The sequence below is a fragment of the Bos indicus x Bos taurus genome, chromosome X (genome assembly GCF_003369695.1).
Source record: "Bos indicus x Bos taurus breed Angus x Brahman F1 hybrid chromosome X, Bos_hybrid_MaternalHap_v2.0, whole genome shotgun sequence".
Lineage (NCBI taxonomy): Eukaryota > Metazoa > Chordata > Mammalia > Artiodactyla > Bovidae > Bos > Bos indicus x Bos taurus.
Window position 1 is genome coordinate 56,887,159 of NC_040105.1, and position 57,771 is coordinate 56,944,929.

At 51.8% G+C, this 57,771-nt stretch overlaps 4 protein-coding genes across 8 annotated transcripts; 3 read left to right on the forward strand and 1 right to left on the reverse strand.

Moving 5' to 3' along the window:
• Nucleotides 1–979: 979 nt before the first annotated feature.
• CACNA1F (calcium voltage-gated channel subunit alpha1 F) lies at nucleotides 980–28,313 on the forward strand. Of its 3 annotated transcripts, none has more exons than XM_027534878.1 (48): nucleotides 980–1,041; nucleotides 2,717–2,734; nucleotides 3,114–3,219; nucleotides 3,657–3,796; nucleotides 4,049–4,191; nucleotides 4,295–4,447; nucleotides 5,686–5,882; nucleotides 5,995–6,098; nucleotides 6,618–6,808; nucleotides 7,059–7,142; nucleotides 7,255–7,348; nucleotides 7,513–7,539; nucleotides 7,688–7,848; nucleotides 8,981–9,206; nucleotides 10,186–10,393; nucleotides 10,491–10,611; nucleotides 10,728–10,809; nucleotides 12,118–12,160; nucleotides 12,341–12,404; nucleotides 13,306–13,450; nucleotides 13,668–13,797; nucleotides 14,290–14,349; nucleotides 14,565–14,671; nucleotides 14,754–14,841; nucleotides 15,426–15,533; nucleotides 15,626–15,678; nucleotides 17,392–17,538; nucleotides 18,321–18,522; nucleotides 18,613–18,771; nucleotides 19,705–19,815; nucleotides 20,263–20,346; nucleotides 21,156–21,176; nucleotides 21,387–21,515; nucleotides 21,827–21,892; nucleotides 22,146–22,237; nucleotides 22,888–23,047; nucleotides 23,278–23,405; nucleotides 23,690–23,786; nucleotides 23,974–24,076; nucleotides 24,340–24,441; nucleotides 24,623–24,753; nucleotides 24,985–25,113; nucleotides 25,709–25,878; nucleotides 26,584–26,691; nucleotides 26,803–26,930; nucleotides 27,036–27,148; nucleotides 27,531–27,728; nucleotides 28,009–28,313. In XM_027534878.1, the coding sequence occupies exons 1-48, from the start codon at nucleotides 980–982 to the stop codon at nucleotides 28,237–28,239; spliced, it is 5,724 nt and encodes a 1,907-aa protein (XP_027390679.1). In that variant the 3' UTR covers nucleotides 28,240–28,313. The 3 variants fall into 3 exon arrangements, with proteins under 3 accessions (XP_027390679.1, XP_027390677.1, XP_027390678.1); XM_027534876.1 differs by having other exon boundaries at nucleotides 980–1,004; nucleotides 2,485–2,734; XM_027534877.1 differs by having other exon boundaries at nucleotides 980–1,004; nucleotides 2,485–2,734; nucleotides 6,618–6,775.
• A 3,388-nt stretch (nucleotides 28,314–31,701) lies between these two features.
• Nucleotides 31,702–43,553, forward strand: SYP (synaptophysin). Its single transcript, XM_027534048.1, has 7 exons — nucleotides 31,702–31,802; nucleotides 32,944–33,009; nucleotides 34,136–34,260; nucleotides 37,111–37,306; nucleotides 37,998–38,189; nucleotides 39,457–39,787; nucleotides 41,940–43,553. Exons 1-6 carry the CDS (start codon nucleotides 31,767–31,769, stop codon nucleotides 39,781–39,783), a joined length of 942 nt encoding a protein of 313 aa, XP_027389849.1. The 5' UTR covers nucleotides 31,702–31,766; the 3' UTR covers nucleotides 39,784–39,787; nucleotides 41,940–43,553.
• A 1,653-nt stretch (nucleotides 43,554–45,206) lies between these two features.
• Nucleotides 45,207–54,363, forward strand: PRICKLE3 (prickle planar cell polarity protein 3). 3 transcript variants are annotated; one of them, XM_027534002.1, is made up of 9 exons: nucleotides 45,207–45,364; nucleotides 46,841–46,926; nucleotides 47,788–47,971; nucleotides 50,008–50,121; nucleotides 50,444–50,581; nucleotides 51,377–51,601; nucleotides 51,693–51,879; nucleotides 52,644–52,943; nucleotides 53,502–54,363. In XM_027534002.1, exons 1-9 carry the CDS (start codon nucleotides 45,323–45,325, stop codon nucleotides 54,107–54,109), a joined length of 1,884 nt encoding a protein of 627 aa, XP_027389803.1. In that variant the 5' UTR covers nucleotides 45,207–45,322; the 3' UTR covers nucleotides 54,110–54,363. The 3 variants fall into 3 exon arrangements, with proteins under 3 accessions (XP_027389803.1, XP_027389804.1, XP_027389802.1); XM_027534003.1 differs by having other exon boundaries at nucleotides 51,398–51,601; XM_027534001.1 differs by lacking the exons at nucleotides 46,841–46,926; nucleotides 47,788–47,971 and having other exon boundaries at nucleotides 45,244–45,364.
• PLP2 (proteolipid protein 2) lies at nucleotides 54,364–57,509 on the reverse strand. The gene is made up of 5 exons (XM_027534004.1): nucleotides 57,231–57,509; nucleotides 56,006–56,158; nucleotides 55,805–55,900; nucleotides 54,977–55,067; nucleotides 54,364–54,778 (listed from the first exon to the last, which is right to left on the reverse strand). Exons 1-5 carry the CDS (start codon nucleotides 57,324–57,326, stop codon nucleotides 54,756–54,758), a joined length of 459 nt encoding a protein of 152 aa, XP_027389805.1. The 5' UTR covers nucleotides 57,327–57,509; the 3' UTR covers nucleotides 54,364–54,755.
• Nucleotides 57,510–57,771: the final 262 nt, after the last annotated feature.

Below are 57,771 nucleotides of genomic sequence, written 5' to 3' on the forward strand. Positions count from 1 at the left end.
GGAAGATCCCCTGGAGAAGGAAATGGTAATCCATTCCAGCACTCTTGCCTGGAAAATCCCATGGACAGAGGAGCCTGAGAGGCAAAGGGTCGCAAAGAGTGGGATATGACTGAGCTACTAGCTACTAAGCTACAGTCACTAGTATTCATGCATTCAATAAATGCTTTATTTTAATGTTATACATATATGTACACTCCAGAGTATAATTACCTAGTAAGCATTCATATAACCACCAGTCATTAAAAAGACCACCCTGTCTTCACTGATCAGTAGTGCCACGTTTGTCATTAAATCATGTGGGACAAAACAGAGTTTCTGAACTCTATTTTGTTCTTAATTACTCTAGCTCTATTACAAGTTTTGATATCTAATATGGCAAGTCCTCCCATCTTGTTATTTTTCAAAGATTTTGCTTTTCTAGGTCTTTTGTATATCAATATACATTTTAGAATTAGTTTGTCAAATGTCAAGGAAAAATCTTTAGAAATTTATTTGGGACTGCATTAAATCTCTGGATCACTTTGGGAGGAATTGACATCTTCATAATATTGACTATTTTAATTAGTAAATTTAATCTATCTATTTATTTAGATCCCCTTTAATCATTTGATAATATTTGATAATTTTTTCCCATGGAGATCTTGTACATATGTTATCTTACGTCTATTCCTGCACACTTCAAATTTCAGATACTTTTGGAAAACAATTATCATTTTTCTTATTTTAGTTTCTGCCTCTGGTGCTGGTATATATTTTGTAAAATAAATAAACATATATATATATATATATATATATATATATATATTTTTAATCAGTGCCTTTTCTGTTGCCAGGCTCTGGCCCACAAGTGTCCCATCTTCACCCCTCCTCACCCTCCCATCCGACCCTGTTATGGCCCCGCCCTGTGACCTTAATCCCTCCAAAGCTGGGGGAAGAGACAGGGGCTGTGTGCAGATGGCTCTTCAATCTCGAAAGGAGGATGTCGGCATCTGAAGGCGGGAAAGGTGAGAGCAACCTTCCACTCCTACAGACCCTTGGAGCAAGCCCGGGCTCTGCTCTATCCTCTGCCCCTCTGACCCACCCACTGCCCACCAGGATCCTACCCCTGGAGAGCCTTTTGGGGACTGGAATCATATTACCCTGTTCCCATCCCAGACAGCCCCAACACAGCCCACAGCCTTAGATCCCAATTTGAAACCCAACCCCAATCCTGGCCCTGATCTCTATCCTAGCACCCACCCCAACTTCAACTCCAATGTTAGCCCCAAGCTTAATCCTAACACAAACTTTACCAACCAGAGGGCAAACCCCTGTTAGAGTCCAAATCCCAACATGGATACAGACCTTACCATGAGCTCTAAAGTCACCTAAACTCAACCCCAACCCCTGGATATCAGCACTGTTGGCGAATGGGTCTCTGATTTTCCAGAAAGAGCACAGACCCATTTTTAAGGATCAGAGAGAAAGACAGAATGCATACTTGATGGTGGTAATAAATCGTAAAGGTTTAGAGTCAGAGACTCCCTGGGTTTAACTCCCAATTCAGTCGCTTCTTCAAATAACTTAACCTCTCTTTTTGCATCAATTTCTCCACCTGAAAAATGGGAATAATACTGTGTGTCAGACATTCTTCTGAATGCTGAACTCATTTAATCCTAACAACAACCCTATGTTGTAGGTACTCTTATTGTCATCTCATTATACAAATAAGGAAATTAAGGCTCAGAGAGATTACATAATTTGCTCAAGGCCACAGAAAGCTACCAAAGTGGTAGAATCAGGATTTAAACTCAAATAGTTTTTTTCCCTCTAAAGCTGATGGTATCTTAACCAGACCAACCCGCTACCCCTTGGAGGCTGAAATAAGGCCGTGGGAACTGGGAATGGATTTAGCTGAAAACCCCAATGTAAAACTCAGATCCCACCTGAACTCAAACTCAACTTTAACGCTAACCTTGATCCTGATTCAAATCCCAACTCATTCAACTATCTAGGCCTAAATCATATTTTAAGCACACTTTACTCCCACCTGAATTTAAACCCAACCCAAAATCTACCACTTAAGTTTAACCCTACATTTGCTTCTAGCTATAAACTTAGTCCTACCCCATGCAAATTTAAGCTGTCCCCCCCCCCCACAAATCTAACACAAACTCTACTTCAGTTAGAAATATAATCTCACCCTCTCTCACCTATAAACTTGCACTTTACCCTCAGTCAATTCTAATACCAACTCATCCCCCAATCCTTAACTCAGGTACCCTCAGTTCAGTTCAGTTCAGTTCAGTCACTCAGTCACGTCCAACTCTTTGCAACCCCATGAAATGCAGCACGCCAGGCCTCCCTGTCCACCACCAACTCCCAAGTACCCTCAACTCTCCCTAATTTTACATGCTCTTCTCTCCTTCCCTCAGATAGAAGAGTAGGATCAGGTAGGAGGCAACCAATACCTTGTCCTCACCCTGACTTGGTTTCTTCACACAGACACCACCCCAGAGCCCAGTCCAGCCAATGGGACAGGCCCTGGGCCCGAATGGGGGCTGTGCCCTGGGCCCCCAGCATCAGATGGTGAAATCAGCGGGGCATCGGGCCTAGGGACCCCTAAGCGAAAGACTCAGCACAGTAAGCACAAGACAGTGGCAGTAGCCAGTGCCCAGCGGTCACCCCGGGCACTCTTCTGCCTCACCCTGGCAAACCCCCTGCGGCGGTCCTGCATCAGCATTGTGGAATGGAAGCATCCTTGAAGGCCAGGGACAGGGCTCAGGGGTGAAGGTCATCAGGGTACCAAGAGTCAAGGATCAAGCCAGAGCTGGAATGAAAGAGGGCTGAGATCACCAGGGATCAAGGGTTAAGAACTGGATTCAAGGGAGAGTTGAGAAAGGTGAGGGTCTGGAGGAGGGGGTGTTGTCAAGAGTCAAAGACTAAATCTCAGCCAGACTTGAGGATGCTAAAAGTTTCCCAGGGGGTCAGAGTCAAGGCCTTGGTCAGAGCTGGGGCCAGGAATGTCAAGGTTGGTCATCTTAGAGTCGAGTCAGCACTGGGTGGGGAGGGACCCAAGGAAATGTCATATTCTGAGGCCACTCTGCCTGGGTCCTTAACTGTGTCCACCTGAGGCCCTTCGACATCCTCATCTTGCTGACCATCTTTGCCAATTGCGTGGCCCTGGGAGTCTACATCCCCTTCCCGGAGGACGACTCCAACACTGCCAACCACAACCTGGTGAGGTTTGCCCTCCCTGCCTCCAGCTAGATATAGCTCCAGTAGAGCCACACCTCAAGCCTTCCAGCCAGGCCCCACCCTTGCTGACACAGATGACCCTCTCCTGCCCAGCCCCACCCTCCGTCCTGCTTTGCTGGCCTCCCCCTGAAGAGAAAGTTGCTCAGTTGTGTTGGATGCTTGGCAATCCCACGGACTGTAGCCCGCCAGGCTCCTCTGTCCATGGAATTCTCCAGGCCAGAATACTGGAGTGGGTAACTGTTCCCTTCTCCAGGGGTTCTTCCCAACCCAGGGATCGAACTCAGGTCTCCCACATTGCAGGCGGATTCTTTATCCTCTGAGCCACCAGAGAAGACCCGCCTCCCCCTACCCCCTATCAAACAAACCCCACTCCCAAATAACTTCCCAATCTCCCACCTCGCCCCCGGCTCTGCCCCCAGGAGCAAGTGGAATACGTATTTTTGGTGATTTTCACTGTGGAGACGGTGCTCAAGATCGTGGCCTATGGACTGGTGCTCCACCCCAGCGCCTACATCCGCAACGGCTGGAACCTGCTCGACTTCATCATTGTCGTGGTCGGGTGCGCATCTGCAGGGACACACCCTACCCTAGTTCAACTTCCCACCACAGACCTGCTAAATTCGGGGCTCGGGGAAGTGACTGCTTCAGACTACCCCCATTTGGCAGCCAGAATCAGGAATATTAACATATTTTAAACCTATTTGCATTTCCAGTTACAGGGATTTGTACTTCTCAGAGGAGAAGGAAAGGAAGGGAAGGGGGGATCCCAAGGCCTGACCCCCTACTTCCTTTTCTCATGCTCTCCCATCAGGCTGTTCAGCGTGCTGCTGGAGCAGGGTCCCGGACGCCCAGGGGACACCCCGCATATGGGAGGGAAGCCAGGGGGCTTCGATGTGAAGGCATTGCGGGCATTTCGGGTGCTGCGGCCACTGAGGCTGGTGTCTGGGGTCCCAAGTGAGTGGCACATCCCCAGGCTTGGAGGTGATGGACGGGAGTGGGAGGAGTGGGGGGCTGAGCTGACCCTGCCCCTACTTTGCCCACCCATGGCTCCCTACAGGCCTGCACATAGTGCTCAATTCCATCATGAAGGCTCTGGTGCCGCTGTTGCATATTGCACTTCTTGTGCTCTTTGTCATCATCATTTACGCCATCATTGGACTGGAGCTGTTCCTCGGACGCATGCACAAAACGTGCTACTTCCTGGGATCTGGTCAGCAAGCCCACCCATCCCGAGACAGGGCATGCCTCCTCCATTGGCTCCTAAGCCCCACCCTGTTCTCAAGGAGACTCACTCAAATACACGAGATTCTTCTCCCCGGTTCAGGCTCTGCCACCAGATCAACAAGCCCTACCCCATATATTTGGGCTTCCCAGTGGTGCTAGTGGTAAAGAACCCACCTGCCAATGCAGGACACATAAGAGACGGGTTCAGTCCCTGGGTTGGGAAGATCCCCTGGAGGAGGAAATGGCGATGCACTCCAGTATTTTTGCCTGGAGAACCCCATGGACAGAGGGGCCTGGCGGGCTACAGTCCATGGGGTCTCAAAGACTTGGACATGACTGAAGCCACTTAGCACACACACACAGCACACCCCATGTATTCAAGACTCTACCCTTAATCGCAGACCTTTCTGTGACCCCATGGACTGTAGCCCACCAGGCTCCTCTGTCCTTGGGATTTCCCAGGCAAGAATACTGGAGTGGGTTTCCATTTCCTTCTCCAGTGGATCTTCCAATCCAGGGATCCAACCGGTGTCTACCGCATCTCCTGCATTAACATTCTTTACCACTGAGCCACCAGGGAAGTGAAGACTCCTAGGCAGGCCTTTTTTATCCAGACCCAAACCCAAGGCTTGCCCCCATCCTTTCAAATGACCCTCTGAAATTCACAAGACTCTGCTCCTAGGCTCATGGCTCACTGTTATTCACAAGATTCTGCCTCAAAATTTACAGTCCTACTCCCCAGATCTCTGTGGTTAGGCTTCACAGCTTCCCAGCGGTTCAGAGTCTTGACCCAGCAATCAGAGGCTAAGGGTTGTCTATTTTTTTAATTTCATATATTTATTTATGGCTGTGCTGGGTCTTTATTGCAGTGTGCAGGCTTCTCTTGTTGTGGCTCAAAGGCTGTAGAGTGTGGACTTCAGTAGTTGTAGTTCACGGGCTCAGTAGTTGCGGTTCTCAGGCTCTAGAGCACAGGCTCAATAGTTGCACTACTCAGGCTTAGTTGCTCTGAAGTATGTGGGATCTTTTGGGACCAGGGATCAAACCCTGGTCTCCTGCATTGGCAAGCAGATTCTTTATCACTGAGCCACCAGAGAAGCCCTAAGGGTTGTCTGATTTAGAAAAATCTAGAACCCTGAGGCAAACTTCCCAGGTAGGCGGGCTTCCAAGGTGCCCATGACTGTGGGTGGGTGCACTTCGGATTCCAGAGCTCCAGTGTTCCCACAGACGTAGAGGCGGAGGAGGACCCGTCACCCTGTGCGTCCTCAGGATCAGGGCGTGCTTGCACACTGAACCAGACGGAGTGCCGCGGGCGCTGGGCAGGGCCCAACGGAGGCATCACCAACTTTGACAACTTTTTCTTCGCCATGCTGACAGTCTTCCAGTGCATCACCATGGAAGGCTGGACCGACGTGCTCTACTGGGTGAGGTGAAATGACAGACACCCAGTGCAGAAGCTGAACCTGCCTTTCTTCCCTGATCTCAGGCAGGAGGGTCTGCATACACTGAGAGATGCATGTCCTCCCCCCTCCCTAGATGCAGGATGCCATGGGGTATGAGCTGCCCTGGGTGTATTTTGTGAGTCTCGTCATCTTTGGATCCTTCTTCGTCCTCAACCTTGTGCTTGGTGTCCTGAGTGGGTGAGGAGCCTAGACACTTACCCAACCCCTCAGCCCCTGTCCCTTTACTTTGTTCCTTGCAAACTTCTAGGCATCCTTCAAAACCCATCTAAAATACCCCTTCATTCATTCAGTCAACACTGAGCATCTACTGTGTGTGAGGCACTGTTTTAGGAATGCAACAAAAGACAGAAGTCTCTGCTTTATTGGATATTACATACATACATACACACATATGTGTTTTGTCTCATATGAAATATATACTATGGAAAGAAAGGAATGGGGAGATATTGTAATTACAAATAAGGACAAGCAGGGACGGGCCTCCTTGAGAAGGTGTTATCTGAGTAAAAATGGGAAAGATACTGAATATCTGAGGAAAGAGTGTTCCAAGCAAAAGGAAGAACCAGTGCAAAGTCTCCAAAACTAAAACGTTCCTAGCATATTCAAAGAACAGCAAGGAGGTCAGTGTGGCTGGGATGGTGATGGCAAGGGGGCCAGGGTGGTTCCTCTGTGTAGCCCTCTATTCTCCTTCCTCAGGGAGTTCTCCAAAGAGAGGGAGAAGGCAAAAGCACGAGGGGATTTCCAGAAGCTTCGGGAGAAGCAGCAGCTGGAGGAGGACCTCCGGGGCTACCTGGACTGGATCACACAGGCGGAGGAGCTGGACATGGAGGACCCCTCAGCTGCTGGCAACTTTGGTTCCGTGGCTGAAGAGGGCCTGGCCGGCCACCGTAGGCAATCTCAACCCAGCCCACTCCCTGCCTCACGCGTCCCTCAGATGTGGGCTGCTCTCCTGAGATCTAGCCCCAGCCCTCAGCAACTCTAGGCCCAGCCTCTGGTTATGGTCTATGACACAGAACCCAGACTCAGATACCCTTCCCAGACTGTACCCAGAACAAAGACTCCAAATAACACCCCTCACCCCAGAGCCCTAACCTCACCCCAGACCCTGTTCCTCAAATGTCCTCCCTGTGCTTACAGGGCCACAACTGGAAGAGCTGACCAATAGGAGACGAGGACGTCTACGCTGGTTCAGTCACTCCACCCACTCCACCAGCAGCCATGGTGAGGATCCAACCAGACTGAGGAGGGGGTGGGAAGAGTAGGCAGAGGGGAAGGCCAAGAGCAGAACCCTGGCATCTTCATGTGCTGACCTCTTCTGCCACCCTGCCCATAGCCAGCCTCCCAGCCAGTGACACCGGTTCAATGGCAGAGACCCAAGGAGACGAGGAAGAGGAAGAGGGCACTGTAGCCAGCTGTACACGCTGCCTGTGAGGCTCCGGCCCTTGACCCCTGACCCAGCCCAGAACCCGGAACAGATCCTGGCGCCAGTCCTGACTTCAGCCTCCAACTTCCTAGCCCTGACCTCCAACCCCTGCTGCTGAGTGCCCCTCAGCCCCCAGTGATGCCCACCTCCCATCTTCCCCTTTTCCAGAAATAAGATCGTGAAAACCAGCGTTTGGTGAGTTGGGAAAGCTATGCGACTCCCAGACCCTATGACTTTGTGAACCCCACCTCCAAGCCCCCCATGACCAACAGGCTCCCCAACCTGAGCCCTCAGGACAGGTTCAGGTAAGTGATCTCTGTCAGTGGGCTCCCTGTCCCCACAGCCGCCGTCTCCGCCGAGCCAACCGGGGCCTTCGGGCGAGCTGCCGGAGGGCTGTGAAGTCCAATGCCTGCTACTGGGCCGTGTTGCTGCTCGTCTTCCTCAACACTCTGACAATCGCCTCGGAGCACCACGGGCAGCCCTTCTGGCTCACCCAGATCCAGGGTGCACCCCCCAGCCTGCCAGCCCTCTCCCCAGCCCCCAATTCCTTCCACCCCAGAAGCTCAGATGCAGGATCTCTTGGGTGCCCTAGATCCCCAGATACGGCCCTCCCACCCAAGTAAATGCAGAAAACCTGTCCCATCCTACCTTGCAGCTTACACTTATGTAGCGCTTGCTGTGTGTGTCAGTCTCTGTTCTCAGCGGTTTACATGTACTCACTCAATTTCTCTTCACTGCAACTTTATGTGAATTAAGTACTAAGGCACAGAGGCCTAGCACCAAGGTCCTGAAGAGTTAAATGACTAACCCCAGGACTCAGCTACTGAGTGGCAAACCCAGGCAGCCTGGCTCTAGAGTTCAGGCTCTTAACACCACACTGTCTGGACAAGTTAAACCCTTTGTGCCTCAATTTCCCCATCTACAAAATGGGGATAGTGATAGTATCCACTTCATGGGATGCTAAAAGCAAAAGTGAAAGTGTTAGTTGCTCAGTTCTGTCTGATTCTTTGAGACCCCATGAACTGTAGCTTGCCAGGCTCCTCTGTCCATGGAATTCTCCAGACAAGAATACTGGAGTGGGTAGCCGTTCCCTTCTCCAGGGAATCTTCCTGACCCAAGGATCGAGCCCAGGTCTTGCGCATTGCAGACAGATTCTTTACCATCTGAGCCGCCAGGGATGGTGGGGAGGATTAAATGAGTTAAAGTGAAAAATGCTTAGAATGTTGCCTGACCCACATGGAGTTAATACTGTATAAGTGTTATTAATAGCCCTTACTATTATTCATTTTAATCTCAGCCCCAACCTGAATACTGAGCAAACTTCTAACCCCAACCCTCAAACCAGCCCCAGTCCCAGCTAAAAGCTAGGCTCTAAGTCTACCCGTGAATCAGAGTTTTTCTGTATTCACAGAGGCTAACTGAGGCCCACACCCCAGCTCTGCCCTCGCCCCAGCTCCAAAACTCTCAAAACCTCATGCACCCTGACCTACAAACTCACCCTATCCTCAATCCTAACCACATCACCAGCTTGTGCCTGGTCTGACACCAGCTGCCCCAGATCGCTCCATGGCCCCTCCCTCCCTACATGTCACCATAAACCTGGCTAGCCCACTCACCCCTGCCCCTCTCTCCACAGAGTATGCCAACAAAGTGCTACTCTGTCTATTCACGGTGGAGATGCTTCTCAAGTTGTATGGTCTGGGGCCCTCTGTCTACGTGTCCTCCTTCTTCAACCGCTTTGACTGCTTCGTGGTCTGTGGGGGCATCCTGGAGACTACCCTGGTGGAGGTGGGTGCCATGCAGCCCCTGGGCATCTCGGTACTCCGCTGTGTGCGCCTCCTCAGGATCTTTAAGGTCACCAGGTATGTGGGGGGTGGGGGTGGGGGTGTGTTTGTATGTGGCGAAGGATGAAGACTGAGACCCCAAACACAGCTGCAACAGCCACCACCCCAGCTCCAATGATGACTATATTTGCATCATCATTCATTTGTCAAATATCCATTGAGTGCCTACTGCATACAAGGTGTCCTTCCAGGCCCTAGGGAAACACCAGGAATCAAAGCAGACAATAGCTCCTGCCTTCCTAGAGATTGAAGTCAGTTGGGGAGGGTGTCTACTCCACTTCCTTCCCCTTCCTCAGCCTCAACTTCAGCTAGAATATGATTCCCAACCCCATCTCCAAATTCAACCCCATACTCATCACCAACCCAAACCCCATCCCTCACCCTCAACCATAACACTATCTCTAACTCCAACCACCAGCCACTCATCATCCACAAGGTCATTTACAGCCCCAGTATCCAAGCCCAAGCCCAGCCCCACCTCCAACCTCATTTCTAACTCCCAGATACATCCCCATCACTAACCACAACCCCCACATCCCAAATTCATAACCATTAGCCTATCTCCAACTGCAAACTCGTCCCCATTCCCAGCCCTAATCTCATCCCCATCCATCCTCTCCTCTATCCCAACCCTCAACCACAACCTTATCCCCAACTTGGTCATCTACAACTCCAAATATTCCCTAAGCCCATCGCCAGCTACCATCCCTTACCCCAAACCCAGTCCCAGGCCCAACCCAGGCTGAAACCCAATTCTAGCTTCACTAACTTCCATATACCTACCATACTAATCTCATCTTCCCTAACGCCACCCTAACCTCAAATAACCCCTTCCCCTTCCTTCTTATTCTCACCTCACTCTAACTCCAAAATCACATCCAACAGTGACATCAAAGTTCACCTTAACCCGCCCCAGTACACCCCAAGCTGAAGCCCTGCCCTAGCTCCTGACTCACCACTGGACATGTCAACCTTTCCCCCTCCATCTCTGCTGCAGGCACTGGGCATCTCTGAGCAATTTAGTGGCGTCTCTACTCAATTCAATGAAATCCATTGCATCCTTGCTGCTTCTCCTCTTCCTCTTTATCATCATCTTCTCCCTGCTTGGCATGCAGCTGTTTGGGGGCAAGTTCAACTTTGACCAGACCCACACCAAGCGAAGCACCTTTGACACCTTTCCCCAGGCCCTCCTCACTGTCTTTCAGGTGGGACCTGGAGATCATGGGATGGGTGGGCAAGTGGGGAGGGACCCAAGGTTGGGGAGAGGGTCCCAAGGACTTCATGGTGACTTCCCACCCCTAGATACTGACGGGTGAGGACTGGAATGTGGTCATGTATGATGGTATCATGGCCTATGGCGGCCCCTTCTTCCCAGGGATGCTCGTGTGCGTGTATTTCATCATCCTCTTCATCTGCGGCAATTGTATCCTCAGAGCCTTGGGAGGCTGGATCATGGCAGGGTTGGGGGAGGATAATGAGGACCTGGGCACTCTGTAGGCAGTCTGCTTCTCCATCCTCTCTAGCCTGAGCTCACCCCAGACATCCTATTGAATGTGTTTCTTGCCATCGCTGTGGACAACCTGGCCAGTGGAGATGCAGGCACTGACAAAGATAAGGGCAGGTGAGGTCTGACTCTGCCTCCAAGACACTTTCGCCCTGGAATCCCTGACTGGGACCCTCACACACACATCCCACACCACCAAAGATGCCTTAGTCTCCCTGGAAATCTCTATCTGCAGATCCAACCTGCCAGTCCTCATTCATTGGACATGCGTTTACTGAGCACCTACTTTTTACCTGGTGGCTCAGGGCTTCCCTGGTGGCTCAGATGGTAAAGAATCTTCCTGCAATGCAGGAGACTCATTGTTACCCAGTTCAATCCCTGGGTAAGGAAGGTCCCCTGGAGAAGGGAATGGGGAGGAATACCCACTCCAGTATTCTTGCCTGGGAAATCCCATGGATAGAGGAGCCTGGCGGGCTATAGTCTATGGGGTCCCAAAGAGTCAAACACAACTGAGCGACTAATACATACATGCACACTTTTTGCCAGGCCCTGTTCTAAATGCTAAGGAGACAGCAGTGGTCAAAGTAAACAGAGTTCTTGCTTTCATGGAGCTGACATTCTAGCTGGGAAAGGCAAGCAAAACACAAACAAATGAATATATAACAATATAATTTAATTAAATATATGTTTACAATATGTAATGAAGGAAAAGAAAGCAGAATAAGAGAATAGAGAGATATTATGCTTGCTGTTTTGGTTAGAGTAATCAAGGAAGGTGACTACTGAACAGAGGCCTGAAAGAAGTAGGGGAGTGAGCCATGCCAATATCTGGAGTAAGAGTTCAAGGCAAGGGGACAGCAAGTGCAGAGGTCTTGAGGTGATAATATTCTTAGGACATTTTAAAAACACTATGGAGGGGTTTTCCTGGTGATCCAGGGATTAGGACCCCATGCTTCCACTGCAGAGGGGCAGGGGGCACGGGTTCAGTCCTTAGTCAGAGAACTAAGATGCCACATGCTGCTGGGAGTGGCAAAAAAAACAACACCATGGAGACACCATGGATGCCATGGAGTGGCATGAACAAGGAGGAGAGTGATAGGGCATGAGCTCAAATAGGGGGAAATAGAGAAGCCAGATCAAGGGTATCCTGGGCCATGGTGAGGACTTTCGGTTTTGCTCTGAGTAAGGGAGGAGCCATGGAAGGGGTGTGAGCAGAGGAGGAATGTCCCAGACTTAGAACTTAACAGGATCTCTTCTGCTGCTATGAGAATAGACCAAGGAGATGAGGGAGGAAGCAGGGAGGTTCTATGGGACCTAAGAAAGGTCTGTTCTGACTACAGTGACCCCCTCCTCCACCAGCCTTGCCTATCTGATTCAATCTTTAACAGTCACCGCCCACACCACCCCCTATATTTCTTTGCCCAGGGAGAAGATCACTGAGGAAACTCCACAGGAGAATGGAGCACTGGTGAGTTAAAAGCCTGGGCACTGTCTACACCTCCCACTACCACCAGTATCTGTGTGCGTGTCTTTAACCCCCATCCTCTGCCTATTCATTCCTTCTTTACTGCATCCCTTCTGTGCCTCCCCTGTGTCCATCCCCTGGTAAACCCCCCATCATCGATGACCTCCATCTTCCTGTCCCCAGGTGCCTGGTGGGGAGAATGAGGAAGAGGAATCTGCAAAAAATGAAGGAGCAGGCAAGTGGGCAGGTCAGGTGGAAGAGGCGTGGGACCTTGGGGAAACCACCCAGGCAGACCTTGTGACCCCTGAGACCCTCTTCTCTGGGGAGAAGCCTTCTATGAGATGGTCTTGAACATAATGGACTTGGTGTGTGGTCAGGAAGTTTCAAGACACTGAGATTAAAGATGTGCTTAGTCGCTCAGTCGTGTCCAACTCTTTGCGACCCCATGGACTGCAGCCCGCCAAGCTCCTCTTTCCATGAAGATTCTCCAGGCAAGAATACTGGAGGGGGTTGCCATGCCCTCCTCCAGGGGATCTTCCCAACACAGGGATCAAACCCAGGTCTCCCACATTGCAGATGGATTCTTTACTGACTGAACCATCAGGGAAGCCCCAAAAGAGAAACCAATATTTTGTTTTATTGCAGAACTTCTCAGAGCCTTTGTTATAAAATAGTGTGTAAATGCCTGAAGAGGGGCTTCTCCAGTGGTTCAGATGGTAGAGAATCTAACTGCAGTGTGGGAGACCTAGGTTCAATCCCTGGATACAGAAGATCTCCTGAAGAAGGGAATGGCAACCTGCACCAGTATTCTTGCCTAGGAAATCCCGTGGGCAGAAGAGCCTGGTGGGCTACAGTCCTGAAGATGGCGATGTTCACTCAGTACACATTTACTGAGCCCCTACTGTGTCCCAGAGCTTCCCTTGTGGCTCAGCTGGTAAAGACTCTGCCTGCAATGTGGGAGACCCGGGTTCGATCCTGTGTTCTAAGTGCTGAGGACACAGAAGTAAACAAAACGAACTGAAATCCCTTCTCTGAGGTGCTGCCATTCTAGCAGGGAGATGAGAATTTTACCATGGGAAAGCACTGTTCTAGGTGCTCTACATACATCTTCTCAATTCATTCTCTCTCTTTTGATCTTCTGGTGCCAGGCATGGAGGAAGAGGAGGAGGAGGAGGAGGAGGAAGAGGAAGTGGGGGCCGGGCATGTGGAACTCCTGCAGGAAGTTGTACCCAAGGAGAAGGTGGTACCCATCCCTGAGGGCAGTGCTTTCTTCTGCCTCAGCCAAACCAACCCGTGAGTGCTGCAAATGTGTGGGGGGGTGGGGGCTGGAGGGGGGCAAAGGAGGGGAGGGAAACAGGAGGGCCTGGGGTAGGGAGATGGGGAGGACCAGGGAGCAGCCAAGGCTCAGGTGGGGTGCACAGCCTGATGCAACAGGGCCCAGGCTCCTTGGGCTCCCTCAGTCACTTCTGTGGTCCTGGGTTCTGACTACGGCCATTTCTCCACTCCCCAGGCTGAGGAAGGCCTGCCACACCCTCATCCACCATCACATCTTCACCAATCTCATCCTGGTGTTTATCATCCTCAGCAGTGTGTCCCTGGCCGCTGAGGATCCCATCCGAGCCCACTCCTTCCGCAACCACGTGAGCCTTGGGCTGGGGGCTCAAGGGGACACTCCCAGGGCTGTCCTACTGGATACAAGCTATGGCCAGGGTGCAGACAGGGACAAGACCCCCTAGTTAGGCAGAGAGAGACAAGAAATAATGGTAGGTGCAGCAGTACTAGCCTTTATTACGTGCACAATACCCTTGGGGAAGCGCCGGGGAGGTGATCAGTATTTGGAAGAGGAGGAAGCTGTACTCAGAGGCTGAGCAGACCAAGGGTGCCCATGGAGCTGGGTAGAAGGAAAGGAGGCCAGATCCGAAGCCTTGTCTTTCTGATGGCCAAGGATTTTGCCTTGTAGAGAAGTCCTTGATGGTGATGAGAGAGGGGAAGGAGAGGGAGGGAAGGAAGGAAGGAGAGAGTGAGGAAGAGAGGGAAGGAAGGAGGAGGAACAGCAAAACCTACAGAGAGGGACACACAGCTAGGATCCCCCTCATCCATGACTTGGTGCCCCCATCTTTCTCACCCCCCAGATTCTGGGGTACTTTGATTATGCCTTCACCTCCATTTTCACTGTGGAGATTCTACTAAAGGTATGAATGGGCCCCTGAAGTTCATGGGGTCACAAAGAGTCGGCGGACACGACTTAGCAACTGAACAACAGTTGATATGCCCCCACCATACCCCCAGTTGCCCCAACCTACTCCCCACCAACCCTTGTAGCCCACCACTCCTGTTTCCATCCCCAACTGCCCTCCCTATCTCCAGATCTGTGGTCTAACTAGCCTTATATCCCCCTACTCTCAAGATGACAGTGTTCGGGGCTTTCCTGCACCGTGGTTCCTTCTGCCGTAGCTGGTTCAATCTGCTGGATCTGCTGGTGGTCAGCGTGTCCCTCATCTCCTTTGGTATCCAGTGAGTGATACCTTGCCCACTCCATCCCTCCAAGAGCCAAGGCCAGGCCCTGGCCATGGTCTGAGGACTGCCCTCTCCTCAGCTCCAGCGCCATCTCAGTGGTGAAGATTCTGCGTGTGCTCCGAGTACTGCGGCCCCTTCGAGCTATCAACAGGGCCAAAGGACTCAAGGTATCCACATCCCACCCAAATTCATGGGACCCAGACTCTGCCCCACCCCTGGGGCCAAAGATCATGGTCAGAGTGGCCATTTGCAGTGATGCCTGACCCTCGTAGTTCAGTCGGTAAAGAATCTGCCTTCAATTCAGGAGACCCAGGTTCAATTCCTGGGTGGGAAAGATACCCTCGAGAAGGAAATGGCAACCCATTCCAGTTCTTGCCTGGAGAATCCCATGGACAGAGGAGCTTGGCAGGTTACAGTCCATGGGGTCGCAAAGAGTCAGACACGACTTAGCGACTAAAACCACAACCTGACCACATAGCCTGGACCTGATGTTGTAACCACCCAGCCCTGAACAGTGGGCACAGTTACTGTCCATTTCTTACCAAAGGCCACATTTCTATGACCCAGGTTTCTGATGTGTGGACTCATACCCATCTGGCAAACACTTATTTCCAGTTGGTACCCACATGTCCTTCACCCAAGACCGCATGTTCTCAACCCAAGTCCCTGAGCCCCACACATGCCAAGAGTTTGTGCCCCCTGGCTGTTATGGCCTGCGGTGTCCATGAGCCATATTTGTGGGTGTCTGCAGCATGTGGTGCAATGTGTGTTCGTGGCCATCCGGACCATCGGAAATATCATGATCGTGACCACGCTCCTGCAGTTCATGTTCGCCTGCATTGGTGTGCAGCTCTTCAAGGTGAGAGGAAACACTGGAAAGGCTCAGATGTGAGTCAAGGTGGGGAGGTGGGGATGAAGGATGAATCTGTTTGACAAATATCATCCCTGCAGGGGAAATTCTACAGTTGCACTGATGAGGCCAAACACACACCCCAAGAATGCAAGTGAGTGCCCAAATCCTGCCCTCCATGCAGCCCAGGACCCCTCCGAGAGTCCAAAGAGGTCCCTGGATCTCACCCAGGCCTCTGAAACCCCTAGACCTTCCTCCAAAGAACTTAAGAGACCCCCAGAGTTTTAAAAATATTTATTTGGCTGGGCTTCCCAATAGCTCAGTGGATAAAGAATGCACCTGCCAATGCAGGAGACACAGGAGATGCTGGTTCGTTTCCTGGGTTGGGAAGATCCCCTGGAGGAGGGCATGGAAACCCACTCCAGTATTCTTGTCTGGAGAATCCCATGGACAGAGAAGCCTGGCTGGCTACAGTCCAAAGGGTCACAAGAGTTGGACGTGACTGAGCGACTACGCACATACACACACACACATATTTATTTGGCTAAGTTGGGTCCTAGTTGCAGCACACAGATCTATGTTGCATCACACAGGATCTTCTGCTGCAGCTGCAGTGCACGGAACTCTCTTGTTATGGCACATAGGCTCAGTAGTTGCAGCCCGTTGGCTCCAGAGCACGTGGTCTTAGTTGCTCTGTGGCATGTGGGATCTTAGTTCCCCAACCAGAAATCAAACCCACATCCCCTGCATTGCAAAGCAGATTCTTAACCATTGGACCACAAGGTAAGTGCCACCCCCAGATTTTATCAAGGCCCCCAAGACCCCAGAATTCCTCAAGGCCCTAAGATACACCCTGAGAATTCTAAGAATTGCAAAGGCTCTCAGAACTCACTAATCCTTAAGATACCCCCAGTAACTGCCCCAAACCCCTCTTCACATTCCCCAGAGTTACCTCCACTCCCCCTGGCAATTCCAAAACACCTACCACCACCACCACCACCAAGTCCCCAGCTTCCACCTTGAGACTCCTATGGAGGGTAGTTGATATTTAGCCACTAAGCTGTGTCTGACTCTTTTGCAGCACCATGACAGTGTATCCTGTCAGGCTCCTCTGTCCATGGGGTTTCCCAGGCAAGAATACTGGAGTGGGTCCCCCTACTTCAGGGGATCTTCCCAATCCAGGGATCAAATCTGCATCTCCTACATCTCCTGCATTGCAGGCAAATTCTTCACCACTAGGGCACCTGGGAAGCCTGTAGAGGGTAGTAGTTAACTGAAATTAGACATTCCTGGTTCAATTTCATCTCATGAGACTTGAGTATGTTTCTTAACTTCAATGAGTCCCATTTTCCTTAACTGAAAAATGAGGATCAAAAGAGTATGGATTTCACAAGGTTGTTGTGAAGAGTAAATGAGTTACTACATGGAGAGTGTACTACAATGTAAGAGTAGTACATGTAAAGCCTAGCACAGAGCCTGGCATATACTTAGTGCTGATAAATGTTGGGTATTATTAGTATTGCTTTTTCCTGGATGACAATGATGATGATAATAATGGTGACGATAGCTAATGTATATGGTCCCAACAATGCACCACACACTGTTCTCATTGATTGACAAAATTAATCCTTGTGACAAGCCAAGAAATATGTTCTGTCATTATCCTTATTTCATAAATGGGGAAAACTGAAGCACAGAGAGGCTAACTGCCCAAGGTCACCCAGTCAGTAAATGGAAGTCCAGGATTTGAACCCAGGCTATTCACCTCCACCACTATGCCCTGCTGCCTCCATGCTGGAGACACCAGTCACCTTTCCATAGCTCCCCACCCCTCCTCATCCATCCAGCATGTCTGCAACATCCACAGGGGCTCCTTCCTGGTCTACCCCGATGGAGATGTGTCAAGGCCTCTGGTCCGGGAGCGGCTCTGGGTCAACAGCGATTTCAACTTTGACAATGTCCTTTCAGCCATGATGGCCCTGTTCACTGTCTCCACCTTCGAAGGCTGGCCTGCGTGAGGGACAGGGCCCTAGGGATGGGCAGGGGACTGGGCGAGAGTCTCTAGTGGATTGGCTTGGGATATCCTGGGGATGGGTGGAAGGGTAACTTGAAATGTGATGAAGGTCTCTGGAAAATGGATAGAGTTTTCTGGAGACTGGTGGGTGTATCAGATGACTAAGTGGGGATCTCCTAGAAGTTGGTTGAGGGTGCTTTGGGGACCTGGGTGAGGGGGCTTCCAGGAATTGAGTAGATATCTCTGAGGCACTAGGTGGAAGTCTAGAGAGGACTGGATACGATTTAGAGGGTACCCGGGTAGGGGTCTGGGGGGCTGGGTGGAGGTCTTGGAGGAGATGGAGCTAGAGATTCAGTGGTTTCCAGATACCTGCACAAGTCTTCATGGTATTAGTCAAAGATGTTTGGGGGGAGATGGAACAAGGAATTCAAGCTGATGGGACAGAGGACTTAGAGATCTTTGGGGGCTTGTGGGGGAGTTCTGGAGAGCTGCATAGGGACCCCAAGATGACTGGAGGAGAATTGGGCATCTGTGGGAACTTAAGGGATTTGAGGGTCCCAGAGAGCCTGATTGGGGAATTCTCTGGAGGGTTGGATGGGGATCTCTGGGTCTCTGGAGGGCTGGGCTTTGGGAGTCTTTGATGACCTGATGTGGAGGTCTCAGGTGATTAGGTCGGGGGGGTGGGGGATATTTGAGAAGGATATTCTGGGGTATCTAAGGTGTCTATGGGTAGGTTGTAGGAGTCTGGGATATCCCCCCACTTCCCCCCACTGGTTCCCCAGGCTGCTATACAAGGCCATTGATGCAAACGCAGAGGACAAGGGCCCCATCTACAATTACCACGTGGAGATCTCAGTGTTCTTCATTGTCTATATCATCATCATTGCATTCTTCATGATGAACATCTTTGTGGGCTTTGTCATCATCACCTTCCGAGCCCAGGGCGAGCAGGAGTACCAAGACTGTGAGCTGGATAAGAACCAGGTGACCTCTGACCCCTGATTCACCAACTCCCCTCCCCAACTCCTTGCCTTGGGACACCACCGCTCACTCATGCCTTGCACCCATATGCAGCGCCAGTGTGTAGAATACGCCCTCAAGGCCCAACCACTCCGTCGCTATATCCCCAAGAACCCACATCAGTATCGTGTGTGGGCCACTGTGAACTCTGCTGCCTTCGAGTATCTCATGTTCCTGCTCATCCTGCTCAACACGGTTGCTCTAGCCATGCAGGTCTGAACTCCCCACCTTGACCCCCACCAGACACCTGACCCTATTCTGTCCACACAAATCCTTGAGAACCATCAGAAATGCTTTAGGCTGCAAGTAACAAAACCCCCAACTGAGAGAAACTTAAGCTTTGAAGATATGTGTCACATTTTTTCAAATTACTGACCTATTCACCCTAATTTCAGGGATGTCAGAATGTGAAAAAATATGGCAGATGGCAAATATAAGTTGCCATTGACTGTGAAATGCACCCAAGTTTCAGAGATCCTAAAATGTGAAAAGATGTATATCCTGGAATCAATAAATGTGAGTTATCTCACATAGCAAGCAGAGGTAGGCTATTTGCTTATTGCCCACCAGGGACCCAGGCTCTTTCTGTTCCACTATTCTTAGCAAGTTGGTTTTCATTCTCATGATTGTTGCTTCATGGTCACAAAATGGCTGCCATAGCTCCAGGCATCAAAACCACATTCAAAGCAGGAAAAAGGAAGGAAGGTTGCAGTAAGGGACTTTCCTCATTTGACCCTTTTGTTGTTTAGTCTCTGAGTCGTGTCCAATTCTTTGTGACCCCATGGACTGTAGCATGCCAGGCTCCTCTGTCCATGGGATTTTTCCAGGCAAGAATACTGGAGTGGGTTGCCATTTCCTTCTTTGATCCTTTTATTGGAAATCAAAAATATTTTTCACAGAAGCTGTCCAAGCAGCAGCAAGCTTATGTTTTAGTCTCATTAGTCAGAACTAGCTGCAAGGAAAGCTAAGAAATCAAGAGCTGGGCTTTCCAATATCCATAATGGGAAGCAGACAGTGTGAGAGTTTTGGCCAACTCATTGTGCTTCCACATCCCCAGACTCACCTCCGTCCAAGCCAGAGAATATTTGATTGTTATGGTGGTTTTCTGCCTCATGCTGTATCCCCACATCTGATTTTCTCCTGCAGCACTATGAGCAGACTGCTCCCTTCAACTATGCCATGGACATCCTCAACATGGTCTTCACTGGCCTCTTCACTGTCGAGATGGTGCTCAAAATCATTGCCTTCAAACCCAAGGTACCTTCCTCCCAGACCTAATCCATTCCTTAAGGTGGAGCTCATTGCGTACCTCTCAGGGGGGACTTCCCTCATAGCTCAGTCGGTAAAGAATCTGCCTGCAATGCAGGAGACCTGGGTTTGATTCCTGAGTTGGGAAGATCCCCTGGAGAAGGAAATGGCAATCCACTCCAGTATTCTTACCTGGAAAATCCCACGGACAGAGGAGCCTGGTGGGCTACAGTCCCTGGGGTCACAAGAGTTGGACACAACTTAGCAACTAAACCACCACCACCAGGGGGGCAGCAACCAGTGAGTCAGGAGACTAAGGAGGAAGAGGGATCTAGATGCAGCCCTATCATGGTCCAACCTAGACCCTGCCTCCCCAATGTCCCCAACTGCTACTAGCCCCATACCCTAGCTTGCTAGCTCTGAGAAGACAGGACACTGCTTTCCTCTTGTCTACAGCATTACTTTACTGATGCCTGGAACACATTTGATGCTCTTATTGTGGTGGGCAGCGTAGTGGACATTGCCGTCACTGAAGTCAACGTGAGGACTGGCCTCTCTACTAACCCATTGTACTCCTACCAACCTTCTCTCACCTCAACCCCAGGGCTTTCTCTCATGGGGAGGTGGTTCCCACTCACATCCTACTCACTCCCAGAGACTCAGAACTCCTTCCTCTAGCTCTCTCTCTCTGAGTCTCTGTTGGGTTCAGCCAAAGCCCTCTTCTCCCAGCCCTCCCCCTCCCATTTATTTGCAAGTTATGCCCTGCCTCCAGCAGCTCCTAAAATGACTCTCTTGTTTTTACCATTATTTTCTTCATTGCCTCTACATCCCCCTCCATTGGCCCCATCATCTCCACCAACTCCTGCTTTGACTCCATCATCTCTTCTGATTCCTTTATTGGCTCCATTTCCTCCACCAACACCATCGTCTCTGACACTGGGTCTTTCACGGCTCTGTCATCACCACTGATTGCACCATTGGCTCCATCATCTTCTTCATTGGGTACTACGTGGTCCTCCGTTGACAATGCTGCTGGGTCCATATCTCCATCACTGGCTTCTCCATTGGATCTTTCATCGGTTCTCTCATGTCCATGAAACCACTGGCTCCACCATTTCCTCCACTGGCTGCAATATCTCTCCTCCATCATCTTCTGCACCTTCTTTCCCTTTCACCCTTATTACCAACTTTTCCTTCAACCATCCTGATCCATCACTACATAACCTTCCTCATCATCCCTGGATAATAACTCTGCCATCCACTATCCCTCGTATCTGCTCCATCATTTCTCCTCTTGTTCACTGACCCTGTGATCTCATCACCTCTGTTTTGGTAATATCTCCATCCAGAATGGTGGCCACCTGGGCGAGGTAACCCCCCCACCTCACAGCAGGGACTGTATGCCTTTCTCTTCACCTACCATCCTTTCCTTTCTGCCTGAAAGTCCTTAGAAATGTTCCCTAACCACCCTGGGGCCTGGGTTCTGAGGGATTTGATGGCTTCGGGAGGTCAAAGTATAAGACCGGGAGGTGGCTGAAGCAAATGTGAACTGAGCATACTCACCACACACTCAATCCCAGAGCTCTGAGGACAGTTCCCGCATTTCGATCACCTTCTTTCGCCTCTTCCGAGTCATGCGATTGGTCAAGCTTCTTAGTAAGGGTGAAGGGATTCGCACATTACTTTGGACATTCATCAAGTCTTTTCAGGTAACTCCCTCACTCCTTTGTCCACTCCTCATCCCTACCTCACACCTCTCAGCTTGTCCTTTTACCACTCTCAGAACTACCCCTTCCAGCATGTCATACCCATCAGCAGCTTACTATTTCCAGTTTTCTGTCTTCTGTGGGCTTTCAATTCCCAACGTGTCTTGGCCTCTATTGTACTTAATACTGTGTTGTAGGCACCTTGGGGATGGACCACATCTCTCATATGGCCCAGGCTTGAGGGAGCAGTGCATTCTGGGGCTTACAGTTCTCTGCCTGGACCTGAGTACCTATCGTCCTCTCTACCCCCCTAGGCCTTACCCTATGTGGCTCTTCTCATCGCAATGATATTCTTCATTTACGCAGTCATTGGGATGCAGGTACGTGGAAACACTAGGGGGAATCCCTCAGGCACTCTTCTGTTGAAAGGGGTTAGACAGGAATGAGCCCAAAGTGGGGGTATAAAGACAAGCCGCATAACCCTGAGTCAGTCCACACATCTGTGTAATGGGGTCAGCAGTGCCTGCTTGTCAGCGTGGTGAGGATCCTTCAGGTATTAGGTGTTGTGAAATGGGTGGGATCCTGTAAAGGGCACAGAGTCACCCCTCTGACACAGCTCTTGTGTGCCCACAGATGTTTGGCAAGGTGGCTCTTCAGGATGGCACACAGATCAACCGAAACAACAACTTCCAGACCTTTCCACAGGCTGTACTGCTTTTGTTCAGGTGACACAAAAACCCCTTCCCTGCTGCTTTGATCTCCAGCATGCTTTTGGGGGGGGGGCACATAGCCTCTCTGGGCCCCAGACTGCCTGAGTTATGGAAATAACAGGGCAGCATGGGACTCCATGGAGTGTCCCTGGTGGCTCAGATGGTAAAGAATCTGCCTGCAATGCAGAAGACCCAGGTTTGATCCCTGGGTTGGGAAGATCTCCTGCAGAAGGAAATGGCTACCCGCTCCAGTATTCTTGCCTGGGGAATCCCATGGACAGAGGAGCCTGGCAGGCTATAGTCCATGGGGTTGCAAAGAGTCAGACACGACTGAGCAACTAACACTAGTGCTGGTGCTGTGAGACTCCATATTCCCAAAGACCTTTTCTGGTTGTGTTCTAAAGAATCTTTTAGAATAGTCTAGCCTCAGCCATCCTTTTTCTGGCTGCAAGATGTATACCTTTCATAGACCTTGCATCTATAAAATGAAAACATGATAGTCATCAACATGGCCACACCAGCTTTTAAAATATTGAAATGCTATCTTTACCAGATGTTGCGCCTGGCAAGAAGTAGGTCATCTCCTCACCCCTCTGGCCCCTACAGCCCCTTGTCATGATGTCACAGCCTCCCCTCCAAGATGGCATCCCTGTGTGACCCCCCAGGTGTGCTACTGGTGAGGCATGGCAGGAGATAATGCTTGCCAGCCTTCCTGGAAGCCGGTGTGACCCTGAGTCTGACTTCGGCCCTGGTGAGGAGTTTAGCTGTGGTAGCAATTTTGCCATCGCCTATTTTATCAGCTTCTTCATGCTCTGTGCATTCCTGGTAAGGACCATTTCCCCACCACTATTACCACTGTCCCAGGGGCTGGCTCTGAGGAAGTCCGGGGATGAGGTGGGGAGCCCAGATATTCAGAGCAGATAAAAGGGCTGGCCTGACAAGATCAAACCAAGGACTCCTGAGTCAGTGACCATATAAGCTTACCTCAGCCTCCCACCAAACCCACATACCCTGCTCTGCCCTTCACCTAACCTCTCCTACTCACTGGCCCACAGATCATAAATCTCTTTGTGGCTGTGATCATGGACAACTTTGATTATCTAACCAGAGATTGGTCCATCCTGGGCCCCCATCACCTCGATGAATTCAAGAGGATTTGGTCTGAATATGACCCTGGGGCCAAGTATGCCCTCTAACCCCATACCTGGGATCCCAGAGGACAGTGTGCTGCCCCACACAGTCCTCCAACCCCAGAACCACTCACCTGTGCTTCCCATTACCCAGGCAGTAGATGCTCCAAGGTTCCCACTGCTGCTGTCCTCGGCCTTTTCCCCTCCCAACTCTCCCCTGGCAGGCTATAGGGTGTTGGTGCGGGGAGGGAGTGATGAGCTGGTAGGATCTTGAGTAAGGACTAGAGGGGTTATCTCCAACCCAGTAGTGCCTCCTATCCACCCCTACCTTCCCCAGAGGCCGCATCAAGCACCTGGATGTGGTTGCCCTGCTGAGACGCATCCAGCCCCCACTGGGATTTGGGAAGCTGTGCCCACACCGAGTGGCCTGCAAGGTCTGTGCACCTGCCCACCACTGTCTTGGAGAGGACTGTCCACCATATGACTGGGGTGGGCAGGGACCCTGCCTTGGGTGGGGAAGGGGTGTTTGGTGGCATCCTCAAAGGCTTCTGCCCTTGGGCATCACATGCCTGCATCCCTGGCGTTTGCCCAAAGTGGCTTCCATATCCCTGCTGTGCACAGAGACTTGTGGCGATGAACATGCCCCTCAACTCAGATGGGACAGTGACATTCAACGCCACACTATTTGCCCTGGTCCGGACATCACTGAAGATCAAGACGGAAGGTGTGTGGGGAAGAGGGGGAGGGGCAGGAGGGAGAGGGTGCCTGGGTAAGGTGCCAGGAGCAAACTAATTGGAGAACGGGCCCCACTCCTAGATCTGAACCTCAAAATAGGTGAGTTTGTCTTCTCCAGGTCTGTTTTCCCACCTGTCCAACCGGAGCAGTGTATGGCTGCAGTAGAAGCTTGTGACGCCCCCTCCAACAGTGAGGGAGTAGCTGTGAAGTGTTCTTCCCATTGGCTTATGCCCATATCCTCTCCTGATGCAGGAAACCTGGAGCAAGCCAATCAGGAGCTGCGGATTGTCATCAAAAAGATCTGGAAACGGATGAAGCAGAAGCTGCTAGATGAGGTCATCCCACCAGCTGATGGTGAGCTGGCTCCACCCCAATTTCTTAAACCCGCCTCTGAATGTCGAGGATTTGCTCACCACCACCAAACCATCCCTGGCTACAGACGGAGGGGTGCAGGGAGAGAGTCCAAGCCCTGGTGGGAGAAGCAGGGAGAACAGAGGACTTCTGTGTGACCTTGCTTCTTCTCCCTTGCTCCCAGAGGAAGAAGTTACTGTGGGCAAATTCTACGCCACATTTCTGATCCAGGACTACTTCCGCAAATTCCGGCGGAGGAAAGAAAAGGGGCTACTAGGCACCGAGGCCCCCCCAAGCACCTCCTCTGCCCTTCAGGTCTTGGGAGCAGGGGCTGAGCTGGGTGGGGATATGTGGGAGCATTGTAGCTGAGGTTGACTGCCTTCTTGATCTCATGGAAGCCATGTCACAGATGAAGAAACTGAGGTCCCAGGACCCATAGAGGGTCAGGGGTGGCTGTGGGGCTCCTTTCCCACCCCACACTCCTACCCAAGGGCAGGGAAGTTTAGACCCTGAGCTGCCTGCTTCCCTATTTTTCTACCCTCACAGGCTGGCCTGAGGAGCCTGCAAGACTTGGGTCCGGAGATGCGGCAGGCCCTCACTTGTGACACAGAGGAAGAGGAAGGGGAAGAGGGGCATGAGGGAGAGGAGGAACATGAGGACCTGGAAACATACACAGTAAGGACAATAAGCTTTCATTCCCCCAGACACTCTTGATCGTAAAATATTGGGTTGGCCAAAAAGTTTGTTTGGGTTTTTCAGTACCCTGTTATGGAAAAACCTGAATGAACTTTTTGGCCAACTGTATCATCGACTCAATGGACATGAGTTTGAGTAAACTCTGGGAGTTGGTGATGGACAGGGAGGCCTGGCGTGCTGCAATCCATGGGGTCTCAAAGAGTCGGACAAGACTGAGTGACTGAACTGAACTAAATACTCCCTCAACCCTTTGAGTGACTTCCATACTGCCTCTGGGAGGAAGCCCCCCAGAGAAGACACCCTACAGTAGACAAACGTTTATTTGGTATGATGGACATGAGTCTGAGTGAACTCCGGGAGTTAGTGATGGACAGGGAGGCCTGGCGTGCTGCGATTCATGGGGTCGCAAAGAGTCAGACACAACTGAGTGACTGAACTGAACTGAACTGAACCCACTGTTGGGCTGGGGGCAAGACCCAGATTCAGCCCCCGGGGCACTTGCTGGATACATACTATGTGACCAAGTGACTTAGTTATAACCTGGATGCAATCCTCAATCCTGTGATTTCCATAGGCCCTGATGGGCTCCCAGCCCCCATCTCGCCGGAGCTCCGTGATTTCTGTGTCTCTGCCTGCTGGAGACAGACCTCCAGATTCACTTTCCCCTGGACCCAGTGATGACGATGGGGGGGCTCCCAACTCCAGACAGTCCAATGTTCCCCAGTCTGGGTCCCATGCCCACAGGTATGACCAAAGCTCTACGGGAGGCTTGTGAGGGAAGACAGGGACTAGCCACTATATGGGGACTTCAGGGCGCAGAGATGGTTAGCATAAGAGGGCCTTCAAATGGAAATGTGGGGAGAAATGGAGGGGATTCAATGGCTCTGGTGGGAACAAAGGGTAATAAGAGATTCATATGAGAGAGGCAATAAAGAGGTTTAATATACAAAAACATATGATGTGAAGCAAAATGGGTTTAAGTTCAAATCCTGGCTCTGCCATTTGCTAAGTGACCTTGAGCTAGTCACTTAGTTTCTGTGGTCCTCAATTTCCTCACCTGTGAATGGGGAGTGATGGTAGCACTTACCTCATGGGAATGATGGATGAAATGAGGTCACACCTAGCTTTTACAGCCTCCCCCTCACCACCTCCTCAATACACCTCCAGTTCTTGTGTTGAAGCTCTCTCTTCAATAGGCCAAAGAGAGAGCCTGCTTTGATTTTTTGAAACTTTGGGTGCTTCCAATGAGATGGACAACTGTTAAAAGAAAGCTTATGTTTGCCTTAAAATTATGACATGTTAACTTTATGTTTTGTGAATTTTCTCAATTAGGAAAAAATTAAAAGTCTGGTGTTTCTGTAGAAGGTAGGGCATGGAATGAGAGGGAATCAGGGGCTCAGGACCACATTGAGAGGATCTGGTCTGCCTAACTTGCCTCACTTTCCCCAGGAGAAGCTCTGGGGTTCTCATTTTCACCATTCCAGAAGAAGGAAGTTCTCAGTCCAAGGCAACCAAAGGGCAAGAGAGGCAGGATGAGCAAGAGGAAGTCCTGAGCCAGCACTCTGGCCACGACACGTAGGATGAGCCCATGAGCCCATGTGTGGGTGGAATGGTAACCCACTGCACATGCCCAGGCCTGAGCTCACCCCAGCCATTCTTCATGAACAGGCTCTCCTACCTAGATGAACAGGCAGGGGCTCCCCCACGCCCCATCCTTTTGCCATCTCACAGACCCCAGAGATACGTGGATGGCCACCAAGCACCACGCCGCCGTCTGCTGCCCCCAACGCCTGCAGGTGAGAGTGGACGTGGGCCCGGGCCCCCCTCCCTGGGCCATCAGGGCAGAGGGCTCGGGAGGCACTGACATTCCTCTTTGCCCATGGTGCCCCCCACACCCCCAGGTCGGAAGCCATCCTTCAACATCCAGTGTCTGCGGCGCCAGGGCAGCTGTGAAGATTTACCCATTCCAGGCACCTATCATCGTGGACGAAACTCAGGGCCCAGTAGGGCACAGGTGAGGTGGGGGAGGGAGGCTGAGGTCTGGAGGGGTGGGGGCAGCCGAGGCTGAATTTATCAAATACACTATATATTAGTTCCTTCTGAAGAAGGGGGCACATGTGAATTCACACAATCCTCACTGTGCCTGTAAGGTGGGTACTATTAGCCCCAGTTTACAGATGAAGAGACTGAGGCCCAGAGAGGCTTACCCAAGATCACACAGCTAGTAGGTGGCAAACCCAGGCCTTCTGTGCTCTTAAATAAACTCAAGTCTGATTTATACCCTTTAAGTTTGACTCCAGTTGTGGTTTGGGGTAAGAGGTAGGCATGGGAGTGATTCCTAGATCCTCATACCCCATCCATCCATCACTATGCCCCTGATGTTTATTCTGGTCCAGGGTTCCTGGGCAACCCCTCCTCAGCGGGGCCGACTCCTATATGCCCCACTGCTATTGGTGGAGGAGGGTGCAGCAGGGGAGGGATACATCGGCAAATCCAGCAGTCCGCTGCACACCTTCACCTGTCTGCATGTGCCTGGAACCCACTCGGACCCCAGCCATGGCAAAAGGGGCAGTGCTGACAGCCTGGTGGAGGCTGTGAGTCCAGAAGGGGAGGGGGCAGGAGGGACGGGAGAGAAGGGGAGGAGGTGGGAGCTTGGGAAGGAGGGGAAAGGGGTCCCCAGTCTCTGTGTTGTGCATGTAGCTCTCTCTTTGCTCTGCAACTTCTGCTCAGCAAGATGTGTGCCCCACTGTCCCCCACAGACATCCCTGTGTGCCTTCATGGGTTCATCACTAATTCACAGCAGCCTTTCTGTGCATACTGCCTTGCTTCCATGCTGCACCCACTGTCAACACATATCCCATCTGTGCCCCCCAGGTGCTCATCTCTGAGGGCCTGGGCCTCTTTGCTCGAGACCCACGCTTCGTGGCCCTGGCCAAGCAGGAGATTGCAGATGCATGTCGCCTGACCCTGGACGAGATGGACAGTGCTGCCAGTGACCTGCTGGCACAGGGGACCAGCTCACTGTATAGTGACGAAGAGTCCATCCTCTCCCGTTTTGATGAGGAGGACCTAGGAGACGAGATGGCCTGCGTCCATGCCCTCTGAAGTCCTACCCCTCCCCCACTGCTCAATAAACTTCCTTCCCTCCCTTCCTCAGAAGGAGACAGCCGTGGACCACACTCCTGGATTTTGGTGTCTTTGCACTGGAGGCCTGGGGCTGCCCAGCGGCTCCCATCTATCCATCCCCTGTATCAGCCCTGAGCCACTGCCCACACATGGGTATTTCCAGAAACCAGGACAGCCAGGCCTGATTATTCAGCGTCAGGGAAGGAGGGAGGAGGAGGAGGAAGAGACAGCAGCCAAAAAAAGCTGGAGACAAAGTGGAGGTGCTGGGGGAAGGGAGGGTACTAGACAGATGGAGGGAAGTGGAGAGACAGAGAGGATGTGTGGGGGTTTGGATGAGGGGTGGGGGAAAGTCAGAGATTCCACAAGGGGTCAGGCAGATCAGACTGAGGCAGGACAGATGGATGGAAAGATACGGAAACCTCCAGGCGAGGCCTGCCAGCAGTAAGGCCTGGAGGTTAGAATTAGCCTGGCATGTGATGTGTCTTAGGCAGCGGGGCTTTCTGACAGTGTCAGAGAGGGAGACTAAATTGGGATCACCCTGTCTCCTACTTTGCCTTTTCTGCTGGAACAAAAGAAAATCTAGGACTTCCCTGGTGGTATGGTGGTTAAGATTGCACTTCCACTGCATGGGCATGGGGTTCGATCCTTGGTGGGGAACTAAGACCCCGCATGCTACACAGCATGGCCAGAAAGAGAGAGAGACAATCTAACTCCATTTGTAAAAGACATGGGTGACAGCTTAGGGTGAGGTTTCTAGCCTGGGAGAACCCACTCAGGGCCAACCTGGCTTTCCTGAGACCAACTTAGAGTACCCCATTCCCAGATCCCACAGCTCCTCTTTCTGCTTCTTTTCCTACCTTTAGTCGTTGCCCAAACTTTGGGGTCTCATTCATTCAGTGAAGGTTTAACAGGCATTTTTTTTTGTGCCAGGCACTGTTCTGGGTTTCCCTTAGTACAAACTGAGCTGGCTTAGACATTTGTCAAGACTTGTCCAAAGTGTTAGTCATCCCCATGCCAAAGGAACTGAGGTAGTGTTGGAAGTGGCACAGGATGGGGCCACCTATGGGGAGGGTCTGACCTAAAGTCTCCCCCCAGCTCTCAGAGCAGGGGTTGCTCATTTGCATAATTTGTGCCAATTGAACCAGGACTGAAATTTGAGAGAAACCAAAATTGGAGATCTGGGACTCAGAATATAGAGTTGCATTAGGTCTGGAAACAAAGGCTCAGGGTGGTTGGGTTTGTGTATGGTGGGAAAGTAAGTTATGGGTAGGGTAAAGAGAGGGAAGGGAGTTGTTGAGGGATGAGGTGGGACAAGCCACCTGAGGCCAGATGATGCAGACCCTTGAATGCCAAGCCCCAACCCCTGGGGTTTTTCCTGAACGCAGTGGGGAGCCATGAGAGGAATTTGAGCAGGGTAGTGATATAGTTAACTTTGCATTTTAAATAGATGCTCTGACGTTTGTGCTGAAAACAGAAGGGAGGGGGAAGAGACTGGAGATGCTAAATTTGGCAGGAATGATGGTTGCCTTAGCCAGGGGAGGTGGCAGAGGAAATGGAGAGAAGGGAGTAGGTTCCAGAGATGTGTAGAGGTAAAATGAACCATTTACTGGGCCCCAAACTAGGTGTGTTACAGTGATTATCTTGTTTAACAGTGTAACTATCCTATAAGTACCATTTTAAATTATCTTCCCTGTCCAAAGTCATACAGGAACAGATATTAGAGGTGGGATGCAAATTCCAGCAACTGGATGCCAAAGCCCAAGCTCTTCATACATACATTTGAACTATACATTCAGATAGTTCAAAATTCAAAAGTACAGAGAAGTATAAAGTGAAAGTTTCCCTTCCCTCTGGAGGCAACCAGTATTATCAGATATCTTTTATACAGTTATAGGATGCTGTACTGATAAGTTAGCACAATGGCTAACAGTAACAGGTGCTGGAGCCAAACTTCCTGGGTTCAAATCCTAGCTCTGCCACTTACCAGCTGTTCAAAGTTCTACCACTTACCAGCTGTTCAAATCCTAGTTCTATCACTTTCCAACTGTATTACTTTAGAAAATTCCTTCAGCTTAGTTTGAGATAGTAGTAGTACCTGACTCATAGAGTTGTTGTGAAGATTTAAATGAGTGATATATGAGAAGCTCACAGAATCGCCACAATTTAAAATGTTAGTTATTCTATCATTATGATGCAATCCCTTCTGTTTGTACACAATTCCTACATAGTTTGGCCTCTTGCATTTCCTAAGTATCTTGAATATCATTACACAGCTCCATATTATTAATAATGACAGCTACATAGTACTCCATTTTGTACCTCTAGCTGAGTTTTTTGTTAAACAGGCCACCAGTAATGAGCACTTGGGAAGTGTCCACACTTCCTTATTTTTATAATAAAAAATAAAGAGCACTGCAGTGTATCATCTTATACATACCTCCTTTAACACATGTATGTATCTCCCTGCAAGACAAATTTCTACAAGTCTAAGTGCTGAGCCACATATATGGACTTGTTAGTTTGCTACATCCTGCCAAATTATTCTCTACAGAAGTTATACCAATTTAACTTCCATGGGTAATTTATGAGAGTGCCTGTTTCTGGCCAACATGCTAATATTGAGCATTATTAAACTGTTTTATATTCCCCACCCTCAAAGGTGAAAAACAATGTCTTGGTAGCTTTTATAGGCATTTCTTTTAGTATGAGTGAGGCTTAGCATTTTAAATTCCAACTGTATTTATCCATTGGCTTCTACAACGTGGCAATTGCCATTGACCTCGGTGGGCCTAGTTTTGGCAGCATGAAGGAGGTGTAATCCAATTAACGGAGGACTGAGGAATAAACAGGTTGTATCAAGCGTAGAGTTGGAGTAGGGAGTTGACTAAGTTGTTCCTTTGACTAAGGAAGAGAGAAACAGGGGAGATAGGTGGAGTGGGAGGGTGTTGGGTTTTTTTTAATGTGCTGAAAATTCAGAAAAGAAGAAACCCTCAAGACCCTGAACTACGTTTAAATTGGTGGGACTTTGGGAACTACGTTTAAATTGCAGGGACTTTGGGCATTGCCAATAACTAGCTGGGTAACCTTATACAAGTCGCTTAACCTCTCTGGGGACTAATTTTCCTCACCTGTAAAAACGGGGACAATGGTCCCTACCACATCGGGACGTTCTAAGGATTAAATAAATGAACACATTCAACAAATTCAGTGAAGGGCTGGCAAACTGTCCTACTGTAGGACGGAACGGTCCACCTCCCCAGATCTCTAGCCGTGTTTTCAGAGATCACGACCTTCCCAGAGAATTCTCACGGTTCCAACCTCCCGGCTGGAATGGCGACCAGTGAGATTTAGACACTGCCGCTGTGCGCAGGCTCCCTTGGCGAGTGAGGCGGGGGTGCGAGGGGCGGAGCTGCGGCCGCCTGGGCTGTTCCGACGATCGCGCGCCGCCCCCGCCGCGCCCTGCGCCCGCCCTTGCTAGCAGGCGCCTCCCGCCCCCTGCATTGCTGATGCTGCTGCTGGCCGACATGGACGTGGTGAATCAGGTACGCGTTCCAGCACCGCGGACAGAGCCCGCCGCTGCCCGGCCTCCTCGCCCGGGTCGCAGTGAATCTGCCTACTCTTAGAGGTGGTGGCCAGAATTCTAGCAGCGGACGCCTGGTCCCAGCTCTGGGGCTGGGGTCTGCGGCAGACGAGGGGAGGGAAGGGGAGGTGGAGAAAAGGAATGCGCCCTTTGCCGCAGCGAGGGCTGTCCTCACTGCCGCAGCGGGAGCCGCCAGAAGCCATTTCCTTACAGGCGAGCAAGGAAGAAGAGGGGTCTTAGAGCTAGGGTATAGGCAAGGAGGGATGGGAAGGGAGAATGGAAGGAAGATTGGGGGGTGCTGCGGATGAGCTAGGAAATAGAGCGACAGAAGGAGTGGGGGCGGGGGTGCAAGGGAGGGTTGACACCTGCCCCTCCCAGACCCTTCCAGATGGTACCCTGGTAGACGACCACCTCTTCCCCCAGAACAGACCAAGGGGGACGATCGGTTTCGCTTCTCCCAAACCCCTAGTCTCCCTTCCCCCAGCACATATACAGTGAAGCCATGTCCCAGCTCTCCTCCACCTTAATCAGCCCAGACCTTCTGCCATCGCACTCTTCTTCACCACCTCAGAACCTTGCCCATCTCTAACCAGGACTAACCCCTCCCCATCCTCATCATCTCAGACACCCCACCACCATCATCTGACTCACCTTTACCGCTGCAGACCCCTCCCCCACCCTAGCCAACCCAACTCTCTCCCTGTTGTGACTCACCTTCACCATCCAAGACCATTTCCCCCACCTTAATGAACCCCAACTCCTTCTTCAGTCTCTCCACCTGATCCCCTTTGCCATCTGACTCATCTTTACGATTTCAAACCTTCTCTCCTTAATTAGTCCTGACTCCATCCCCATCCTCCTCACCCTTGAACCCCTCCACCATCTATCTCCCCACCTCCCTGAACCCCAGGGATCTTCTTCAGAGACCCTGAGCTCACACTTTCCCCAAAGTGTCACTTCCTCCTTTTCACCTTCTCTCCAAACGTCACTCTCTCCCCAAGATCACATGCCTTATCCCCAGGGGTTATTGCCTGGTGGCCTTGTCCCTCACCTTCCTCTCCATCCCCAACAACCCCACCCTTCCCCACTACTTCTCTCCTCAGCTGGTGGCTGGGGGTCAGTTCCGGGTGGTCAAGGAGCCCCTCGGCTTCGTGAAGGTGCTGCAATGGGTGAGTGTGGTCTGAGCTGTGGGGAGAAAGAGGGAGGTACTGGGATTCGGAATGGGGAGGGAGGAATAGATGGGTGGGTGGGGGGGCAAAGGGTATGGGGAAATTGGGCTCCAGGGTGAAGTCCCAGGGCATTGGGGCCAGAGAATGGATGGGCTGTGATGTAACATCACATAAGGTCAAGGGTACCCACATCATGAAGTGGAATATTGCGATGTGCTACTTCCTCTCCTGAGGTGAGAGAGGGGCAAGGGAGGTGAAGCCTGAAGCTGGTTGCTCCAGGGAGAGACACAAAGCCAGAGAAACCCAGAGACAGTGAAGGAGACAGAGAGAATGGGAGATCAGGAATGATGGAGACAGAGATGGAAATACCCAGAAAAAAGATATAGAGATGAGAAAGAGACAAAGAAATGGAAGACAGAGAAAGATGAACAGAGATGCAAAGAGAAACAGACACAGGAAGAGAAGAAGAAAAGTGGGGTGGGGGAGAGAAAGAAATAGAAGAAGAAGAGACCCACTGTGAAAAGAGATAAATTGATAAGCAGAAAGGCAAGAGGGAGACAGAGAGAGCACCATAGAGACAACGAGTCAGAGACAAAGCAGGGAGTTAGAGACAGACCAAGAAACAGAAAGGCACACACACACAGAGACATACATTCAGAGAGAGAGATAGAGAGAGAGAGAAGAGGCAGAAAGAGCCACACGTATATACTAGAGAAGTAGAGAGAGAAACAGAGACAGAGATATTTGAGAAAGACAAAGACATTGAGAAATACAGAGAGAGAGAGAGACTGAGAGAACTAGAGACACAGAGGACAACAGAGACAGGCAGAATACAGAGAGAGAGAGAGACAGAGAGAGAGAAATAGAGACTGAGACAGAACAAGGGGAATCAGAGCATTATTGAGATGTAGAGCCCAAGAGAGACAGTGGGAGAAAGATTGGAAGAGATAGTCACACCCCTCTAATCAGCTTGTCCTTGGGCCCCATGAGCCCTGATTAGGGGGTGGGGGTGGGGACTAGTCCATCTGCTGCTGCCTATGCTGGGTCCTGATCTGTCCAGAGGAGGGCAGCCCCATCCCACATGCACACAGGCTCACTGTGGCCATCCCCACCCCTACTGCCCAAGGTCTTTGCCATCTTCGCCTTTGCCACATGCGGCAGTTACAGTGGGGAGTTCCAGCTGAGTGTGGACTGTGCCAACAAGACCAAGAGTGACCTCAACATCGAGGTCGAATTCGAGTACCCCTTCAGGTGTGCCCCCACTCTAGCCCACCCCTGGGATCCTGACAGGCCTGGGATGGGGGTGGGGGGTTGGGACTGGCCAACACCTCCACCCCAGAGGCTCCTGCCCAGCCTCCACCTCGGGAGACCACACCCACTCAGGTCACTGCGCATGCACTGAGCACCTACCTTGTGCCTGGCACTGCTCTGGACATCCAGGACACGTGGCAACCAAGACAGGCATAGGCTGTTGCCCTCTGGCTATGTTCTAGTGAAGGGGAGGGACAGGAGACTAGCAATAAATAAGATCCAAAATTATATATATATATACACACACACACACACATATATATGTATCCTTAATGCCATAGGATAATAATGTTAGCCAATATTATTATTTAATTCCCATTCATTCATTCCATATACATTTCTTGAGAACCTATTGTATGCCAGGTACTGCTCAAAGTGCTGGGGATAAAACAGTGAACAAAACAGACCAAGCTCCCTACCCTCGTGGAGCCAGCATTATAACAAATAAACAAATTAATAAAGATAATTGCAGATTGGGAGAAATCCAAGGAGGGGATCCTCCTGCAGGGTCTTATGATAGAGAATTAATGAGGGGGTGCTGCATAGCCATAGAGAAGGATTAAACCCAATTAAGCAGTTCTGAGAATTTTTGAGCTCTTACCATATGCTGGGTGCTAGGTACATGAGAGTGAGCACAAGCAGGCAAAGTGGCTGCCCTAATGGAGAGGCTTCCCTCCTAGCCATGGAAAGACAGAGACTTACAGGAACAATTTCAATGGAGGCTCCTAAGGCTCTTCCACTACTAGGACAAGTCACATACCTGCTCCAGGTCTCCATTTCTTCACCCATCAAAGGGGATAATAATACTCATCCTCAGGGTTATGATACATATTAAGTGAATTAATACTTGTAAAATGCTTAGCACAGTGCCAGAAACACAATAAGCACTCTATAAGTGTTTGTTAAAATAAGGGAAATAAAGAAGTTTAAAGGACTGGGGAAAGAGGTCAGGGTTTGAGTTGGAAATTAGGGATTTTTGAGCATTAAGGGTAAATGTAGGCTCAAGAGATCATCCAAGGTGAGAGGGAAGATTGAAGAGCGGATAGTCCAGCAGTGGCCCTGAGCAATAATCAAAAGAAAAGTGCCAGGGAGGCATGGTCTGAGAGGCTGGGGAGGGGGCATGGCAACCAGGGACCCACCAGCTCACAGAAGCCAAGGGAGTTTGGGGAAGGAGTAGGGGTTGCAGCATGGGATATCTTGGAATCTAGAAGGCCACAAAACTCTGTGGCCCCCAACACCTCCCATGCCTAGAGCCTCAGGTCCTGAGGATCTGCCCTTTACCCACAAGTCTGCCAGGGAAAAAATCTTTAGCCTGTGTTCCCCTTGACCAATCCTGCCATTGCCCCAATAACCCCCCTTAAGGACCCTTCATTCCCCCTAGAAACCCAAAAACTCAAACTAGACCCAACTCCTAGCTCCATCATTTAGCAGCCTTGCAGCCCCGGATAAGTAACTTAGTCTTGCAGAACCTCTGTTTGTTCTTCTGTAAAACAGGTATAATAATGCCTCCTTTAGAGAATTGTGGGGGAGAGTCCTTAAAAGAGGCAATTATGTAAAATGCTTAGAGCTGATCAATACGTTTAAGCCCTTCCCTTAGGGCCTTTGCTATACAAGGGCATCGGCACCATTTGCTTATCTCAGGATCCTGCCCCCACAACCTGAGGTCGGAGCTCAGGGACATCACTCCAGTCTTTCTCCCCACACACATCCCTCCTTATGACCCCTCTTCCCTCACACCACATGTCTTCCCAGTCTCCCCCAACCCTCCCCACCCACACCTCAGATACACCCATCCTGTTCTTGCATCCCTTCTACCCTCCTGTCTTTCTGTCCGTCTCCTCCTATCTTGTAGTCTCTGGGCTCTCCTCTGCTATGTACACATTTGTTTTTCTTTTGAGGACCTGAAGTGAGGTGGAGAGAAGAGTCAACATGACATAGGGAAAAAACACAGGATTCAGATCCCAATTCTGTCATTCCCATGCCAGCTGTGTGACTTTTGGCAAGTCATTGCGTTTCTTGGAGCCTCTGTTTCTGCCTCCACATATTTCATTTAATAAATACTTACTGAGCGCCTACTATGTGGCAGCACTGTTCCGGGACTTAAGGGCACAATAGTGAACAAAACCAAGGAAAAGCCCTGCCCTCTTGTACTTGCAGCAAAAATCAAGGAAAAAAGTAACATACATGGTATGTCCAAGGGTATCACAATTACAGAGAAAATGGAGTAAAGAAGGGGGCTAAGGAGTGCTGGGAGGGAATGGTTAGATTTAATTTTAAATAGATCAGGGAAGACCTCACTGAGAAGATGACAAGTGTAGCAAAGCTTGAAGGAGATGGAGTGGGTAAGATATGAGATATCTAGGAGAGCTTTCTAGTGTAAATATCCTAGGGTGGGAGGGTGCCTGGTGTGTTCTATGAATAACCAAGGGGCCAAGTGCTTAGATTGGAGTGAGGGCTGAATAACACCTATTTCACCGGGATGTTCTCCTGAAATGTGACTGCAGGACTTTCCTGGTGGTCTAGTGGTTAGGACTGTATGCTTTCACTGCTGAAGGCACGGGTTCAATCCCTGGTCATGGAACTAGGATCCCACAAGCCCTGTGGTGCAACCATAAAAGCCAAACAACAACAAATAATGAAATGTGACTGGTACACAGTAGGTGCTCATGAATGGTTATCTCCTCCTCTTCCTGGGACCATGTCAGAATCTGGGAGGCCCCATGACTGGGAAGGGGGGAGGGGAAGGGAATTCTTAGGGCCTAGGCCACACCTGCCCACCTCTCTCCACAGGCTGCACGAAGTGTACTTTGAGGCACCCACCTGCCAAGGGGACCCTAAAAAAATCTTCCTGGTGGGGAACTACTCCTCATCAGCTGAATTCTTTGTCACCGTGGCTGTGTTTGCCTTCCTCTACTCCATGGGGGCTCTGGCTACCTACATCTTCCTGCAGAACAAGTACCGAGAGAACAACAAAGGGCCCATGCTGGTGAGCTCCCACAGCCACTCACATGCATGCAGGGGCCAGGGGACATGGAGCCTCGGGGACACAGCCATTTTCAGAGGCCACACCAAATTCCAGACAGGCTCACACGCAAGCACTGCTGCTACGAGCATCAGAGACACTGACTAATTGAGTGACAGGGACACATCTACAGCCCACACGGAATCCCAGAAACCTGGAAACTTACTACCTCTCACCAAACCCCACAGTCTAGATGAAAGAAAGGAGCACACAGAGGTTCATTACATCAGTCATGCTTGTCATCCATCACACCACACAGACACACTGATTCCTATACAGCTGTACTCATACACCCTCATTCCAGATACAAAATTACACAAATCCCCACATTCAGACAAAAGTGGAAAGACACACTACTTGCCACAGATTAGACAACAAACTCACAGAATCCTCCTCATACATACACACACCCCACATATCACAATCACACTCTCACACCCTCTGGGTCATATATATACACAAACACACACACGTCCAAGCAAGAAGAACCACCTTCAAGTGAGTGTTGGGGGCTTCAAGAGCTGGAAAGGCAAGGGAGAGACAGGCTTCTTCTGGGGGACCCCCCCCAGGAAAGCCTGTGATCTGAGGAGGCCCCACAGCCCAGCATGAAGCAGCCCACTCATGGTGCTGTATCCCTCTCCCCTGCCTGTCCTAGGATTTTCTGGCCACGGCAGTGTTTGCCTTCATGTGGCTGGTTAGCTCATCGGCCTGGGCCAAGGGGCTGTCAGACGTGAAGATGGCCACAGACCCAGAGAACATTATTAAGGGGATGCATGTCTGCCACCAGCCAGGGAATACATGCAAGGAGCTGAGGGACCCTGTGACCTCTGGCCTCAACACCTCGGTGGTAAGTCCTGGGAAGCTGGCTGAGACAGCTGGGGAAGGTGGCTGGGAAACTTAATCTGGCATGGGGAGGCGAAGTGGTGGAGAGAAAAAATGAGAGGAGAATTCCGAAGAAATCTGAGAGGGCTCCTTGGAGGAGGCATGCAAACAACAGAGCCTTGAAGGATGAGATAGTAATTATAATCACTGTGACACCACAAACTGTTCCCAAAAAGGGGACATGAGATTTTCTGTCCAGTTAGGTCCTGGATCCCAGGCTCAGCCTAGTCATGTAGAATCTCTGGCAACTCAGCGAGTACCCACTAGGAACCTGTTTCCTTACATGCAAAATGAAAGAACTTGAAATATTTCTCATCTGGACGCCCCCTACTGGCCACAGTCAGGCTGAGCTCAAATCCCGGCTCTGCCACTTGCAAGCTCTATAACCTCTAACTATCAATAGATAGCCTCTCAGACCTCAGTTTGAGCATATAAATAGAAAACAAGAGTTGATTAGTGGAATAATAACATACAAAATGCTTAGAAAAGGACCTGGCACATGGTAAGTCGTATACAAGTGTTACAGATGCTAAGGTTCCAATTTTTTTCTGTCAATTGCTGGCTATCAGACCTCCAGCCACTTAGCTTCTCTGGGCCTCAGTTTCCTCAACTGTAAAGTAGAAATATTACTTTCTGGCCCCAAACTGAATTACATTTACATATTTATACAAATTCCGTATCTTTGTTTTAGTATAAATCATATATTTATATACTTTACACATGTGTATTTATACATAAGCCCCTGGTGGCTTAGTGGTAAAGAAACTGCTTGCAATGCAGGAGACGCGGGTTTGATCCCTGGGTCAAGAAGATCTCCTGGAGAAGGAAATGGCAACCCACTCCAGTATTCTTGCCTGGAAAATCCCATTTATGTACTTTGTGTATATGTGTTTATTAGTGTTATGCCTACGTATTTAATAAAAAGTTATGCTTAACATTTTACTATATCTTACAAAATTAGATTGATTTACTATATTCTGTACATGTATAAACATGTATATATGCAAATACATAAACACGTATATCCCTGGGAATGTGAATTCTAATCACCCCACCAAGGTGATTTTTTTGCACATAGACATTCATGTGCTGGGACTCGGAGGGTCAGGGTCTCAGAAACCACCACCCTCTGGGCGCCTGTGAATCCAAGCTCGATGCAAACAGCCTCAATGTTCCCTGGGACCACCAGGGCAATGGGCGCTAGATGACAGCAGAGCTTTGTCTCCCCGCAGGTGTTTGGCTTCCTGAACCTAGTGCTCTGGGTCGGCAACCTGTGGTTCGTGTTCAAGGAGACAGGCTGGGCTGCCCCATTCCTGCGCGCTCCTCCTGGTGCCCCCGAGAAACAACCAGCGCCCGGGGACGCCTATGGCGAGGCAGGCTACGGGCAGGGCCCCGGCGGGTACGGGCCCCAGGACTCCTACGGGCCCCAGGGTGGCTATCAGCCAGACTACGGGCAGCCGGCCAGCAGCGGCGGCGGTGGCTATGGGCCTCAGGGCGACTACGGGCAGCAAGGCTACGGCCCTCAGGGTGCACCCACATCCTTCTCCAATCAGATGTAGTCTGGTGAGTGACAGACGGGTGAGATAGCCAATGAGGGCTCACGAAAGGAGATGGGCGGGTCAATGAACCAATAAGAGGCTGGTCCATAGGACGCTAGCGGGACAAGTAAGGACGGCCATTTGAAGGCCCCAATAGAGAGGCGGAGCTACACGTTAAGGGCGAGTAACTAGCCAATGGTAGAGAGGAGAAGAGTGGCTTTTGAAAATAGGCAGAATGAAGAGCCAATGGGAGAGAGGTGGAAGTGCTGCTCTGATGGAAGGGAGGGGAGAGAAGCGGGCAGAGCAACCAATGAAAGGAGGAATAACAGGAGGATTTGCGTATTGGAAAGTCGGCTGGGCGCAGGCGCCGAGGAGGGAAGAGGAGGTGGGTCTTAGCCAATGTGTTATGATAAGGCCAATGGATGATGAGGGTAAATGGGCTTGAATCATGAAGGTCAGCGATTACTAATCTGGAAGGAGGTGACAGATCCACCTCTCCGCAACCGTGGAGATGAGGGGGATGGTGTGGAATTTCCAAGAAGGAAAGGGGCGAGGCGAAGCGAAGCAGGGGGCATTGGAAAGTCTTGCTTGCCTTGTTGGTACCCTAAAGAGAAGCGAGATGTCCCTCGCATATGAGAGGGGAAGATGGGAAGTAGAGGCAGGCTGATGGCGTTAGAGGGAAAGGCAAGGAAATGGCAACACTGGTGGAGGTAGTTTGTGGCACTTGGCCAGGATGGAAAGGGCAGGGAGGAGTTTATTAGGTATCTCATATACAATTCATTAAAAATTCCTGTTGGCTCTACCTTCAAAATATATCTATAATCTTCACACTGTCCCCCTGGACCTCTTCACTGGTTTCCACTCCGATTCCCATTATATTCTGTTTACAGCTTGGGGAAGGACCCTGTTAAATCCTAAATCAAGCCACAGCCTTCCTGTGCTCAGAACTCAGATATCTGCTGGGGCTCACTCAGATTAAAAGCCAAAGCCTTCATTATGGCCCACGAGGCCCTACACAATCTAGCCCCACCCCTCACTTCTCTGACCTCTCATCCCCAACCACTCCCCCTGACTCTGTTCCAGCCACACTGGCCATCTCGATGTGTCAGGCACAGTCCAACTTCATGGTCTTGGTACTTGCTTTCTTCTTGGAGTTTCAAACCCACACACACTGATAACCTTACCTGGCCAACTCCTTACAAGACCCTTTTCTTACCTTTCCCTATGTTTTATCACAGTCTGTAATTATTAGTTTATATGTTTATTTACTATCTCTTCTACTAGATTAGGGGATGTCCCCATGACTAATTCATGCCATAGATAAATCAGAGCACTACTAATGTTAAGAAACATTTACTGAAACAACATAGCATGAAACATTTTACTATCATTTTAAAATATCCAGGGTCAAAGCAGAAGTCCTCACAACTTTGTCCACAAGGTCCTATGTGACCCCATTACCTATCTCTCTGACATCACCTTCTATCACTCTCCCTTGCTCACTCCATTGAAGCCCCACGGATCTCCTTGCTGTTCCTCAAACACACTAGATGTGGTCTCACCCCAGGGCCCTTGCACTGGCAGCTGTGCTCCCTGCCCAGAATGTAATTCTCCTTGGTTATCTGCATGGTTCATTCCCTCACCTCCTTAAGTCTTTATTCCAATGTCACTTCTTCAATGAGGTCTTCTCTGACTACCTACTTACTAGAGCAACCTTTCTTTCCCTACTGGCACTCCTAATCCCCCTCATCCCAGCCTAATTTTGTTTTTCCATTTCACTTATTATCACCTTATGTCATACTAGATAATTTATTTACACATCATGGTCATTGTTTTAAGTCTCTCTGTCTCCCCCGCTACAATGTAAGTGCCACAAAGATATGGATCTTTGCTCTGCTCAGTACCTGTTAACAGATATTTTTGGATTAGGGGAAACCAATCCAAAAGGAAACCATAATTTCTTTGGTACCTAATCTAGTGGAGGTAAGGTATATCTTCCCAACAGGAGCAGCTGGGATGAACCTGATCCCAAGACTATAAGTGAAGGAAGAAGGAAGGAAGAAGGGCATGGCAGATAGAGGGTAAAGCCTGGGCAGAGGCATAGCAGCCCAGCCCTTCCCTAAAGGCACTACCTGTGTCTAGACCATCTCTCCTTTTTATGTCTTTTGTCTCCACAGGTCAGTGCAGCCTGGGAGGACCCCATGGGTAGGCAAGAGCTCAGGAGAAGGCCTGCCCCCACTTACCATCCCTACACCCCAGGTCTCCACCCCTCAAGCCAGGAGACCCTTAACTGTCTTTGCTGTTTATATATATATATATTATATATAAATATCTATTTATCTGTCTAAGCCCTGCCCCCACTCCACTCCCCTTGTGCATTAAGGACCCGATCTTGAGTGGGCCCTTCTCTTACCCCTACCCCTTCCCCTTCATCCTTTGGCCCCTGGCCCTGTGCCCTGATGTTGGGGGGACTCTTTAAGGGGCACAGAGAGGAGACAGAAGGCTGCATGGGGAGGGTGGGTGTGAGTTCAGACTATCTCCCCTTTCTTCCTCTCCTCCTCCTGACTCTGGCCTTGATTTCTTCCAGCAATTCCTGAACAGGGGCCATTAGGGAAAATCCAACACTAAAGAGGGGAGAAAGGCAGAGACTGGGTGAGCCTGGGACCCAAAGTGGTCTTGGAGAGGAGTTCTGGAGTGGAGGAGACTAATAAGCAGATGGGTTGGGTTCCAGACATACTGGATTTGGAATCTCAAGAAGAAGGGTGCCCTACAGCATTCTAGAATGGGGCTTGGAAGGAGGCTGAGGGTGGGGGTCTAGAAGGGGTGGAGCTTTGAGTGAGGCAGTGGTAGCGCCCACAGTGGGCAGGGTTTAGAGTAGGACAGAGTTCTAAGGAAGAAGTGTGACTTGAGACCCAGGAACCAGGTAGAGAAAAAACGCTGAGGCCTGGCTTTAGAGAGGGTGGGGCTTGAACTAGACAGTGGATGAGGCTCCAGAGGGGACACGTCTCAGATTGGGACCAGAATCTATGAAAGGGATGTGACTTGTAACATTCCATAGACTGAGTTTGATTCTAAAGGGGGCAGACCTTGGGCAAGCCTAGAAGTGGGGTTCAGGAATGGGCCAAACTTGGAGTGAGGTCATGGTGGGGATTCTAGACAGTTTGGGGCTCATAGTGGGGCCTGCCTGGTGGTTTCAAAAAGGGCAGCCCTGCCCCCGCAATGGAGCAGTGAAGAAAATATATTTTAAAGTGGATGGGCTTGGCAGTGGGGAGGGTAGGATGAGAAGCTTGGCTGGGGCTGAGGGATGGGTTTTGTTAGGGATGGGGGGAATATCTTTGGCCAAGGCTGGGGACTGAGGTGGCCCAGGAAGAGCTGAGAAATAAGACTTGGAGGTTAAGGGGTGGGATCCAGAGAGAGGCACCCCCCACACACCTTTGCCCACCTTGAGATGGGCCAGCAAGGCAATTAGTGGACAGAGCCAAAGGGTCTGTGGGGCCAACCCACCCTCTCTCCCCACTTCCCTTGCCTCCTCCCTCCCTCCACACCCGCTTCCTCCCCGGGGTGGTTGGAGGCCTGGTCTGGAGCCCCTATCCTGCACCCTCTGCTGTGTCTGTGGCGTCTGTAGTGCCTGTGATCGTGTGTTGCCATTTTGTCTGGCTGTTGCCCCTCCCCCACCCCTCCAGACCTTCTCCCTTTCCCGTGCCCTTGGATATTGTTTGAAGACTCCCTCCCCGAGGAAGAACAAATATGATTAATTCTCCCCTAAATAAATTCCTCAACCACCTAGTCCACACGGCTCTGACTTCTCAGTGTCTTGGCGGGGGGAGGGGGGGGGAGGCAGGGGACAAAGGGAAAAGAAGGTGAGAGAAAGCTCCACCTCTGACCTGCTGGACACCGTTCAAGAAAACCCATTTTCGGCCCCTCCAACAGTGTTTTGCTGAGCTGCATCCTCTGTGAAGCCTCACTTGCCGATTGTTCTAAGTCACACTCAGAGTAGCCCTGCCCACTGCCCTACTACTGGCCACTGAATGCCCAGTCACATCCGACTCTTTGCGGTCTCATGGACAGTAGCCCACCAGGCTCCTCGGTCCATAGAATTTTCCAGGCAAGAATAATGGAGTGGGTTGCCATTTCCTCCTCCAGGGTATCTTCCTGACTCAGGGATCAAACCCAAGCCAGCACTGCAGGCAGATTCTTTACCACTGAGTCTCTTTACAGTTCGGTTCTAATTTGGGTTCCTTAGACAGGCCCTTTCCCAGACTCTGGGGAGCCCTGTCCTTGAATCCCCAAAGGGTTCAAATAGGATCCCCATGCTTCACAAGGAGACTTCCCTCTAGTCACCTGCCTCGCATTCTTCAGACCCTGCTATCTCTCCGTTTCCTTGCCTGCGCTCCTGCTGGAGAACCGGGAGACCGTCTAGGCAGCAAGGCGAAGGCGGGGCGCCGAGGGGACTAGTTAGTTCTCTCATTCATTTCATAACCTTTCCTGGCTCCTCCCTGGGGCAGGGAGGGGCGGGAAATGACCCGGTTTGCGTAATAGGCCGGGGGTGGTGTGGGGTAGGGTAGAGTAGGCGGGTAGGAGGTTTGGGGGGTGGGAAGGTGAGGGGTGAGGGGCGGGGTCCCTGGAGCCCACCGTGAAGGGCCGGTGGACCGCTGCCCGTTGCGGTGCCTACCTTGGCCGGGCATCAGAGTTCTGACTGTGTGCCAGGGACCCCCTCCTCCCACCCTGAGGCGTAGCGAAGCCTGAGAGGGCGAAGGAGAGACTCCTAGCTCAGGGAAAGAATACCTGGAGAGAGAAAAGCGGGAGCAGGGGAGAGAAACCTTTAAAATATATTTCTAAGGACTTATGAGGCCTCGCATTTGGAACTATAAGGATGGGAAGAGGGCCGCGGAACCTGGCCAGTCAGTTTAAGTCCTTTCCCATAAATCTCAAATAACCCTGGCTCTCTCTGAAAGCGGATGTGAGCAAGGACATGGGGAGCGGGGGTGTACAAGGTCTAGCTTTCAGACGGGCCTGCAATAGGATTGGAGACCGTTCGTGCAGCACTAATTGGAGGGAAAGAGACCCTCAGATCATCACCAGTGAGGGGAGGACCAAGAGGTGGCTTTAACCCATCCCCCAAATAAACATCCAAGATAAATTGACACAAAGTGCCAATACAATTACTGTAGCACACACTCCTTGCAGTCAGGTCACCACTTCCAAGTTCCCCTCCTCCACAACGGAGCCCTCCAGCCCCAGAACATCTAGTGAGAGATTACATGGAACCCTGGGGTTCTGGGGGCTGTGGTTTCTGAGGCCCAGCTCCCGCCCAGGCAGGAGTGCCGGGAAGCTGTCGCGCACGGCGCTCCTGGGCTGCGCGCCCCTCACCTCTAGGCAGGGGGCGCCTTGGCCTGGGAGAGACAACAGGCGCAGGGGCGGACCCCGCTGGGCGCGCTCCTCCTACGCCGGTGTCAGGTTTACGGAACTGAGAGCTCCCCTGCCGGACGCGCGGTGGCCAGACGGCCGCAAGGATTCCGTTCGCCTGACCCGGCCTGGCTGGACCCTGCCTGGGCGCGCCATGTTCGCGCGTGGGTCCCGGAGGCGCCGCTCCGGGCGTGCGGTGAGCGAGACTCGGGGCAGCGATGGGGGTCGGGACAAACTGAGACCCAGGAGAGGAAGCAAGGGATAGAGAGGAGGTGTTCCACAGAGGATCTGGGAATCCCCATCCCCAGGATACCCAGACCGGAGGACTGCTGGAAGCATGTGGATGAAGGAATGTAGAAATCTGGTGGTCCTTGCTTCCTAATCACCTTTCCGCACACCTTTATCAGTACGCAGGGGACTTGGTGCACTCCCATCTTGGATGAATGATGGGAGGGGATTCTGAGAGCCAAAAGATTGGGTCCTGAAGTCCTAGATTGAGCAGAGACCTCCTGAGCTTCTGAAGAAAGGGACCTCCCCCTGTACCTGGGTGGAAGGTGAACTGAGGGGTGAGGCCTTACACTCCTGGGGTGTCCGAATATTGAGAGTCAAGTGGTAGGGATATGGGGGTAAGAGAGCTTCCAGGCTTCCACTTGAGTCACGGAGCTTTTGACTTCCTAGATAGGAGGGTCTCTGTCTTCCTTTGGAGGGGCTGTCTGGGTGGGGTCTGGTCCAGAAGAGTGAATAGCCCTAGGATATGAGGGATAAGGGCCAAGGCTTCTTGGGGTGTGAGTTTCTGAATGGCTCAAGGGCCTCCTGAGATCCCAGAGAAGGGTCTCAGTTCCTTGGGTTTGAAAAGGTGAAGCCAGGGTTTGGGGAAGAGCTCTTGCTGCTGCTGCTGCTGAGTCGCTTCAGTCCTGTCCGACTCTGTGACCCCATAGACAGCAGCCCACCAGGCTCCGCCATCCCTGGGATTCTCCAGGCAAGAACACTGGAGTGGGTTGCCATTTCCTTGTCCAATTCAGGAAAGTGAAAAGTGAAAGTGAAACCACTCAGTCGTGTCTGACTCTTATAGACCCCATGGACTGTAGCCTACCAGGCTCCTCTGTCCATGGGATTTTCCAGGCAAGAGTACTGGAGTGGGGTGCCATTGCCTTCTCCAGAACAGCTCTTGAGCTTCTGAAAATAGGAATAGGGTTCACATGGGGATACCAAGTAAGGATGGGGTCTCAGACTCCCAACCTGTGGAACTGGAGTGCTGCTGGTTCCTGAGTGGAGAAGGGGCCCAGCGAGATGAGGCCTGGGAAGAGACACCCAGATTAGGGTCTCTGCTCTGGTGGGGAGAGTACTCAGCTCAGGTGTTTTGAGGCCTGAAGGATTCAGAGGCTGGTGGGAGGTGTCCAGGCTGGGTGATGGGAGTCAGAGGCTGGCCCAGGGAGGGGAAATTCCCTGAAAGGGGGGCATGTAGGGAGGTAGCCTCAGCTGCCCCGCCTCTACCTCGGTGGTGTCCCCCTCTGCTCTGGGCTCTGTCCCAGCCTGCCTGGCGTTGCCCTGGTGGGACAGGCCCTGGCCTGTGGTTGCCGTCCTTGGAATGGAGAGGCGGGCGTTGATTTCTCTCTCCCTCCCCGCCCTCGCGCACCTCGCCCGGTCCCGCGTCTGTCCCCGCCCACTACAGCCTCCAGAGGCAGAGGACCCAGACCGCGGCCAGCCCTGCAACTCCTGCAGGGAGCAGTGCCCCGGCTTCCTGCTACACGGCTGGAGGTAGGTGACCTTGCCTTCGTCAGGGTCCTGCCCTTAGGGGAACCCACCAAGACGTAGGCCACTCCCCTAGCCTGGAGCCCGGTCTTCGAGAAAAGCTCAGGTCCAGAGCCCCTCCCTCGCCAGACACGATCCTAATTGTGGCATTCCCAGGAGATCTCCGCCTACTATATCTCCCCGCCCCCAGAAGTATCCTAGTTTCCGAGTCTTGTCTCTAGGGAGAGCCTGGGTCCCGGGTTCTGAGCACCGCCCACTGACCTCCAGCCCCCTTCTTGGGCTCAGAACTCCTCTCCCACACCCAGGTCCTATCCTCCTAGTGAAGCTCTGTACCCAAAACCTCCCACAGAATACAACAGACAGAGCCCTACTCACGAGCTCAGAGCCCGACCCATTTACGAGTTCAGAGGCTCAGCACAAGCTAGAACCCGCCTCTAGGAAAGTTCCCCCAACAACTTCCGAAGTCCTGAGGGGACTCCAATCTCAGATTCAGCCCCGCCCCTACTCAGGTCCGCTGCCAGGAGAGTGTGACCCAAGTCCCAGTGCTGAAAGTCAGGGCCTTGAGACCTCCCACAGCCCCACCACTCGCTTCACATCCTCTGGCCAGGCCCACAGCCCCGCTCGCAGCTCCCAGCCCAGGTGGCCGCCCCGCCCTTCACAGCCCCCGCCCACTCCCCCACAGTGGTTTGGCTCACAGCCTCACGTCGGCTCTGCACCGCCTCCAAGCCCAGAGCCCTCTCAGGCTCCAAGTCTTTTGCTGGCGATAATCTGCGTGCCTCTGCCCCTCCGGTTAGACTTCCTTGGGCCGCCAAGGGGGATCCCAGTGGGCTATCCCTTTGGAACTGACCCCCATCCCGGCCCCCTCAGAAAGATCTGCCAGCACTGCAAATGCCCGCGGGAGGAGCACGCCGTGCATGCAGTGCCTGTGGACCTGGAACGCATCATGTGTCGGCTAATCTCAGACTTCCAGCGCCACTCCATCTCTGATGATGACTCAGGCTGTGCCTCAGAGGAGTATGCTTGGGTGCCCCCTGGTCTCAAGCCTGAGCAGGTGACCAAACACCACCACCCACTCTTGCTCACCAGTGGGCACGCACACACACATACTCACACACACACTCAGGTGGGAACCTATTTCCAGAGAAACACTAGAGTACGTGGTCAGACTGTGCATGTCCTTCTGACCCCTCTGTGATCTAGCAGGGAACCCTGATTGATGGCTGGGCCAGTTCCTCAGGACCTGATCACCCCACTCCTGTTCTCGCCTTATCTCAGGCCTTATCCCAGCACTTTTCATTCACTGTATTTCCATTGATTCATCCATTCAACAGTCACTGAGCACTTACTGCATGTCAGACACTGTTCTGAGAACATAACAAAGAACAAAAAACCCACACAAAAATATACCTGCCCACCTGGAGGTTGTATTCCCAAAGGGAACAAGAGACAATAAGCAAACCTACAAAAGTATGTCAAATGGTGGAAGAGCTATGGAATAAATAGAGCAGGGAAGTGGGGGAGAGACAGAAAAGTTGGAATTGTAAATAAGGTGCCCAGGTCGGCCTCTGTGGCAGTGTGATATTTGAGCTTCCTGAAGAAGGTGAGAATGTGAGCTATGCAGATATCAGAGGTTAGAACAATCCAGGCAGAGGGAAAAGCGAATGCAAAGGCCCTGAGGCAGGAGTGTGCTTGGCATGTGTGAGAAACAGTGAGGATGCCAGTGTATGTGGAGCATAGTGAGCAATGGGGCCAGTGTTTGGAGATGAGGTCAGAGATGGTGGGGGCCATGGACACAACTTTGACTTCCACTTTGAATGAGGGAGAGGACACCAGAGGATTGTGAGCAGAGAAGGGATGTGATTTGTCTTAGGATTTAACAGGATCCCTCTGGCTGCTGAGTGTAGAATGGACTGTGAGAGTGAGAGTGGAAGCAGGGGATTAGTGAAGAGGAGGCAACTGCAGTGGTCCAGGTGACTGATCCTGATCATGACATTGGCAGTGGAAGTAGTGAGCGGTAGTCAGAGTCTAGTTATATTTTGAAACTAGAGCTTAGAGGATTTTCTTGTGGGTATGAGAGAGGAGTCAAAGATGACACAAAGGATGGATGGATTGACTGATATGGGGCAGGCCAAGGCAGGAGCAGGTTTGAAGGCTAAGAGCATACATTTGGTTTTGGCTGTCTGGAGTTTGAGATGCCTGTTGGACATCTGAGTGGTCACATGAAAATGGAACTCAACAAGAAGTCACAGGGCTAGAGGTATGCATTTGTGAGGCATTAGCCAGGAGATGGTATTTATAGCCATGAAGTTGGATGTGATTCCCAAAGAACTGAAGGTAGACAGAGGGAAGAGGACCAAGGACCCTCCCACATTTAGGGATCAACTAGCTGAGGAGGAACCAAAAGAGGGACAGAGAAGGAGCAGTCAATAAGGTAGGAGGAAGCAAACCCAGGGCTGTGTGGTCTTGTGGGAGCTAACAGAACAGAGTGTTTTCAGGAACAGGGAGTGATTGGCTGTGTCCATTGTTACTGATGGGTCAAACTGGATGAAGACTGAGACCTGAGAAATGAGTTTAGCAATCTGGATATCATCAATGACTATGACAGGAATAGCTTTGGAGGAGGGACAGAGACAGAGGGGGCAGAGAAGCCCAACTGGAGTGGGGTCTAGAGAGAATGGGAGGAGATGAAATGGAGATAGCAAACGCATACATTTTTGAGGAATTTTGCTGTAAATGTGGAAAGAAAAGTGAAGCAGCAGATGAAGGGTCAAGACATTAAGGGACTCTCGGTATGTTAGAGATGTGGCAGGAACGATCTGGCCTGTAGGAAGGAGAGATGGAGGGGGGTCAGTAGAAATTCCCTCCTGATGACTTTAATTTTCTCAGAAAAGTAGGGCTCCACCAACACTGACTCAATGGACATGAGTTTGAACAAAGTCTGGGAGATAGTGAAGGACAGGGGAGCCTGGTTTGCTGCAGTCTATGGGGTCACAAAGAGTCAGACACGACTGAGCCACTGAACAACAACCACCCCACTGCATCGCCTCTAGTCTCAATTATTTTCAGCCATCCCCTATGTCCCTCCAGGTATACCAATTTTTCAGCTGCCTCCCAGAAGACAAGGTCCCCTATGTGAACAGTCCTGGGGAGAAATACAGGATCAAGCAGCTGCTGCACCAGCTGCCCCCACATGACAGTGAGGTAAGGAGGCAGAAGACAGGAAGGGCATGCCAGGTAGGGGGCACGGCCTGGACAAATGCTGGGAGCTGGAAAGCAGTGGGCAGGTTCAGAGGAGAAAAGGTGAACTGATCTGAGGGGACAGGTCTAAACAGGCAGGAGTGATCAGGGGACATTCCTTGGTAAAAACCACAGCTGGGCCTTGGGAGAAGAGGTAAGGGGTGGGTATTTGAGATACCTGTACAAAGGCCTAGAAGTAAACTTTCTGAGCAAGGATGAAATCTGGAAGAAGGTCGGGGTGGGGCAGGCATCAGGGGAAGAGCCTGGAAGACCCCTGCTACTCCAGGTACAGTACTGTACGGCACTGGAAGAGGAGGAGAAGAAAGAGCTCAGAGCCTTCAGCCAGCAGCGGAAGCGGGAGAATCTGGGGCGTGGCACCGTGCGCATCTTCCCCGTGACCATCACTGGGGCCATCTGCGAGGAGGTGAGCCATGGAGGGCTTCAGTGAGTAAGTAGTGCCTTTGCTCCAAGCCTTGGGGTGCAGACCCATCTCCCATGCCCTGGGAAGATGAGGCTGGCCACCTAAGCCCTAGTGGTCTGTCTAGTGTCCCCTCTGGTAGGTGGGGTCTTTTCCTCACGTTCTGCTGTTGGGCAGGGACCATATCTAAGGCCTCCCTGACCAGCCAGGTCTGTCTGTAGGGCCCCCTGGTGGACTGGGGCCTGTTTCTCAGATCCCATGTCAGGTATGGTCTGCCTCTAAGGAGAGCCTAGTAGACCTTCTCTATTCATTTTCTCCCTTCCATGCTGTGGACATGGGATGTGGGCTATCTCTTTGGCCCTCTTATGATCGAGACTTGTTCTTAAGAACCAACCCACAGTGGCAGGGCATGTCTTCAGAGCTGGGCAATGGGTGGAATTTGTCTCTGAGGCCCCCCCCTGGTGGGTGGACCCTAACCTTAGATCTTACTGTTAGGTGAGGTCTGTTGCTAAGATCCCCCAACTGGACCTGACCTGACTCTATGGTTTTCCCAACCCCCTAAAGGTGAGACTTGCCTTTGAGGCCACCCACGAGAGATAGGGCCTGTCTCTGTGGTTTTCCCCAGGAGCAGGGTTGTTCTCTAAAGGTTCCTGCTCCCACCTTTACCCCCAGCCATGTAGGCAGGGCCTATCTTGAAGTTACCTCCTGGATGGGGCTGGTCACATAGACCATGGGGAAGGCCCAGGTGTGACACACCTTGGCTGACCCCCATCCATCTGACCCTCTTGGTGATGGTGACAGTGTTCACCTGTCATTCCACAGTGTGGGAAGCAGATTGGAGGTGGGGACATTGCTGTGTTTGCCAGCCGTGCAGGCCTAGGTGCCTGCTGGCACCCACAGTGCTTTGTGTGTTCCACGTGCCGGGAGCTGCTGGTGGACCTCATCTACTTCTACCATGCTGGCAAGGTCTACTGTGGTCGCCACCATGCTGAACGCCTGCGTCCACGCTGCCAAGCCTGTGACGAGGTTTGTGTCTTTCTGCCCAACGGTGGGAATGGAGGGTGGGCAGGGCCAGGGGCAGACCCTTCTGATGGCCATGATGGCCTTTGCCTGCCAGATCATCTTCTCCCCTGAGTGCACGGAAGCTGAGGGCCGGCACTGGCACATGGATCACTTCTGCTGCTTTGAGTGTGAAGCATCGCTCGGGGGGCAGCGCTATGTCATGCGTCAGAGTCGCCCCCACTGCTGTGCCTGCTATGAGGCCCGCCACGCGGAGTACTGTGATGGCTGCGGGGAGCACATTGGTGGGTGAACATGGGACTGGCTAGGCGATGGATGGACAGCTGGGTCATAGCCCCACCCCCAGGATTCCTCTGTCTTCCAGGCCCCATCTCCCATTATACCCCATACTTTAATTCTAGCCCCAGCACTGTAGCCCTATACCCTTCATTGCAATTCCATTACTGATGTCCCCCATCATGCCATCTTTTCTAAACTCAGCTACACTAGGCACCACTACATATCTAGGCTCACCTCCAGAGTGCCCTCTAATTTCTAGCACCCCGCCTCCCAAGTTACTCTCCTACCCTCTCAACCTAGCCCCTACTCTAAGCTATGCCCTGTTCTCTCACACTCTCCTCCATCAGCCTAGGTAAACCCTACCTTCTAAGCCAGACTCAACCTTCTAAGATCGACTCCCTTCCCACCAAAGCCACGCCCTACCTTCTCTGTCCTGTTGCCACCACCCAGGTTTCTTCAGGTCTACCTTCCATTCTCCCTCCACCTGAAGCCACCTCTTAATGTCTAAGCCTGACCCGCATCTTAGAGTCTAATACCCACCTCCACTCTGGGAGGGGCCACCTGGGGAAAGAAAGGGAGGCAGAGGAGACATTTATTAGCCAGTTTCCAGGAGAGGAGGGTGAGGAAGGGCCCCAGTCTGGAGAGGTGGGGCAAGAGGGCATCTCCAGGAACCCTGCCCCAGATTTCCAAGAAGGGCCCCCATTCAGTAGGGTCGGGGATATGCCTGAGGGCTCTGCCTCAGTTTTTCCCCTCCTGTCCATCCCTGCAGGCCTGGACCAAGGCCAGATGGCTTATGAGGGCCAGCACTGGCATGCCTCAGAGCGCTGCTTCTGTTGTAGTCGCTGCGGGCGAGCTCTCCTGGGCCGCCCCTTCCTGCCACGCCGTGGCCTAATCTTCTGCTCACGAGCCTGCAGCCTGGGTTCTGAGCCCATGGCTCCAGCGCACAGCCGCCGCAGCTGGAGCACAAGCACGGTCTCCACACCTCTCACAGCCTCTACAGCCTCTTTCTCTGCTGTGGAGGGGGCATCTGAGACTACCACCAAAGGCACCAACACCGAGGCAGCACCTGGTGAGCCACCCCACCTCCCCCAACCCTGTCCCTTCCCCTTGACCAGCCCCGGCCCTGGCATCCTGGCATCCCTGACCCTACCCCTATCTCAGTCCTGGCTCTATCCCCAAACCATTCCAGGCCTAATCTCCAGCCCAAACCACACCCCACGTGAATCCTGGTTCTGCCCCACTTCTGTGCAGGGCCCTTCCCCTACCTCAACTTGTCCCAGCTTGAGCCCAAGTTCCTCCTCCAAACCCTTGACCCCTCACCCTCTGCTCCTTGGCCCTGCCCGGATTCTGCTCCATCCTATACCACGCCCCTTCCACCAGAGGCCACGCCCCCACCCGGGCCACACCTCATACACCAATCCTGTCCTGTTACTCCTGCTTTCACCTCCACCCAGAACCTGCCTAAGGCCTCATATTTCCTGGACTCCCCACCTTTTTACCCCACCCCGATGCCTGCCCCCATTTTCCCAGTCTTGATCGGGGAGAGAGAAGGTCCTTTCCAGAGGCCTCTCCTGGGTGGGGTGGGAGTGGGGCAGGAGGTATAGGGCGACTCTCCATCTTTTTCCAGCTGCAGACCCTGAGGAACCCACCCACTTTCTGAGAGGGGCCCCCCACCGCCACTCCATGCCTGAGCTGGGGCTCCGCAGTGTCCCTGAACCACCCCTGGGGCCTCCCAGCCAGCCAGATCCGCGACCAGAAGATGGTGCCTTTGGTCGCCAGAGCGCCCCTCGTGTCAGCTTTCGCGACCCTCTGGTGTCTGAGGGAGGCCCTCGGCGGACCCTGAGTGCGCCCCCAGCCCAGCGCCGCAGACCACGCAGCCCCCCGCCCAGGGGCCCCATGCGTCGTCGCCGCCACCGCCACCACCACGATCATCACCACCACCACCACCACCACCGCTGCCACTTTGGCAGACGTCGCCACCATCAATGTGACTTGGGATCAGGGTCAGACTCAGGATCTTGCTCCAGCTCACCCTCCAGTTCCAGTTCCGAGTCCTCAGAGGAGGACGGCTACTTCCTAGGGGAACGCATCCCGCTGTCCCCGCACCTGTGCAGGCCAGTGCTTGCTCAAGACACTGCAGCTGAGACCACCAACTCCCCATCTCCACAGCTCCCTGGGAACTCTCGCCCAGGAATATCTCGACAGGCCAGAGATAAGAACTGCATCGTGGCTTGAAGGAGTGACAGTTCTGGGGGGGGCTTCATTCTCAAGTCAGTGTAGATGAAGACCTACACCCCAACTTAAGTCATTGATCCCCTTCCTTCCTCCCTCCTTTGTCTGTTTGTATTACTGAAGTAATTTAATATTTGTTGTAAAACAGGCTTGTCTTCTTTACCTCCTTGCTCCAGCATCCCTCCTCCCCAATTTTCCCTCTACTGATGCTTGAAATTTATCTACATTTAATCAAAGGATTAATTTATTCACTATCATATGTTCTAATAATCTGCATAGTATTTATTTATTGCTCCACAGAACACCCCCACCCCCTACACACACTGAGGAGGTTATTTAGAGTGGGTTACAACATGGAGCCTGGAGTCTGAAATATGAGGTACCCTCTTCCGTGTGACTTAGGTGGGACATTGTCCAGGCAGAACTGATGTCTCTGTTTGGATACTGCAGAAGGGGGCCCTAGGCACACCCATAAAGGTAGCCATACCCAGGAGGGTTGATTGGCAGGCTGGAAGAAAAATTCCATGACAAAGGCACTTTTACCTCAATAGGGAGCTGGGAGTTGACTGGGAGTGTTATAGGGGTGGGGAGGAATTATTTCAATAGAGGTGTTATTTGCAGACTGCTGAGAGAAATGAAGAGAGTTCACCTACACCGGGCCATCTGCAGGATCTGCAAGAGGAAAAGAGAGAAAGCATTGGTTGGATCCATATGCCTGTTTTACAGATAAGAATACTGAAACTTATGGTACTTATTGGCACTAAAGCCTTAAGTACCAACAAGAGACAGAGTTGGCATTCATGCCCCTTGGGAAAACCCATCTTCTTCTCAGCCCCCTTAGCAACACCCCCAACACACCCACACACTTACCAGTAGGGGCTGCTGTATGTCTCTGCTGCCGCAAGGGGAAGGTAATGTAGGCATCATAGCCAAAGAGGCCTGCAGCGCATAGGCCCAGCGCCTAGGGATGGGAGTGAGGGCACGTAGATTAGACTGGTCAGCCTACCCAGCCTCCTATCTCCTTGTATCCACCACCTCCAGTGACTAGCCCATGCAGGGATTATGGTTAAAGCTGCAGGTGGGGATCCCAGAGAGCCCTGGGGAAAGACCAGAGACTGGATTCTACCCCACCCTCCTTCTTCCTAGTACATCTCAACACAGTACAGCGACACAGTGGCCCCATATATGTTGTTGTTGTTGTTTAGTTCCTCAGTCATGTCCGACTCTATCCATGGGATTTCCCAGGCAAGAATACTGGAGTGGGTTGCCATTCCCTTCTCCAGGGGATCTTCCCGACCCAGCGACTGAACATAGGTCTTCTGCACTGCAGGCGGATTCTTTACTACTGAGCCACCAGGGAAGCCAGGCCCCACATATAGGGGATGGCATTCATACTGTGCATTGAAACAAAGCTCTAGCAGATGGTTTAGTCTAATGTATTGACAGTGATAGTGCTTTGTGCTTCCACCTCTATGTGCTTCTCACAAAAATCCTTGTGTCAGACAAGGGATGGCTCTTTACAGCAAATGATGATTTGGGGAAGAAAACCAGGGCCTCAGTTTGACTTCCCTGCAGGCCCTGAGGACAAATGTAACCTACTGTGAGTCACACACTTTCTGGCAGAAGCAGAGGCAGAAATAGCCCCAGGATCCTCAAACCCTTCTCTCTGTGCTTAGAAGCTGACTCCACAGCCTTTACCCCTGCAGCGATTTTGGAGCCGTTTCCTCTCTCAACGAGCACCACAATGGAGGTGATCAGGTAGAGAATGGCCGCTACAAGGGTTCGGAAGAAATCCTGTGAGGTGTAGGGAGAAGAGCGAAGTCAGCATTCAGAATTGCCCCCCACAATCACAACTTCCTGTATCCCTCCCTAGCCCTGCCATTGTGGCCCCTTTCTCACACTCCAAGGCCAGTTGATGATCTGTATCTTGGTGTGCAGGTCACACATGTAGACAACAAAAAAGATGGCGGCAAAGATCATCTCTATCACCGACAAGAAAGAGTACCCTGATGTCGAGGTGCTAAAGCAGATCAGAATCACCAGGCATAGTATCTGGAAGGACATGTAAAAGGGGGCCTCAGTCAACTCCCAGGGCTGAGGGGAATGGTTTCAATTGGGGGGGCGGGGGGCGGAGGGTCATCTCAAACTCAGGACTGGCAAAATGACAAATAGCAATAGCTAAACTCTTAGTGTGTACACACTGTGTTCCAAATGTTGTTCTAAGAGCTGCACAAGTATTAATTCACTCAATCATCACAATAACCTAGTGAACTGGGTACTATTACTAGTACCTTTATTTTTTATACATGAGGAAAGTGAGGCACAGAGATGTGAAGTGACTTATCACAATCACCCAGCTAATAGGTAAAGTTGGGTGCCTCGGTTTCCCATCTTTTTCCTTCTAGGATGCCCTCTGGGGAGTATTGCCTATAGCACTCAGGGTACCAGCTTCAGGGCTTTGACAGGGCGCGACATGCAGTTCCCCCAGCAACCTCTGTGGAAATCGGTGAGAGTAACACCAGAGGGGCAGGGCTCCATTAAAGGCGCTGCACCTTTTACAAAGGACTCAAAGGAGGCGCCCACTTTGAGGAGTACGGGAAACCGAGGCTCCTGAGCGACCCAGATAGCTAAAGACCTTCCGCCCCACCACAGAGGGGCTAGGAAGAACTGGGGGAGAGCTAGTCACACTACCCTGCGGGACAAGAGCTCGCGGGGCCCCACCCCAACAGGTCCCGCCCCTGGGCCCTCTGCCAGCCCGCCTGCCTGTGCCCAGGCCGCGCCACGCCCTGCCACGGGATGTCCCCCCAACACCCAGGACCTGGGGACACCTTCGAGGAGTCCACCGATGAGTCTACTGGGTCTCTCTCCACCGGGCCCGCCATACGCCCTGTGGGCCTCTTGCCTGACCGCGTGGGCCAGCAGCTCCTGACCACCTTCTCCAAGACCTCACTGATTTGGCCCTGCGTGTGCCCCTGGTTTCGGGCCTCCGCCATCAACCCACCCACTTGGCGCCCCACTGCCGAGAGCCCCCAGCCGTGCGCCTGCCTCCCCCGGAGCTGCCCGCTCCGCGTGCTGCTGCCACCCCACCCCGCCCTTGCCCACCCGCCAGTCCCGGGACGCTCACAATCTCAGCAAACAGAAGAAATCCCTTTCGGGTGCGCGAGAAGCTGGTGCAGGCGGCCCAGCAGCCGGGAGCCGTGAGGCGCTCGGAATCCGCCATGGTGTGGACCCGAGTCCCAAGAGGCGCAAAAGACCTGCTCGCTGGCTCGTGTTTTCGAGGACGCTGCACACCCAGCTGTCTTGCCAGCCGTCTGGCCGGGAAGGGGGCCCCCGGGGCGAAGGAGGGAGTGAATCACCGCGCAGAGCAGAAGCGGGCGGGGCTTAAGCGGGTCGGGCCAGGTGGCCACCGCCCCGGAAGCCCCCTCGCCCCGCCCGCCAAGGATTCTCCCTGCCGGGCTCTCAGCCCCTGAGGCGCCCAGTCTTCAGGGGCGCCAGTTTGGCAGTTCTGCGGTTTGGCAGTTCTGCGAACCAGAACTGTGTTGCAATAGAGAGACCCTTCACGCTTTTAGAATACCAGTGCGCCTGGGACTGCCTCAGAACCGTGGAGATCTGGCTTTGGGAGGGAATGCCTCAGTTTCCTTAGCTGTAAAAACTGCCCAGGCCAA

Coding starts and splice junctions, on each gene's coding strand:
- PLP2 (XM_027534004.1), bottom strand. CDS start 57,326: ATGGCGGATTCCGAGCGCCTCACGGCTCCCGGCTGCTGGGCCGCCTGC. Junction 56,159..57,230: donor TTCTTCTGTTTGCTGAGATT/GTGAGCGTCCCG, acceptor ATGTCCTTCCAG/ATACTATGCCTGGTGATTCT. Junction 55,068..55,804: donor GCTCCAAAATCGCTGCAGGG/GTAAAGGCTGTG, acceptor TCCCATCCCTAG/GCGCTGGGCCTATGCGCTGC.
- PRICKLE3 (XM_027534002.1), top strand. CDS start 45,323: ATGTTCGCGCGTGGGTCCCGGAGGCGCCGCTCCGGGCGTGCG. Junction 45,365..46,840: donor GGCGCCGCTCCGGGCGTGCG/GTGAGCGAGACT, acceptor CGCCCACTACAG/CCTCCAGAGGCAGAGGACCC. Junction 51,602..51,692: donor GCTGCCAAGCCTGTGACGAG/GTTTGTGTCTTT, acceptor TTTGCCTGCCAG/ATCATCTTCTCCCCTGAGTG.
- CACNA1F (XM_027534876.1), top strand. CDS start 980: ATGTCGGCATCTGAAGGCGGGAAAG. Junction 19,816..20,262: donor TCATTGCCTTCAAACCCAAG/GTACCTTCCTCC, acceptor TCTTGTCTACAG/CATTACTTTACTGATGCCTG. Junction 24,754..24,984: donor GCACCTCCTCTGCCCTTCAG/GTCTTGGGAGCA, acceptor CTACCCTCACAG/GCTGGCCTGAGGAGCCTGCA.
- SYP (XM_027534048.1), top strand. CDS start 31,767: ATGCTGCTGCTGGCCGACATGGACGTGGTGAATCAG. Junction 37,307..37,997: donor ACAACAAAGGGCCCATGCTG/GTGAGCTCCCAC, acceptor TGCCTGTCCTAG/GATTTTCTGGCCACGGCAGT. Junction 38,190..39,456: donor CTGGCCTCAACACCTCGGTG/GTAAGTCCTGGG, acceptor GTCTCCCCGCAG/GTGTTTGGCTTCCTGAACCT.